General features: G+C 56.6%; 3 protein-coding genes across 4 annotated transcripts; 1 reads left to right on the top strand and 2 right to left on the bottom strand.

Moving 5' to 3' along the window:
* Positions 1–15,038: 15,038 nt before the first annotated feature.
* SH3YL1 (SH3 and SYLF domain containing 1) lies at positions 15,039–42,219 on the bottom strand. Its single transcript, XM_045844367.1, has 10 exons — positions 42,113–42,219; positions 31,735–31,845; positions 29,572–29,685; positions 27,797–27,861; positions 25,624–25,736; positions 24,641–24,769; positions 22,236–22,410; positions 21,580–21,655; positions 18,669–18,725; positions 15,039–15,930 (listed from the first exon to the last, which is right to left on the bottom strand). Coding segments are annotated over exons 1-10 (1,032 nt in total). The 5' UTR covers positions 42,114–42,219; the 3' UTR covers positions 15,039–15,739.
* A 619-nt stretch (positions 42,220–42,838) lies between these two features.
* Positions 42,839–54,066, top strand: ACP1 (acid phosphatase 1). Of its 2 annotated transcripts, none has more exons than XM_045844369.1 (6): positions 42,839–42,962; positions 46,546–46,619; positions 46,867–46,980; positions 51,567–51,628; positions 53,606–53,711; positions 53,826–54,066. In XM_045844369.1, exons 1-6 carry the CDS (start codon positions 42,920–42,922, stop codon positions 53,901–53,903), a joined length of 477 nt encoding a protein of 158 aa, XP_045700325.1. In that variant the 5' UTR covers positions 42,839–42,919; the 3' UTR covers positions 53,904–54,066. The 2 variants fall into 2 exon arrangements, with proteins under 2 accessions (XP_045700325.1, XP_045700324.1); XM_045844368.1 differs by lacking the exon at positions 46,867–46,980 and adding an exon at positions 46,706–46,819.
* A 1,784-nt stretch (positions 54,067–55,850) lies between these two features.
* On the bottom strand, positions 55,851–63,753 carry ALKAL2 (ALK and LTK ligand 2). The gene is made up of 6 exons (XM_045844600.1): positions 63,506–63,753; positions 62,541–62,862; positions 61,240–61,293; positions 61,073–61,153; positions 58,814–58,879; positions 55,851–56,459 (listed from the first exon to the last, which is right to left on the bottom strand). Exons 2-5 carry the CDS (start codon positions 62,797–62,799, stop codon positions 58,815–58,817), a joined length of 459 nt encoding a protein of 152 aa, XP_045700556.1. The 5' UTR covers positions 62,800–62,862; positions 63,506–63,753; the 3' UTR covers positions 55,851–56,459; position 58,814.
* Positions 63,754–68,672: the final 4,919 nt, after the last annotated feature.

Here is a 68,672-nt window from a genome sequence, read left to right as displayed (position 1 = left end):
ATTGTCCCCAAAGGTTGAGTTCCTGGATGCGTTTAACCTTGCTCTCAAGCTTAGCCGTTTGTTAGAAGGTAAAGCCTTTCGAGTGAAAGAGGGCAGAGCAAACACCCACCAAGTCCCCCGTCCGAGAACCCCTGTGATATCATGGGAAATGCACCATGGAGAGGGGAGTGATGGGGGGGCTGGTGAAAAGGGACCAGGTGACCAAGACCGCAGACAAGGGGAGTGGCAGTCCAGGCCCAGGTGGGGGTGAGGCGCCGGAGAAAGGGGGTGGCTGTCTGGAAGCAGAGGGGGCTAACTGTCCCCTGCACTGAGCAGCTGAGCCTCCTCCCCTGCCGCCCCCAAGCCTCTGCCCCAGAGAGGGGAGGGGAGAGTCCCCTCTGGAGGCGAGAGACCACGCGGAGCAGAGACATCACCTTCCAGAGTTGGAGAAACCTTCAGCACGGTGACCGACTCTCCGTCAAATTACACCTGAAACCCCCACACAAGCCTTTCAGATGACGACATGACCCCATTCGCCTCTGTCAGGTGACACTGTTCCATGTGACCAGAAAACGAAGGACCAGCCATTTAAGGGAAACCCCCTCTGGGGAGAAGGGAAAAAAGGGAAGCTCAGACACATCACCCTGAGAAGCTAACCCGTCACAAAACGGGACGCAGACTGCACTTCCATCGTTCACCTAGTGACACCGCTCAGGGTGTCCGCCGTGCACAGGGTCACTGCGGCGTAGTCTTACTTGGTGGGATAAACCGTGGGAAACAGCCATTCTCCTAGGTAAAAACAGTCAAATATCACCGATTTCATATACACAACATAATTACTTTTAAATCAGAAAGGACAGAATTATTCTAATATCTAGGCCAGCAACCAAGGAAGAAGTGGAGGATTTTATAATTGTATAATAATAGCAAGACTTGAGCTTTAAAGTTTACAAACAGCCCTGGCTGGTGTGGCTCAGTGGACTGAGTGCCGGCCTGCAAACCAAAGGTTCACCGGTTCGATTCCCAGTCAGGGCACATGCCTGGGTTAATGGCCAGATCCCCAGTAGGGGGTGAGTGAAAGACAACCACACATTGATGTTTCTCTCCCTCTTTCTCCCTCCCTTCCCCTCTCTCTAAAAATAAATAAATAAAATCTTTAAAAAATTAAAGTTTATCAAACAGGCTGACTGGTGACTGCTGTGACACCCAGGGCCACGCAGAAGAAGGTGCCTGGGACACAGCTTCCACTCACAAGAGAGGAGCAGAGAAGGTTCCAGAATCCAGGATGGCCGGCTCCACGCCCTGGCTGCTGTTACCCAAAGACGTGAGCCAAGATGGAACCTCGGGGCAGATGTGAGCCAGAGGTGGTGGGTGGAGAAGGAAGCCTTAGGCGCAAGACGTGTGGCCGTGAACCCGTGTAACTAGGGAACATGGAGCGCGCAGCGGGCTCTGCACTGACCCGGGGAAACATGCACGACACTGATTCCAAGAAGGACGGACTTGACGCGTTCCAGATGTGAGGCAGTCAAGCCCTCGCTGGGAAGGAACGACCCAGAGAGCCACACAAATGTCCATGCAGAGAAAGTAAAACGGGTTTACGCTCACATAAAAACGTAGACGACTCTTGTCAGGTTCTTGGAGACTAGGCAAATGAGCTACACGCACGTGCACACACGCACGCACACACGTAGAGACACACACGTGGATGCACACATGTCACGTGCACACACTCAAACGCACCCACACATGTTTGCACATGTGTGCATGCACAAACACACATGAGCCATGCAGGCAAAGGACACACAGGTCACCCAGCGGCTAGGCTGTGCCACTGGCAGGGCTGTTGTCTGGGCAACACCCTCCGTTCTGGTCGGGGGCTGGGTCCACGCCCAGGCTGGCGCCACGGGCTTCTGGCTGCAGCTCGGCCCCCGGCAGAACTGGAGGACACATGCGTGACCCCCAGCCCGCTTCCTTCTCGCCTTCTCGCCTTCTCACGCGGCCCCTCTGGCGGGAGGCCGGGAGCACGGCTCCTGGAGAGGGGTGCCGGGGCATCCTGGTCCCTGCCGGTGGGGCTGCGTGTTTGTGCGTGTTTGTGCGGCGAAGGAGGCCGTTGCTGCGGCCCAGAGACAGGGCCGCGTCGTCACAGCCTCACGGGGTGAGCGTTTGGCTGCGACCTCCCGGCAGCCGGCAGAGGCCACGTTGTCCTCAGGAAAGGCCGAGAGCCCGACGTTTTCCTCAGACGGGACGTCGCCACGAGCTGCCCGCCCACCCACTGTGGATGCCTCTACTCCAAGGACAGAAGCTCCGTGGTGGAGGGGCAGTGACTGAGCACCCCCCTGGCGTCCCCGAGTGGACAGCGGCACACCCATGCCGCCCCCATCAGGCCGCGGTGCAGCCGGCATGCCGACCGCGTGGCTGCGGCCGAGCCCGGCGCCTCCTGCGGTGCAGAGGGAAGTCCGCTGCAGCCCACGGGTTCCCTGGGTGAGGGGGCATCGTGTCTCCTGCACGTCACGCAGCGAAGCCACGCCACAGCCTCGGGACAGCCGCCCCCCACGTGTGGGCCCGCAGAGCGCCCGATCCACGGGAACACGGCCTCCTCAGCCCGGCAGAAAGCGTGTGACGTGGCACAGAGCCGTCCCCCGGGCGTGCTGGGTGGGCCGTGTCACCTCCAGACGTGGCACCGCTCCGCACCCGACTCCCGCAGCCGACTCCCGCAGCCGGGTGTCCCAGCGCAGAAAAGGGGGTGCTCTTGTGCAGGAGCCCGGACCGGGGGTGGTGGCACAGGGCACGGTGCACGGCTGACCCCGGGCAGCCCTGGGGACCAGCACTGCTGGTCGCCTGTGGACACCACAGCCCAGTCCTGACGGGCACCTCGTGGGAAACAGACGCCGCTCGCCCAGTGCCAGACGACCAGACCGGCGGCCCCCGGGAGTGGAGGCCTCGAGGGGTCAGACCGCAGGGGACACTCCAGGCCCCCCCCCCAGCGCAGCCCGGAGCGCCGAGACTGCTAATGCACGCGGCACCATCCTGGCTTTTAGAAACGTGTTTAGATTTTTCAGATTTTTGCTGGATGTTGTTATGTAAGCTTTATGTACTGAAAGGTCTTAATGAAAGATTTTTAAACGTTGAGTAAAATGTTCACCACTCCAGTTTGTAATACATATAATAAAACTGTCATATGATTTATTTCCTTTTAAAAACAAACCTGTTAAACAAACGAAACTTTTATTTAGAATCTAGGGTCATCTGGGGCTTAGCGCCATGTTAACAAAATTCTCCCAAACTCCCGGTCCTTTTCGGGGAGTGGCGGGCCGGCGGGCCGGGGTCAGCCGGGCTGGGAGCTGCTGCGAAAGCAGCCCCCCGGGCCTGGGCGCTCGGTGCCCGCTGTGCCCAGGGCGTCTCCGGTCCTGACCGTGGAGCGCGGCAGAAACACACACACATGCCTGACTTCAGCATTTCGATCCGACCGAGGCCTCCTCACATATTTCTGCTGCAGAATCGGGGCCCAGAAGGCTGACCCGCCAGAGGCTCCGGTCAGAGAGGAGCATCACTCGGCTTCCCCTCCAGTGTGCTCCCACGGGGGCCGAACCCACAGCCTGGCCAGGAACCAGACGGGACAACTCCCGCTCCTCGGGCGACGCCCGGCCCACTGAGCCACACTGGTCGGGGCAACTTGGTCGAATGGTTTTCATAATGTTACCTCAGTAACTGGCAAATAAGGACTACAGTTAAACGTGCCTTAGAAGGTTAAAATGATGACGTTAAAAAGCTCCACTTAGTCGTCATTTAGCAGCACAGCACACAGCAATTTCAGAACGTACCTCATTTTTAAAGACACATAGAATTTTAAACTGTGGCCGCACACTGGTCCAGTCCACAGAGTCGTTCACAAAAACACCAGAAGGCTGGAGTCATGCATTCCTCACTCTCAAAGCACATTGAAACCAGGTTAGAACTTAGCAAAAGGGGAAAAGAACAGAAAAATTACTGAAAATCTATATGTTTGGAAATTAAGAAATAACCCATAGAGAAAAGAATAAACCAAAATATATATTTAAAAGTATGTTGACGTTGTGACGAAAACATTACATATTAAATGTGGTGGCTACAGTTAAAATTGGAATTAAATGTGTACCCTAAATGTTTATGTCAAAATGCAAGAAAGTCTCAAAATCGATACCCTAAGCATCCAATAAAATAAATTAGGAGAATTCAAGAAATCTGAAACTGCAGAAAGAACATACATTTTTTTAGCAGAATTTAGTTTAAAGAAAAAAAAATCTAAAGAGGAAGAACAAACCCAAAAGTTGCTTTTTTTGAAAAGACTAACAACATTTACAAGTCTCTGCCAAAACTGATTTAAAAATTGGAAGAAGCCAACCCAAACACCCGGGTCAGGGATGAAGAGGGCGCCGCGGGGGGACGCACCCGCCCACCCCGCCGCCTGCTTCCGCTCGGCCCCCTCCCGACCGCGTCCCCGTGTTTGTACCGGCTCAGCGCTCAGCTCTGCTTCTGAGGCACGGGCCACGTTTTCCTGCGTTCTGGTCAACACGGTCCTTGAGAGGCCGACATTGCAGCGTTGGAAACAAAGTTCTTTTTTATAAAAGTACTTTTAAAAAATCCTCACCCGAGGGTATGTTCATTGATTTGAGAGGGTGTGTTTTGATTTGAGGGCGTGTTTACCGTTCGAGTCAAACACGATCGGTTCTCCCACTCGCGCCCCAGCGGGGGCTGGGACCCATGGCCTGGGTTACAGGGCGACCACGGAGGCTACGGCCCACCGAGCTGCCTGGCTGGGGTCAGACTTCTTCTGGACACTCCCACCCTCCCCTGGGTTTCCGGGGGCCATGCCTGCATCCCGTCCCACCTGTGTCCCACATCGGTCCTGCCCCCTCGGGTGGCCAGGGACGGGCGTCCGGCTTCCACTGCCCTGGAGCCTCACAGGGGAATCTGCCCCGGGCTCTCCCTCGCCCAGGAGGCTGCGACCTGCCGCTTCCTGCTCCGCCAGACTTACTGTCTGATTCCACATGCGCCCTTCTTTGTCAATCACTAACCACCTCCTTGCTGCAGCAACTTCACGAAGTCAAATTGGGGGCTTGCAGAATGAGCACAGTCTAAGGAATGTAATGCCAGAGGCTAAGGTGATGGAAAATTAGAACAATAATGGGCCTTCCTGGCCCTCTTTCTACTCAAAATTTCCATTGGCATTTTTAGCTTCATTATAAAGGTTTTGATGATCATATCCTTAGATTGAGCAAATCTGGCAGGGATTACAAATATGTACAAATGACGATTCAGCATCTAAATGTCTTCACAGACTGGAGCAAAGACCAGGTCTGACCGACACAATTCAACAAGGGTGAGTATGTCAGCGGTTCTCCCATCCCCACAACCTGCTGCCCACGTCGGGTGCATGCTGGGGGCAAAGGGCTCGTCCGAAAAAGCAAACATGGTGATTTAAGAATTTCCAGACTCTTAACTCACAGTCAGTCCTCAGTGAAACATCTATTTTAGGCCACGGAAAGAAAAAATATTGTGATGGCTGGAGATTAGCAAAAAGGCAAAGTCAGAAGCTCAGCAAATTCTCTTTCCAAAAAGCAGTGCAAAAGCTTGACAAAACTGTGAAAAATGATTTCTGAACTGTAAAAATTAACCCAAGGCACACAACAAGCTCCAAAGCACTTCTTTAGTAAACTTTGGTGAAAAAACAAAACAAAACACAATGAAACAGAGGGTCTGGGTGTGTTCCTGGGCTGCTGCACACACCCAGCCTCACCCGGACCCGGGCTGCGGGGGCCACAGGGGCCACGGGGGCCACTGGAGGCCTCAGGAAGCTGGGTGAGAGAGCAAGTCCCGAAATGAGAGGGGCCCAGCCAATCAGGGGAGGCGGCCTGGCAGCTGCTCCAGGGCTTGGTGGAGCGGCCAGGGCAACACAGGAGCCACCCCTGGGGGACACCTGGGGAGGGAGGCAGAGCCTTGACCCCCAGGGTCTTCACGAGGTGCGCTCTCGGCCGGCACCGGAGAGAGCTGGACAGCCGGGCACCACCTGCCCTGCCCCCCCGGGGATGTGAAGCTGCGTGGGACGAATGACTACCGGACATCCGGGCAGCACCAGGGACAAACCACACGGCCCAGAGTGGGCCCCGCAGGCACGCCCGGCGGGCCCCCAGGCAGACATCCGCCGGGGTCTGCGGCCAGGCCGACGGTGCGCCTGCCGCAAACGCAGTCCCTCCCCCAGCGTCCTGGGAAACACCTCCGCAGCAGAAATAAGCCCCCACGGCCGCGGTGTTGGCCCGCCTCCGGACAGCAGCTGCCCACTCGGTCACCAGCAGTCCCTGGAGAACCACCGAGCAGTAGAACCGTATTGTCGATGGAGAATAAGAACAAACAGGGTGCACAGCTCAGACAACGAAGACCCCGGCTCTCGTGTCGGAGAGAGAGGCTGCAGGGTGGCCGGTGTGGCCACAACACACCCCCCTTTGGGCTCAGTCAGAGGCGTCGTGGTTTTTAAGGCACGCGCACCGATGGCAGATGCGGAAAGCGTGTGCCCGGGTTAGCCGACGCACTCGGCTCTAGCTCCAGCCGTCGGCGCGGCCCAGAGGCAACGACACCCAGTGGTGTGAGCTCACCGGGCCGTAGATCTGGTTCTAAACACCATTGAAGTATCCGGAAAAAGGCACCAGGGGTCCTTGGAGAATCGGTTGGCGCCAGGCAGGGGCAGGGGAAAACACAAGGTGAGCTGGAGACCGTGCTGCCGGAGCCAGGAGGGGCTCCCCGGGGGCCGTCCGGAGGGGCTCCCGGTGACCACGGCCGGAACAGCGTGAGCGACAGATCAGTCATAAAGGTTCTGTTATGACCCATAAAATAAAATGAACGCCCACCCTGGCTGGCATAACTCAGTGGACGGAGCGCGGGCTGTGAACTAAAGCATCACAGGTTCGATTCCCAGTTAGGGCACATGCCTGGGTTGCAGGCCACGGCCCCCAGCAACCGCACATGGATGTTTCTCTCTCTCTCTCTCTCTTTCTCCCTCCCTTCCCTCTCTAAAAATAAATAAATAAAATCTTTAAAAAATCTTTAAAAAAAATAAAATGAACACCCATGAGCTCAAACTGATAGAAATAACTGAAAAAATAAATGAGCTGAGGGGAAGGGCAGCTCTTCCTCACAGAAGTAGAGTGAAGAAATGTAAAAAAATCAGGAAAATAGAAAATTGTGATCAGAACACCACAGTGATAGTTCTCGAGGCCAGATCCACTCATGGAAGCAAAATTAGTGGTTAAAGGATATATATATACATATATATGTGTGTATATATATATATAAAACACACACACAATCTTCAGAGCGTCTCCCCAAGATAATCACTGACCACACAGCACAGAACAGTTACCGTGACACGGGGGAACCCAGTGGTGGTCCTTCGGCCAAACGGTCGGCGTCCCTGTCATCGGCAGCGAGACGCCGAGGCGCCGTGGACGGAGGGCCTGCCCCCCAGGAAGCCCGCTGGGAGCCCGGGGCCTGCAAGGTGCTGGGGGGACCCCGACGACAGGACCACGAGGCTCATGTGGGGCTGCTCCCCGGACCCCGGGAGTGGGATCTGGAGTCGTTTCGGTGGAATGCTCGCCGAGGAAATGACGGAAAACCGCGGAAGCCAAACGAAGTCTGCGGTGCGGTCGGCACTTGTGATAACCGCGCGGCTCACACAGGAGTAATGTCAGATCGAGGGTGAACGGCGTGTGGCAAATCTAGGTATTATTTGTGTAAATTATCTGTGAGTCGAACATTATTTGGAAATGAAAAGGCACGACTGCAGTTGAACTTGGGCACAGGTTTGGAAAGGCTTGACTGTGTCTCCGAGGACCAGGCTCCTCCGGGAGGAGCATTTTAAACAGATGTTGGCAACACCTGAGCTCACAACACCACGAGGAGGGGCCTGGGAGATTATTACAGCTTTAATGCATGCTTGCTACAGTTAGTTTTAAGTGTGCATCTTTGTGTTTGTTTATGTTTTTTCACTGTGAGTGGCACCATGCGCATTCTGTGTTTAGGTACATTGTTTTAATAAAGTTTAGCATTTTTTTTAGCTTTTTGTTTTTTGAAAGATTTTATTTATTTATTTTAGAGAGGGGGAGAAAGGGAGGGGGAGAAACACTAGTGTGTGGTTGCCTCTCACACGCCCCTACTGGGGATCTGGCCCGAAACCCAGGCCTGTGCCCTGACTGGGAATCGAACCTTTCAGTTCAAAGGCCGCTGCTCAATCTACTCAGCCATGCCAGGGCTGAAGTTTAACTTTTTTTATAGGAGATGTGTGTACATCTTAGGGTAGTAAATAGTAAAACAGACAAGTATCTACATATATTTTATACATTTATGACATTAACATAACTTTTTCTCGATGTCTTTTGATATTTCTAGGCTATGCAATTTGAGAGTATTTTTTCAAATTGCCACAAAGCTCCATTTCTTAAATACATTTATTGAAAACAATCTCTATATGAGCAAACCCACACAGTTCAAGTCTGTGTTGTTCCAGAGTCAAGCGTGTCAGGAGACCCCGACCCTTGGCAGCGCCGTCTGTGAACAAAACCCAAACCTCATCCCGGCCCCAGGGGGGCTCAGCTCCCGGACGTCTGCCCGGCCACCTCCTCCCTGCCTGGGGCCCTGCGAGCCGGCGTTTTCCCAGCGGGAACACAGGCCTGCCGGCTGGAAGTCCTGTCTGAGTCCCACCCTGAGTCACCGCACTCCTCGGGCGCAGACGCCGCGCCCGGCTCGCCCTCCCGTCCCCGCCTCTAGCCCAGGCTCCTGTCAGGGCAGCAGCGCGCCCCACGGGCCTGAAGCGAGGGCCACGGCCACGTTCTGGCCCAGACACGTGCGTGCACATGGTGTACGTTCGAAGGACTCGAAACAGACAGGCGGGGAGTTTTACTGGGTGCTCTGGATTTCTGTCGCCCTGCTTATTCTAAATCAGTCCCATCGCTTCATTCCCACAGAGCGGGCTGGGGCGGGGGCGGGGGATGCCCCCTTCTGCTCACCGAGTCCCTCTGTGAGGCCCCGGTCCATCCAGGGCAGCCTGGATGCGAGTTTATTTTCACAATTGCATGCACATTATCTAAAAGAAACAACAGGACAAAAATAACGTTGAAAATAAACTTTAAACTGTGGGAATACGGGGGCCTGGCCGGAGAGCAGGGAAGGACAGGGAGAGGGAGCTCACGTCTGTCTGACTCTCACGAGCTCGGCAAGAGGACCGGCGCAGTGGAGAGTGTCTGTCGCTGACGAGAAACACAGGGCTCGGAAAGCAGATAAATGAGTTTGTTCTGGTGTGCTGAGTGAATTTCAGAGCATATGGAGCATAAAGAAAAACGCGTATTGTTGGTCATGCAGGTAGTAACATCTAACATTTTACACGCTTAGGGATTAGGATGGTGCCTGTCCCACAATGCTGCAGTGTTCTTTTATGTGTCAGCACGGATATACTCTGCACTGTTCCTCAGCCAGTGAAATTATGGTGACAACGACACAGCAGATGCTTGTGATCCATGTGCTGGTCAGAGACAGTGCAGGGCGCACAACTCCACGGGCAATGGACGGGAGCTGAGGGGAACTAGTGTGTGCGTGTGGAGACCGGCAGGGGCGCAGAGGTGAACGTGGCTTTGTGTGTTCGAGTGCTGAGATTGTGAAGTGCGAGTTCTTTGTCCAAAAGTTTAAATTGTGGCTCATTTTCTTAATAGTAATAGCAGCTAAGAAAAGAATTCAGGTGGAAATTAGTTTCCCCAAAGGCTAGAGAACAGCCCACAGCCAGGACGTGTGTTTGCTCTGGCCTCGTCTTGGCTCACCTCTGCCAAAGTAGCTGCCGCTTCCCGGTCGCTCCTCCGAGGGGACCGTAACTACAGCACGGAGACCCTGAGGAAGAGACCTTCCCGTGGGGTCTCGGCGGCGACCCTCAGGAGCAAGGCCGGGATCAGAATGTGGTGCACGGGTTCATGCGTCACTGCAGGACGGACGCCAGTTACCTGGGGAACGCCCCGCCTGCACCTGGAGGACCTGTCTGAAGCCGTGTCCCCAGCGGCTCTCGTCTGAAATCAGCAGAGCAAAGTGTGTTGTGCTCCGTAGAAGCGACAGGTCCCTCGGGTTGTGTGATGCCTGAGGAGTCTCCGGGGTCTGTCCCTTCCGGAGCCCTCGGCCCCCGGCTGCTCCGAGGCGCCTGCGGCACTTGGGTGAGGTCCGTGGGGTCCCGGTGTTTACGTTTCAACCACGTTTGAAGGGTTTGTTGGTATAAGGCTGTTTTCACGCAGTAAGATATCTCCCCACGCTAAACCAGTAAGACTGAACTCAGCGTACACGCACACAGGCGTGCACCGCACGGTTCTGGAAACGAAGTGATCAAAATCCTTAAGCTTCGGTTTCCCAGGAGGTTGTAGTGGATTCGCTAAGGCCTCCGCATTCTGCAGAACCAAGGGCCGTTTCCGTTTAGACCCCAGACAACCGGCCTTCTGCCCGAGGACGGGGGCCCTCCCTTCTGCGGGGAAGGACGCCTCGCCCCCCAGAGCTCGGACACCCACACCCGGGCTGAACGCCCTGCGGTTGGCAAAAGGGTCTGAAGTAAGAAGTCGGCAAAACGGTAGCACAGAGAGCTCCATACAGAGTCGAACGCAGGAGGAAACCCATCCTGGACAAAAATTATTCCTTCCACTGCTGCTGAACTTTGGCCCAGTCCGAGTTCGAGACCCTGGGAAACCAGGAAGGCCGGGCTTCCCCTTTGGGTTTCAAGAAAGAGCCGGCTGCAGAGCACACCTTCCGACAGACGGAGAGGAGCCCTGGGTGCCCCTGCTTACCAGCCGCACGGCCACACACAGACCCTCCAGATCCCATAAATGATTTTGGTCCCGTAAATGACTGGCTGAACTACTGGGTCCCCACCCATCTATGGGACAGCGTGCTTGCCAGCCAAAGCCTGGTTAAGGTTCCCTTCGCCCCAGGCCCCTGAACTTCCGCCCCCTCAGCCGCACTGGGGGCGGGGGACAGCCCCTACCTGCTTCTCCAGGGACCGCTGACCTGGGGCTGAGACTCCGTCTGACCCTGCTCTCAGGCTCCTCCACCGCCCGCACCTCCTCCCTGCCAGCCCCGCGGCCCCCCCCCTCAGGAGCGCCAGCTGGAGCCCCCGCTGCAGGCCCTTGAAGGGCTCCGGGTCGGAGACGCTCCCTCCGGCCACCAAGCCCCCTCCGCTGCCTGACACCGTTTGCTTCGGGTCAGGGTCTGACACCCCCGCGCGGGAGCCCTGCACGGGGGCCCGGCCCCTGCAGGACGCACTGGGGCGCCCGGAGCGGAATCCAGCATCTCGAGCATTCTCACGTTGGCGGGTGAGCGCGCGGAAGGACGAGCCGAGCCTCCTTGGAAGTCTGAGCCGCAGGAACAGGCGCGTCCTGACTGGCTGAAGGGGAACGCCCGTCCCCGGGGGTCTTCAAGTCCAAATTAGCCCGGACACTGTGAAGACCTCATTGGCTTCACGCGAAGCGCCCCAGGGGAGAACCGGAAGGGCGCTCCAAGGGGCTGTGAAACACGGGAGGATTTTATAACGGAACGGGCGGCGCGAGGGAGCTACCAGCGGAGAAAAACGGGGATTACTTGGGGGCGGGGTCCCCTGCTCCGTCGGGGGAAGAGATGGAGCCGGTTCGCCCTCAGACGAGGGGGCGGAGGGAACCGAGGGCCGAGGCTCCGGGTCCCAGACCCGCCTCTGATCCGGACCGAGCGCGTTGCAGCCGCGGGAACAGCATCCCGGTCACCAGCCCGAGCTTTCGGGTCCCTCCCAGGGCCCCTGGGTCCCCGGGACACGCGGGGGGACAGGGCCGCTGAGAGGCGGCCTCGGAAGGCGAGGTGGGGATCTGTCTCCGGGAGGGATGCGGGGGTCCCTCCCGCAGGAGCCGGGGGTCGGGTGCCGCTCGGACGGACGGCTGCGGCCCCGCCAGGTGAGCGGCGGAGGTCGGCGCGCAGCGGCCCGAGCTTTCCCATCGCTCCCCGTTCGCAGAAAGAACAGGGGAACAGCCGCGGGGCGAGACGTGGGAGCCGAGCGGAGCAGGTCACGAGCGGCCGAGGGTGGTTCGGGGCACGTGGGCGGCCCGGGGCGCCGCCCGACCGGGCGGGAGGCGCGCTCTGAGCGCAGTGGGGGCCGCCCGGGGCGCTCACCGGCGGGGGTTGGGGGCGCAGCGAGCGGCCGGCGACCGTGCGGTCTCGGGGCTCCGCCGTAGGGGCGGCCGTGGCGCCGACCCCGTCCGCTGCGGATTCCTTCTCACTCTCGTTCGCGGAGTCTCCCCGCGGGCTCGGCTCCGGGCCAGGAGGGGCCCTGAGGTCGGAGCAGCGAGGAAGGAGCGGGCGGGCGGGCGGAGGCGCGGGGAGGCGTTGGGAGGCCCCGTGGGGCCGAAGGGAGACTGAAGTGTCTGTTTTCCGGGCGTGTTTTCCGGAGCGCCGGGGAAGAGGGAGGGAGGCCGGAGGAGGAGACAGGACGGGGGATGCGTGTCCCGGATTTCTCCGCCTCAAGTCCGAGGAGGGTTCAGACCCTGTTATCTCCAGCCCTGCACCTACGTGGGTGGGTGAGACGTACTTCATCTCCGACGGCGCGTCTTCAAACCCAGGCGCAAACGGACATGCGTCCGAAGAAAACGATCCGGAGAGAGAGAGTGAAGCGGTAGCAAGGGTGCTCACTGCAACGTGGACTGTAATCGGTTCACGTGAGAAAACCAAGCACGCTCACCTTTTAAACTGCTGCGCGACATTCCAAACAAGATGCTAATTATGCAGCAACACGTCAAGATGCTCCAAACACAGCAAGAAGTGAAGTGAGGGCCCCGAGGAGCGTTTTTCTGGGCCGCGACGGAGCCGAGGTGAGAACCACGCGCGGGGGACGGAGTGCGGGACGGACACGCGGGGAAAGGACTTGCTGCGGGAGAGAGACTGTTGGCACAGAGAGAGGCGACCCTGGGGGCTGTTCCACGCGGTCGTTTCCGCGGACAGGCCTGTGACGGGACCTTGGCCGAGGCGCAGATCCGTGGCCCCGCGGCCGCCGGCCCCAACGCCGCAGACACAGCTCTCCGCAGTCACCGCAGACCCCGCCGCCCCTCGTCCGTGCGCTGCCCACGGAGCGTCGTAAGCGTGCGGATTGTCCTTTCGTTCCTGTATGGGTTGAACACACTCTCACTGGAAAACACTGTCTTCCTTTTCTGGAGGAGGCCAGGGTGGTGCCGGAGCTCCCGTGGGAAGGTCGGAAGAGTGGCCGGGGCAGGCTGCAGACAGAGCGGGGTCGGGAAAGGCACGGTCCCGCCGCGTTCAAAGCACCGGGAGACCCTGGGACCCGGTCAGCGTGGTCAGGACAGCGGCGGGTGGGCGGGTCTCCCCTGTGTCCCCAATGCTTCCAACTCCGTCGTTAGGCCGGACCCACGTGTCTGGTCCGCCTTCAGGGCGATGGCTTGCTCTTTGCCTGTTTCGTTGCTGTTCGATCCAGGCAGTGTTTTCTCAGTTCGTCAACCTCAAATTTTCCATTTAGTGTCAACCCCCTGCTGAAATTCTCCACCCGATCTTTTAATTCCTGGAATGTATACATCAGTTTGTTTATGATAAATTCTGTTACAAATGAATGAATTCACTGAAAAATGAAAATAATTTTTCTAAGTGTAACAGTTTATTGTGTAAGCTTTATGAGCATGCAAGACAATACCACATATTGCTTAGAAAAATACACATATACAATAAACACACACAGAGTGAGATAGAAGAAATACCACATTCAGGACACTGATCGCCTTTGAGTTGGAAGGAGAGAGAAACCGAGAAGAGTTTGGAAAGGACGAGAAGCTGTGCACTTTTTTTTTGCTGGGGGATGCTAATCTGGCTCTGTCGTCTCTCCTTTCTCCTTGTCTTAAGGACGGCTCCAGAAGAAGCTAACGCATGTGAGTGTGATGTAAATGAGGAGAGAGCACAGCAGGACAAGGCATTGCAGGTGAGGGCGCCGCTGTGAAGGTGACCGTTTGGCTGCCGTGTTGGAGTCGGGCATCCAAACTTGCGGCCATGACAACAGTCGGGTCCTTACCTGTCAGGTGCACACGAAACATTCTCCAGGACAGGGCACAGGTTAGGCCACAAAACCAGTCTCGATAGATTTAAGAAGATTGAAATTGTATCAAGCATCGTTTCTGACCACAGTAGTATGAAACTAGAAATCATTTATAAGAAAAAAACCTGGAAAATTCGCAAATATGTGGGGATTAAATAACACGCTTTTCCTCTAAGACCAGGAACGGACAAGGGGCCGCCCCGGCCTCTTCTGTGCACACAGCCCTGGGGGTCCTGGCCAGAGCAGTGGGCAGGAATAAGGGACAAGAAGCGTCCAAATCAGAAAGGAAGAAGTAAAGTTATCTCTGTTTACCATACAGAAAATCCTGAGAGCTCACCAGCAGATGAGTGGATAGAGAATTCCATTACACATGAACTGTTTTGAGCTTTAATAAAGGAAGTCCTGGCATTCGCAAGAGCATGGATGAATCTGAGGACATTGTGTGCAGCGAAGCAGTCGGCCAGGGAAAGGCAGACACTGTGTGACCTTGCTCACGTGGAAATAGGAAAGAAGATGACCCCATAGAAGCAGCAACCAGTGCTCACCAGGGCCGAGCAGGGGGTGGAAGTGCTGGTCAAAGGGTGAAACCTTTCAGCTGTCACAGGAACGTGTCCTGGTGAGCGACAGTGGGGCATGGCAACCCTGGCTGATAACACTGTATTGCACAACTGGCATGGCGCAGAGAGTAGTTCTCGCCAGGAAAAAAACGGCAGGTATGTGAGAGGACGGGTGTGTTGACTCGGTGCCAGCCCTTCCACAGCGCATGTGTGTGTCAAGTTATGTTGTACCCGTTAAATAGTTTACATTTTTATTTGTTGATTATACGTTAACGAAGCTTTACAAACAGCTGGGCAGCCCAATCGCAGAGGCGGGTTTTAACCTGCAGACAAACCACGGGACCCACACTTCCTTTACACAAAGAACACGAGAAAAACAGAATCGAGACATTAGCTTTACATTTAAAGACCGTTTATTTAGGGACAGATGAACCATGTCAACGTAAGTTGATTCTACTGCTAGAAATGAACAAACATACCCTTATAAAGAAAAAAATTAGTGGATACCATCTTTTTTAAGTGCATAGTGGCCGAACATCTCTGTAACAGTACATTTCTACTATATGTGTCTACAAATAATCTTTAAAGGTACAAGATAATTTTTAAGGATTCATATTCTCAGTAACACCTACAATTCTAAGTATTACTACTGCTACTCTATGTAAACTGATTTCTTTTTCTCTTTTTTTGCAAATTGAAACAAATGTATTGGTATTCATGCCTCTACCCTCAAGATTCTTAAATTAAAATAAACAGTTACCATATACATTGCCAAATCAAAAGTTTAGAGATGTTTGAAAATAAACACAAAAGGACTGTGGCCATATAAACTGAGGATCTTAACTATTAAATAGCATATGTGATAAAATTAGTACAAAGCATTTAAAGATGTGTAAGTTAATCATTTATTTACAGATGAGAAAACAAATTCCTTTACATAAAGATACAGGCCTGTCCTTTCCAATCTGGATGCCTTCTATTGCTTATTCTTGTCAAATTTCTAAACTTACACTGAACACTGCTTAACTGGACGGTCAATCCTGTTAGCATGGAAATAATTACTTTCTGTAACTCTCAGAGAAGAGAATAACAAACTTCAATTCATGGTCACGTAGTTGGCTGGGAAGATGCCGATCTGACCGCGAAGCTCCCCCTCCCACCAGTCAAAGTGCGAATCCGACTTCGACGTGACCGTGATTCTGTCTCCAGCTTGGAAGCTCAGATCCCCCGGCTGCTGTCCTTGGAAAGAGTACAGCGCGGTCACTTCCATGGGCCGATCCGACTCGCCTGAAACAGGAAGAGGTGTCTGAGTTATTCACACTTTCTCGGGAAACCGGGGAGCATGTGCGGGTGAAACGTGCCGGCGCCCCCCCGGTGCCCCCGGCCGGGGGCGTCCGATGCCCAGCAGACCTCGTCGTCGCTCACGCCTTCCTTCCCGGCAGAGAGCAAGTGTTCGGTGGTAACACCTCCTGGACGCACAGCAGCCACACTGCGTGCAAACTGCGTGCCAGTATACACTTGGCCATGCATTTAGCAAATATTTCTGGTTATTACTGTTTGACTCGTGAATGACCCATGGGATACTATTATTTGCATTTTTCTTAGTTTAACACGGAGTCACGGTGGCCCCGTAACTCACAGCTGCCACAGAAGAACGACAGGCACTGTGTTCGCTCTGCGCCCGCCGGCCCGGGGTTCTGGCTCAGACGAGTGTGTTGTGCTGTTTTACCGGCACCCCCCTCCCCGCCCTCAGCCCCCAGGCTGCACGGCCACTCCCACCTCTGTGCTAAGTCAGTCCTGTCTCTCAGCACCGAGATGATGTGGAAATGATGATGTCAAGAAGCATATCTACGTATGCCTAACAGAAACTTAAACACAATGTGTAGAATTTAATGTATTACATCAGGAAAAATACTTTGAGAATTGAGGGGCTGACATGAGTACAAGGCATTAAATGTAAACTGCGTGGCACCATGAAAATATAAAGATAATTCCGTGCACTCAGCTGCACGGAATTCGATTTCTGTGTTCCATGCAACTGCGAGGGAACCATGCAGTTCGAGGCTTGTTAGTTGCACCTAAGCACAGGTGCACTGAAAACAAGTCAGCTCTAAAATTGGTCCTTATTTGATCCTGTAGTGTTGTAATAGAAATAACTGAACTTGGCCTGTTAGTGAGAAATAACAAAGTGTTAGTCAGCACTTTGATGAAACCCCATTGACGGGAACACCGAATGGGCGGCCACACAGGATGGCGCTGCAGTCCTTTCTGTGCGTCCCCCTCACGACAACGGAAGAAGCGCAGGAGAGGCCTCCCTGGTGGTCGGCCTGGGGCCGGGGCTGGGGCTGCGGCCCTGCTCCCCACGGGCGGTCAGCCAGGCCAGGACGTGAGGAAGTCCTGGCAGAGTGTACCTGCTTTCAACACTGCTTTCCACAAATCACAGCACTGCAAAGTGACGTTTACTTTTAAAATGCACTCTAAGTTTTCCCTTTTTCCTTCAAAATCCCTTATCTTTGGAGAAAGGACTACAATAAATTCCCATCAACATTAGCCCAGTTCCTGCGGTTTGCACACCTGAACTCGCGCGGCCCTCAGATACAAACACAAAAGCCACCAGCCAGCCAACCGCGGGCAGAACACGTGTGCTCAGGTCCCTGGTCCACTCTCTGCCTTCAGAGCCCTGTTCCGGAGCCCTGTTCTGGTTCTGCTGCTTGTGATCAAACACTTCCCCTCAGGGCCTTTCAGGGACATTTCTAGTATTTACTTGGCGCCTGGGTGCGGACTTCAGAGAACCCTGAGCACAGGAGTCCGGTCCCCACGTCCCTCCACCAGGCTCCTCCCCTCGGTATCCCTGCCGGCACCTGCCCTCACCCCGGCGACTCCTCCCGTCGGCTGACCTCCCCAGGCTGACGGGCCCCTTTCACTCAGGACACCCAAGTCCAAGTCCGACCCCAACAGTCTTTAAAGTCGGAACCTCCAGATGTGCCACTTTGGTAGAAACATCTATGTGCTCACCTCTTTTGCTCCTAAAGGATAAGCTCAGTCACAAAGAGCTAAGTACGTTCTTTTCGATCTTGCAGAGCTTTCTCAGTGAGCCTGAGTCTGTAGCATCCCCATCGGGCATGGTGGGGTGGGGGGACCAACTCCACGCTGCACCCCGGGGCTCTCAGGGAGAGTCACCCGGGCAAAGGGCCCGGAGCTGGGGCCCAGCCAGAGCACCTGGGCCGTGAGCAAGAAGGGCCCGAACCCGTGACCCACCAGGAAGATGTGACTTCTGTTCAGGGGGCTTGGCTTAAGAGACATTTTTGGAATATTTTTATTAATTAAAAAGATGGGCATCTAGTTTCCTTGATATTCTATTCACATGAAACATGATTCTCCACCAGTTAATCCAGAGGGTGGGGTTCTGGGAGCCGTGACAACAGGCATGTGGGAAAATAAATCGGCTACTCAACAACTGTTTAACGTTTGCTCTGGATCTGGGTCCCACTCACCTCTCCAACTAATTGCTGAGGTCTTTCAGAGAACATGTTCTAAAGGATATTAAAGTAAGACTGATCAAAGGACTATTTTTATCATAAGAAATCCGAGTAAGTTTTATGAAGTTGTTCCCCATAACAGTAAAAATATTTGAACTTGAAAAATAAAAATGTCCTTAAAGATATTAAAGATATTCGTGGGGCTGAAACCTGGAGAAAATCAGTAAGGATGCGGCTGCACTTCTCATGCGACAGACGCCGCCGGTCCCAGCCCGGCCACGCCCCCGCAGCCCGGCCACGCCCCCGCAGGCCTGAGGCCCCGCCCAGCAGCGCCCAGGCCCCAGCTCTGGGCTTTTGTCTGTGGCGGCTTCCACGTCACTCCCACCGCCTCAAATTCAAGCAAGAATGAGAAGAAAAGTGTAGCATTTTTTAAAATATAAAGTATTTCTCAAAATAACATGGATAGCCTGAAAATCAAAGAGGTGTCGCACAACCTGCCGGAGTAGGGTCTGTGATGACAAGAAGGATACAGATGATTTTACTCACCGACCCTCTCGCGGTAGCCGGGAAGTTCAGGGTAGAGCTTGTGCTCCTTTCTGTTTCCTGAAACAAAGAAAGCAAGAGGGAACATTTAGAGCTTGCGTCAGTTTATAAAGTGCCTAAGAATGCCAAATCTCGTCCTCGCCAACCAAGTATCTCCAACCCTATAACTGATGGAAATATCATTATTTTATCTGGTTTTATCAGGAAGGAATGCCTGAATAAACCCAGAAAACACACCAGTGCAAGGCAGCTGCTGCACCCGTGATGCCACGTGCCCTGCGGCGAACGCAGACACCTTCTCAGGGAAGTGATCGGAAGTTCCCGAGGAGGGAGAGCCTGTAGCCCCCAAGCCAGCGACCTTTGAACTTCCGTGCTTGCTTAACTCCTAAAATAATTTTTAACCAGCACGTATCCACTCGTATATTTCTTAATCAACACCTAAAAATGTTTACACAAATTAGATTTTGTAAAGCGTGTACTTTTTAGCAAGGATCATTATCAATTTTTTAAAAAGATTTTATTTATTTATTTTTAGAGAGGGGAAGGGAGGGAGAAAGAGAGGGAGAGAAACATCCATGTGTGGTTGCCTCTCACACGCCCTCTACTGGGGACCTGGCCTGCAACCCAGGCATGTGCCCTGACTGGGAATTGAACCAGTGACCCTTTAGTTCCCAGGACAGTGCTCAACCCACTGAGCCACACCAGCCAGGGCCATTATCAATTATTTAAATGAAATAATCATATCTCATTTTTTGGATAAAAGACTTTAAATATCTTAGTGATCTGAAACCCACCATCAGTCATTAAAGAAAATCAACAAGGATTTTTTTAATAGTGAGAAAGTATGCAATATTCATTGGTAACCTTTAAACCATGTTTCATTCCATCTGTTCCAAAGATTTCGTATTAATATGTTAATGTTATATTTTCTGAGACTTTATTTGAGCCAAACTGACGACAGATGCTGGGAGCAAGATCTCAAATGCTACAAATATTATATTTTCCATGTAACAGTTTCTGCAACAAAAATGTGCATAGACACTTATTTTTTAAATTTTATTTTAAGTAAACACAAGGCTCTACTAAATTTCTTATAGATTAAGTTATTACTGTAATCATTTGTACACAATTGATCAAAATCTTAAATATGTCACAAATTTGTTAACTTACTAAACAAAAGTAAAACTGTATTTGAAATGCACATCATTACATGAATGAGACTTTCAAAATTAGTTGATGTTCATGGAATGACTATTTATTTCTACAATGAGAAATAAGTTCAACATCAGTTTCAACATCAAACTCTTTTTCCAAAGGTATAAGTGCTAAGAAAGCTGATTCTTATAAAAACTAGATAGAGCCCTGGCTGGTGTGGCTCAGTGGATTGAGTATCAGCTTGGGAACCAAAGGGTCATAGGTTCAATTCCCAGTCAGGGCACACGCCTGGGTTGCAGGCCAGGTCCCCAGTAGAGGGCGTGTGAGAGGCAGCCACACATGGATGTTTCTCTCCCTCTCTTTCTCCCTCCCTTCCCCTCTCTAAAAATAAATAAATAAAATGTTAAAAAAAAACTAAATAGAGGTAGAAGGTATTTTATAGCAATATAACAATTATTTTATGTCCCTTTGGAGATAGAGGTAAAAAAATCATGGTTATATACCATCAAAACAACAATAATCAAGTATTATTTATAAAATAATATTACTATTATAACTTGTTTTGGTGATAGCTATGTGATTTTTAAAATAATAAGCAGCGATTAGTATGTAATATACAATACTGTTTAATGATAACACTATACGACAGAAACCCCCTGATTAACAAAGCTATTCGCTGCTCATCAGAGCCGTGTGCTAACTACATCCGCATCCACGCTCCAGACTGGATCCCTGTTCTCACTTTCCGGGGGACAACGCAGCAGCACAGTGTGCCTCCGATGATCTGGGTTTGTTTTTCTTACTCGAGTGAAACGAAAGGCAACTGCTGGAAAAGGACGGAAGGCAGGGAGGACAGCCTGTCTGTTCCCAGCTGCACCAGCTCCAGGACAGGACGACGCTGGCAGCCGGGGGTCTGAAGGTTGCATCTCTCAAGTCACCCACCCCCACCCCCGGCGGCGGCACCCTGTGCCCTCCTGGGAGGGTGGACTTGGGCGGGCTAAGGGCACGGCCAGAAACCAGGGGCACGGGGACCTGCAGCCGGGCTGGAGCGGAGCAGGCGGGGACGCAGGACAAGCCTCCTGCCGAGGCGGGTTCACCCCGGGCTCTCCCCGGACAGCAGACCCCGGACAGCAGGCTTCTTTCCAGGGACCTCGGCCACTGCCGCACACACGTGCGCCTGTCCTCCTGGCCGCACACACGTGCCTCCGAGCACCGCTGCTCACCCAGGGGCGCCTCACCCGCTCCGATAAACCACCGCTCCCTGGTGACCTCGGCGCACAAAAAGCGGCCTCCCGAGAGTGACCGTGGTAAAAACGAGAGGCGGAAAGAGGGGTGAGGGCCCCAAGGGGAGCAGTGGGAATGTACTTGAAAGCCATCTCACGGAGTCCTGGGCTCCCAAGACGCGTGACGGAACCCGTATCCAGAACTACACACCCAGGAGTACACGAGGGAAGCAGGCTTACTCTGTTCCCGTGTCTCGTCAGTGGGGGAACAGCCTTCGGGAGAAATGGCAGAGGAGAAAAACTTTAAAGACAAACCTCTTTGCAAACCGGAGGAGCATCGAACGCGCTAGAAGTTCTAACAAGTAGCAGCGAGAATCTGCCTTATGCAGTTAGGAGAGGCTGAGCGTTTTTTTCTCTAATACCCATTAGCTCTTTCAGACGACCGTAAAGCCTAACAATGTAGCTCCTTCTCTTAACAATCACACTTAATAACTGTTTAATTATAACTGCATTAGGATTGCAACAAAAATACGTACCCTGAGAGCCGGAGGTCAGCTGGCCTTGTGCGGGTTGCGGAGGTCTGGACGACGGTTTTGGAGGCAATTCTGTGGCCTGGGAGGAACAAAGGAATGCACGTAATTTTAAAGCCCTGTTCGTGCTTAGGAGCAAACGGCATCTTTTCCTCGTGAGCACGTGTGGCAGCCTCCGCCCCAGCACCTGCTCGAGAAGCTGCCTCGCACGCACAGGTGGGGGTGGGGGTGCGCCCTCGTCACGGGAAGCACCCCTCGTCCAGGTACCCCTGGCAGCGTCTGCAGGTACAGGGACGTGGTGGCGGGACAGGCGGTGACAATTCAAACTCGGTGCGACGGGACGAGCGACCGAAAGTGTGTGGGGGACTAGGGGCCCTCCCCCCGCACTGCCAGGCCCCAGACCAGCAGCTAAGGTCCGAGTCAGTGACGGGCGGGGCAGGTTCTACCCCCGGGGCACGGCAGCTGTGGAGAGCAGCCTGGTTTCTCCTTGAAATCCGCACAGAGGGCGTGTGGGAGCCTGAGGGACCGTTTCACAACGCCTTTACGTCAACGACTTTACGGGGGGAGGGGGGGCCGGCGGCGGCGAGGGGCCTGTTCCCCAGGACAGACCCGGCCACACGGACAAGCCCCCCGGGGCTGCGAGAGGCAGAAGCCGACGGTACCGGAGCCGAAGCCCGCCTCTGTTCCCGGGCCGCCTTCCTGGCGTTGGTTCGCTGCCCTTCGCTCGCGTACTTCTCAGTGAAGGAGTCCAGGACCTCGTACAGGTCCTCCGCCTGGGCAGGCCGCGGCGTGTCTCCGAACAGGATGTCGTAGGCTCGGATGTCCTGACAATAAAACCTAAGGAGAAAAGTCAAACTAAGAGCATTTCTTTTGCAGACACAGATTGTTTCTGGAGTTAAATCCTGCGTGTGTATTTATTCATACGCTGCTTTCCAAACACGAACCACAAGCCACAGCCCAGGTTCAACCCCAGAATGCCCCCCCCCCCGCCCCGAGCTCATCGCTGGAGCAACCACCAGAAACAGACTGATGCACGTCACACAGACACACACAAGCTCGCACACACATGCACACACACACACACACGCAGTCAAACCTCGGCTCTGGAGCGTCTTGGTTCTCGAACACTTCGGTTCTCAGCCAAGCTGTTCACGGAAAAAGTGTGTCTGCTGCCTGACAAAACTCCGGGTCTCGACTCTCCACGACAACCCTTTCGTGCCGACGCGTAAGTGTCCCTCAGGCGACAGACAAGGAGATTCAGTTCTCGAACAAACTGCTTCCCGAGCAGTTTCCGGAACAAATCAGGTTCGAGAACCGAGGTCCCACTGCACGTGCACATCCACGCTTTTGCAAACCCACCTCCACGCACACGCACTTTCACAGGTTTAAGTTTTGAACTTTCTCAGTAACCCCAACCCGAGGCTTTGTGCCAACACATAGGCCTTTGTAGTTCCTTCAGATGCATGTGTGCTTCGAAATCCGGTGAGATTCGCCTTGCGTGTGTGGACGCCCTGCAGTTGGTTAGGCATGTTTGTTTTCGTTTCTCCAGAATTCAGGCGAACTTTGGAAAGTCTTCCAAGGGCTGAAATCGGAACTTCCTAAATGCATTCTTAGCGTGTACTTCTCAAATTTGTAAGAGCAGAAGTAGAAACATCTCCCTTGACTTTCTATGATGAAGAGTTAGCGTCATATACCTAGTCTTCCCCCATCCCTCCCACTTTCTAGTTTACATTCCAGGTTATCGCCCTGCTGCTGAGTCCTGCGTGGACTGCCACTCCTCTGTTACAGGGGGCGGGGGGCGCGGGGGTCTGCCTGCTGTGAGCCGGCCTGTCGGCTCCGGCAGGCTCGCGGCTGGAGGAACTCCTGCCAGGTTCCAGAAGAAGGTCCCTCAAGTTCCAGCTCTCCACCTTTTTCGGTGCCACGCACACGTTTTAGAGGAAACTGCAAGGGCCACTTTGGGGAAATCAACCAGATGCCCGTTTAAAGCGGAAGCTCCTCTTGGCCTGTTAGGGTACATCCAAGTCTGTGTTTTTTTAAAGTCAAAAGTGGCCTCTACTTTGGGGAAGAAAGAGCGTGATCGCAGGAAACCTCTCACGGTGGGAAACGTTCTGATGGACCCAGGAGCTGTGACTGGCACGCCCCTCGAGATGCTTGAGAAATGTGCCTGACATGACACGTCTGACCAGCAGAACACCACGTAGCCACTACCTTGCATTTATGGTGCTTGTAGTGTTAGTGGGAAAATAGGGTTTAGGATGGAATCTTATTGATAGGGGACTCAAGACTTGGAAAATTTTAGCTTAAGGTGAAAAGTTATGAGTCTAGCAAGTCATGTGTATGTTAAGCTTTTGTTTCAGAAACTGCAGATAAGGCCCATCCTGGCTCCCGGGAAAAGCAGGGGACCTCCTGGGGCCCTGGTAGAAGATTACCGCCTGGGGACATGCGAACCTTTGTTCCAGGGAGAGCAGACGACCACCCCTCCCCCTTGGGAACAGCCAACTGCCCCGGACAGGAATGCTGCAGCTTCTGAACCTCAAAGCCCTCCTCCCCCACCCCCTTATAAAAGATCTGGCCAGGAAAGAGAAGGGCAGATGGTTTGTTAGGGTATGAACCCGCCATCTTCTCGGATCGCCGGCCATCTGAATAAAGCGCCCATAAAAGATTCAATCGCTGTCATTGCTTATTGGGTTTGGTAGTGACAGGCAGCCCGAATGCCGGTGTCTTTTCCAGTTACATTATGATACAATCACATATGGCAAAACAAAAGAAAATTATGCTTAGAAAATGTTGGGAGGCAACAATGCAGAACGCGAATCATCTTTAAGGGGTAAAAAGTTTTCCACCCCATTTAATTTTTTGTGTTTTCTAAACTTTCTATAGGTACATAGAATTACTTCTCATTGAATTTTTAAATGAAATGTACACCCAGAGCCACATGCTGATTTGAGAAAAGAATATACAAAGGTACTACTCTGCAAATGCATGAGAACTCCCATGTAAACTTATAAAGTATTGTTTCCTCCTAACAGTTTCTTACATCAGTGAAAATTAGTTGGCTTGCACTCACTTTCGATTGGTTTCTTTCCTTTCAATCAAGTAGCTGCCTTCTAAACTTATGCCGGCAAAGAGCCCTCTGGACTTGCAATACGTGAAGACGGCAGCAGAGCTTCTTAAGGCCACGTTTCCTTCCAGATTCCTGCAAAACAGGCTTCGTGAGAGGCGCTGCACCTGGAGACCCCTCTCTGAAGAGCGCTGGACTTCTGACCCACAGACTGACTTCGGGGGGCCCAGCCTTTCACTCCCTGCTGGCCTGACCTCCTGGGTGGGAGGTGGGGCGGGGAAGCGCAGGTCTGGGGAGCACAAAGTCTGGGGAGTCTGGGGGGGCGGTGGGGGGCGGGGCCACGTCCAAGGGGGGGCGGGGCTTGTGTTTTTCCCTCTGTGGCCCTTTCCCTAAACAGGGAACCACATCTCCAGGGTACGAGACTGTGGATTCGCTGCACCCCGAGTATTTTCATGGAACTTAGATTTTACTGTGTAACTTCTGTGAACAGCCTGGGTTTAAAATATTTCTAAATTGCTCAACAAATGTGAGTAGTACTTCATTCACAGAGAAGAGAAACCCACTGTGTTTTAAACAACACTTCAGTAAAGCACTTCCATTTCAATTTTTCATAATTTAGTTTGAAAAAAAGCCTTTTCTCTCCTGATCAATGGGTCCCGCTACCAGGTACTTAAATTCAACTTGCTTTGGCTCCTTCAAAGCTTGATGTAAATTCTGTATTCACTTCCAGTAGACAGCGTGGCTTGCATTTCAGAATGTTAACTTTGTTGTGTGTGTGCAAAGCTTCTCATTTTAACACACTGGCTATGTTTTGTAAATTTCTTATTGGCAAGCAACCTCAAACCTCCCGTGAGTATAGAAATGATAACATTGTTTCACTTGGACTCAAGTTTCCTCTTAATGCATAACAATGTATAGATTTTTAAACAATATATAGTTTTTAAAACGCTTCTACCCCCCACTGGTCAAATGTACTCGACAGAACTCACCTCCCCAGGGGCCCAACTGCCACAGTGAAGTTCCCTCCAAGGGTCAGGTTACCGCCTTTCGCAAAAGCTTCTACTGCTCGGCTGTAGTTCAAGATTATAACCAGATCGGAGACCTAAAATGCAGAAACCCATCTATTTGAAAACAATTCTGTTTAAACATTGTTTAAAATACATGCAGATTAAAACTGGAATCTACTGTATATACTGCAGCAAGCCCTGCAGTGTCGACAGAGAAGGAACGTGAGAGTCACACTTTTACTTTGACGTGAGGACGTAAGTCACCAGTATCTCCCCTGATGAGGGCGAACCACAGCCCACCTGAGCTCCGCTGGGACTTGCTGGGGGCTTCCTGCATCCCCTGCGGTGGTCCCCTGCACCGCCACGCACCGCAGCTGGTGACAGAGGGTTAGTGGGGCTACGTGAACCGTCACAGAACCAGAGCAGGCCAAACGGGGGTGGGTGGGAGACACGGAAAGGACTTCCTGCCACTAAATACACCCGAAAACCAAGCCAAAGAAGGCAGGCAGGAGAGGGGCCCACCTGGCCTGGGCGTGCTGGTGCCCGCTGACCCTTCCCCACCGGCAGGGCCGCGGGCCGGCACCAGTGCACGGCACGGTGCACTTCGGTTCACGCCACGGAGGCTCAGAACACCAGGGGCACACAGGGCTGCCGTTACCGAGGGACCGCCCCCCCATTCCCTAAGGAAAAGCAACGAGTATGGGGGATGGGAACCCGCAAGGCACGTGGGGCGGAGAAAGCGCCTGCTCCGCAGACTCGCCCGCTGTGGCAGCGCCCCCCAGTGAGAACGGAGCAGTGGCTGATGGGACGTAGCTGCCGTCGAACGAGAGACAGGGTGGCTGCGCGACACGGACCCACGTCTGACGCCATCTGTCGTCTCGGTGGCTGCCGCCGCTACAGGTGATTCCTGCTCAGGGGCACTGTCGGCGAGGGCAGAGTCACGGGCAGGGGCCGGCTGGACAGGGCTGGACAGGGTGGGCCCGCCGTCGGCTCCTGCAGCTCAGACTGCGGGCCCCCTTGCTTTGGGGGGACAGCCAAGCACCTCACCCTACAGAACGTTCACCTTGAACCTTTCTGTCGTGTTTACTGGAGGACGGGTGTACGCTTTACATGCACTCGTCTTCCGAGGAGGCTGCTGACGGGCGCTGTGGCCCCAAATCCAGTTTCCAAAGACTCGTGGCGGAGACGCTCGCGTTCCTCTTTGCTGCGTTAGCTTTACTGACGCCGCTGTTACTTGGTGTCTCACCACTCAGAGGTGAATGTCCTTTGACACGGACCCCGAAGCCCACTCCAGCCTCTCGTGGAGTCTGAGGGGCGTGGACGGGGGCCCCCAGACCTCCCCCCCCATGGCCGGAGGGCGGGCGGGGAGGTGGGGAAGCACAGTCCTGTCTGCGGGCGGCACTGCTGCAGGTTTGGGCCTGGTGGACAACACAACGAAGCGGCGGTCCCAACCCACAACACTGAACCGCGTTCCTCTTGTTATAACAGACTCCTGCAGCAGCGGGAAAAGACGCCAGTCAAGAGGAAGGAGGAGTCAGCGAGACACCTCTCCCGGTGCGGCTGCCGGAATCCGCAGACGGCCGCCCGGGAAGAAAGGACTGGAATTGGGGAGAAAAGGGTCTGAGGGTGTCGGGACGTCAGGCGAGCGATGAGGTAGCAGAGGGAAGACCCTCGTGTGTGGGGGGTGGTCCCCGCGCCTCGGAGCCGGCAAAGCAGCGCCCGAGTGCAGCTCCTGGCCCACCCCAGAAGGAGCCTCAACGGTGAGGAGCTGAGTCGTCCATCTGGTGAACCTGAAGTAACCTGAGTGTTGGACGCCGATGCAGCGTCAGCCCGCGCACTAGCTGAGCCCACCGAGGAGAGAGGTAAGCCGTGAACCGCCAAGTGCAGGCCAGACTGGAGCCCGTCCGCCCTGCGGATGTGCCGAAGACGGGAACACAGTGAACGAAGCGCGTTCCGCTCCCAGAGAGAGGGGAGTGAGGAGAAGGCAACACTGGATGGAGGGAGGGAGGGTTTCGGGCAGACAGCAGGGAGGGCCAAGGGAGCCGCGTCCCCGGGGGGCGAAGGGGGAGCGGGAGGAACTCTCTCCCGGTCACGCGCTCGGTGTCGGTGCTCTGGGAGAAGAGGAGACGGTGTGTGTGCAACGCCTGCCACTCACCTCGATTCCCACCTCGAATCCCCCGCCGAGCCCCGCGATGCCGATGGCCGAGGGCGCCGACCACTCTGGAGGAGAGAAACAGTTACTCCCCCCGACACCAGCACGGCGGAGTCGAAGGGGAGGTGCTAAGAGGGAGTGAGTGTGCTTCTCTTCAAAATAACGAAAAATGGGCATTTTCCTCTACGTTTTAAAATGTTCTTTATATTGCTCTTTATACATAATTTTTAATTTAAAAAATTTGAAAGGCAGACGGTGAGTGTTGCTCGGGTGGGTCCAGAACCGACCTGCCCGGGTTAGAGGAGTTCTGATCACAGAAGTCAGTGTCTGTGACACCAAAGTGACTTCCCATTTCCTGTGTGAGGAACTGGCCCTGTCCCCACCCAGCAGGGACCCGGGGGTGTCCTGTGCCTCCTCTGGGCAGCTCTGAAATGACCCAGAGCCAGGGCTACTGGGCAGGGTAGGGGGGATGTGGGTCTCTACCCCAGGAGGAAGGCCCCCTGGGGCTCGGGGAGCAACCCCAGGGCGGAGGGCTCCTGCACCTGTGTGGGCTGCCCTGTCCAGGGCCGAGGGACCCACTGGGCCGAGGCCTTCCCACGGGTGCGGGCTTGCCTGGCGGGGACGCCCTCTGGACGTGCCCCCACTCTGGTTGTGCAGCTGGGAGGTCCGCCCATAAACACTCAGGCAGTGCTTGAGATGAAGACAGTTCTGTCATTTTTGCGTCACAGCTGGGGACGGAACCCTGAGAGCGGAGCCCCAGCTTTGGAGAGACTCTCCCTCCTCTGGGGACGCCTCCCGGGGAGCCGTGGGCCCAGCACTGCCGGTCCAAGGCCGCGCCCCACAGACACCTGGACACGGCTCTCGTCAGCGAATGTCCCACAGGGCGTCTAACGAAGAGTAGTCTTTGCACAAAGACGTGTTCACTTATGTGACTGAACAGCAAGTGTCAAACTGGTACAAAAGCATTTCAGCTGGTCAGAGCACACCTATATACATTTTAAATATTACTATAGCCCCGGCTGGTGTGGCTCAGTGGATTGAGCACAGGCCTGGGAACCAAAGGGTCGCTGGTTCGATTCCCAGTCAGGGCACACGCCTGGGTTGCGGGCCAGCTCCCCAGTAAGGGGCGCTTGAGTGGCAACCACACACTGATGTTTCTCTCCCTCTCTTTCTCCCTTCCTCCTGCTCTCTAAAATAAATAAATAAAATCTTTAGAAAAATAAACATAAATATTACTATAAATGCTGGTTCTTTGGATTCGAGGCAAATATACTTTGATTTCATCTCTGAAAAACCAAGTATTAGATTTCATGGCAGAACATGGAACAAAATCACATCAACCTCCACATGATTCTGCGCCAGGGACGTCTGTTAAAGCAACTCCCGTAGGAGCCTGGGGAAGTGTCCTGACGGCCCCCACTTCCTCCTGAAACTGCATGGAACAGAAGAAAACCCTGGCACCACGATGTTGAGGAGCAAGAACTCGTATTTAACAGCAGAATGCGAGTTCTGTCATGTTTGGTGTCTGCCCCGTGAAAGGTCCGCGGGTGTGTGCCGGACAGAGCCAGGCCCACCCGAGTCCCGTCTGGCGCCTCGGAGGAGCAGAGAGCTGCGGCCGCCGCCCTCGCTGGGCGGACACCCAGGCGCCGCCGGGGCCCCTGGGGGCGGTCGTCTGGGGCGTGGGAAGCCCGTCACTCTCCGTGTGGAGCAGGTGCGAACAGAGACCGGACGAGGGGGGTGAGGAGTCCCCGCCTCCCACCTGAAGGAGCGCCACTCACTTCCGTCGGGAAGACGCGCCAGCACGACGCCGCTGCCTCCTCGGGCGGTCACCAGGAACCCCGCCTTGATCACCGACAGGACCGCCAGGCCCTTGGCTTTAGCGATCACGTGGGCTGCCGGGGTCAAAGACAGGGACAGGTCAGCAGGTGCAAGCAGATTCCGTACACACGTGCACACACGCGCACACACACACGTGTGCTGGGCTGCCTCCTGGTTCTCACACGAAGCCCAGTGGTGTCTTGGAGCCTCGGATGAAACTAGTCCTGGGACCGGTGGGCGGGGTGGCTCCCACGGGCTTTCGTGTTGCTTTGCAGACGCACACAATTCGTAATTTAAATAACAAGTTAGTATTTTCAAAGAAATTGTGATTTCTTTGTGTTAAGGAGAAAGCTTGAAATGACCTGGCGCCGCAACTTTGACCTTGAGGCTACGCAGTTCACCTTCTACGAATGTGAAAATCCAGACTCAGAAACAGAAAATTAAGTGGTTTTGCCCCTTTAAGGCATTTTCAGCTTTATAAGACGGTCTGCTATATTATTCGAGTGCCCTGGAAATAGGATTCAGTGTATAAAATAGTGGTTTATTCACATGTCAGGGAAGTACATGCACAAAGAGCCTCACTGTTCTGTGGATTTATTTACACAATACTATGTGTTTCAAATAACACTGAAAACCTAAACGGTGGAATCATTTTAGAGCCTCAATTTTATTTTTAACATAATTTAACATAATCACTTCAGCTAAATGTTCTGTCAGGGACGTCAAACCAGAGGCTGTGTTCAAATGCACGAAAAAGGTTTTGTAGGTGTCCCCAGAAAAACACTGAACTTCTGACATAGTCACGCACATCACTTCCAGATTTGAATCAGCGCATTAATGCATCCTCTCTGAGACACTTCATCAGAGAGCACAAAGACCTTTCTGTGCAGGACAGCTGTGGGGCGGTTCGTCATTCATTAAAGCCGGCTTCCTAGGTGGCCGTCCACCGAAGCGCAGCTTAGTTTCGCACTTGAAAATGTCATAAATACATTGTAACAAGGTTGCGAGCGATGTTCTACGTTTACCGCCTCCGTCCGCAATCTCCCTCAGCATCCCACACGGCAGTCTCACTGCTATTTAGAAACACAGACACAGCAAAAGCATGTGTTTACGATGAACATGTGTCATGCTCTGGAGCAGTGTTACCAAAAATTCAGTCTTTCTGGTTGAGCCTTCAAGTCCTAAAGGAGTGCTCTCACCCCTGCCTGTGCACGCACGTCCCTGCAGAGCCTGTGAAAATGCGGACGCAGTCAGTCCGGAGCACCCCGGGGACCTGCATTTCCAGGGAGCCCCCACCGTGCGGGGAGTAGCAGGGGTTCCAAAGCCATGTTTTCTTAAGGTGGCTGGACCCAAACCACAATTAATATCATTAATATCACGAAAACAACAAATTTTAAAAGGTTTGGGCATTTAAAGTTCTGTTAAATAACGTCAGAAAATGTGGCTTGGGACTCTGAGCTGGCTTCTTCAACGCAGGAGCAGAGGCGGGCCCTGCGGTCATTGGGGGTCCCGAGGGGGACTCGTCGGCCACACCGCCCACCCGGCCTGGTCTGCATGTGCGTCTCCTGCCAGCGGCTCACCTGGGACCAGGTCTGAGGCACAGGCCTGACTGTGTAAGAATCGCACGAGGAAGGCGTTAAAAACCTGCACCCTGGCCACACTGGCTTGGGGGAGGGTCTGATTCAGCAGGTTTGAGGGAGTTATTTTTATGGCCCAGAAATACTGATGTGCAGATGTTTTGAGAATTATTGATTAATGACCTCCTAAATCACTCTGAACGGTAAATAGATAGAAAGAGGAAACACAAAAATTAAAATTTGTTTCTGAGATTAGCTAGTGTGTTTGTTTGCAAGGGGAGCTTGCAAAGTCCTCAGAAATGGAGGACAAAGACAGGTGAGTGCAGGTAAAGGCCCAGGTGGAGGGCACAGGGTGCTGGGGGGGGCAGCTGGGTGGTGAGACAGGGGAGGGGGAGGGAGCGGGGAGAGGAAGACCCACCAAGAGAAGGAGGTGGTCCGAGGACTGGCTGCCCTCAGGGGTCCGACAGCCTGAAGTCAAGGAAGGCAAAACCCAAGTTAGAACACAAAACAGTTGGGCAAGGAACAGTGCACATCTTGGTTACCTACCAGGAATGATCTTATCAGGTCCATTTCTGGAGGTTATTTCTGTGAATTCTCTCAGAATTTTAGCAGCCTTTTTTGCTTCTGATTTCAAATTGGAAGGTATAGGGTTATTCACTGAAACATTAAAAAAAGATTTTAATGGCAAAGATCTAAGTAGAATTTAGAAATTAACTGTAATTTCACTTTTAAGTACACAATTAAGTATTAACAAGTCATGTCCTACCCAACACAGAAAATGAACTAAATACTCAATTGTTCATTGTTTCACCTCTTCATTCCTAGCAAATTAAATCCGCTTGGAGATTACGGAACCCTTAAACATCTCAGAAACTGTACAATCATGGGATTCTAAAGGATCTTAAAATCTAGTCCAATCTCTCAATTATGTAGGTTCTCCCAGCAATTCTTAACTCACCTCAATGCTAATAAAAACATTAAAATATTAAGAATTTTAAAAAGATGTATTTTACAACTGACTGTAATAGATCACATAAAATTTAATACAGTTGGCTGCTTTTGTCAAAAATGCTTGAACTGTCTTTGCAGATTTTCCTTGTCAGTGGAACCCTGGGACACTCGGGAATGCAGGGACTTCTCCGAGTTGCGAGGCAAGCACTCGCTTGTGTGGCACTTCGCGCTCAGACGCTGCTTGTGCGGCAGCTGAAAAACACCAACACTCTCCCTTCCACGTCCTGACTTCTTCCGGCCGGGCTGGTGAGCAGACGGGCAGAGACAGAGTGACGGGAGGAAGTCCAAGGGCGATGCGTGCGCGGGGGGGGGGCGGGGGGGGGACGGACGACGACTCCCACGGGCACGAACTCTCCGCAAAAACCCCCAGACACCGCGGCAACGCTGGGAACACAATGGGGACACAACGGGGTTTGGGAGGAAGGAGAGTGGGTGGGGGAGGGGGACAGCGTCTCAGGAGGGAGAACGGGCGGTTCACAGGCGGCTGAGGGAGAACGCGGCAGGAAAACCCTGGCTGGGTGACCCAGGGACCACGGGACAACACAGGGCTGCCCCGCTGGCAGGCCCCTGCCGGAGGCCCACTCGCCGACCACACTGAGGTCAAGTTGGGCTAAGGCTGCATCTTCCCTGTGGAAGCGTTTCTCTAACCACTTGGACGAGAAAGGAGAGGGGGTCAAAGTTCTCTCCAGGTCTCTTGTTTCTTAATAAACAGCTTAAAATCAATATCCCAAAAGGGTAGCTTCAGGGTGGCAGAATGTGGTCCCTTCAGTGAGGACCCTTCCAGCGCAGGAGCACGAGGGGGCGGGCCCTTCCCCGCCACAGGGCAGGGTGTGCACGCAGGCAGCTAGTTATGAATGAGGGAGGGAAGCGGAGGGAGTTAGACGGATTGGACAGAACGATGTCTGCATGAGGTTACTAGGAGCACGAGCCTGCTTGCTTCCCCAGAGGCGACAGCTTCTCCAGGGAGCTGCAGGCGCACCCCCACGTGCCCGGGGAAGGGACAGGCAAGGGGAGGGACAAACCAGTGAAGGCGGAGGTGAGCCAGAAGGGTGGGCGACCACACAGGCCTGTCCAGGGGTCTGCTGGTCGGGGGTGGACCCATCAGAGGCCCCAGAAAGCTTGGGAAGTTGACTGGTTATTCTGACAAAGCTCCTGGTCCTTCCCAAGCCCGAGACAGTGTGGTCCCAGAGAACAAAGCCCCCCCCCGCCCCCCGGAACAGCCAGTGTGTCCCTCCATGGTAGCCGTGCAGGTCCGAGGACATCAGGGGACTTGGTGTAACCCTGCTGCTCAGCCCACCCAGCCGACGCCTCACTGTGCACAGACGGCGACTCTGGCTCCGGAAGTTCCCTCGGCCGGTTCTCGTTCCCCCGTTTTTGTGCAGATTACGTTTACGACGTTCTTTGAATCCTGGAGCAAATTGTACAACATGCTCCTGTGTCCTTGTCTGGTAACTGCTTTGTCTCTGTTCTTCCTGGGTTTGCTTCTCACCAATCGGTCTCCTAGCCACGGACTGCATTTTCCCGTCCCCGCCCCTCGCTGGTAAAAGTGGGGAACCCAGCAGGTTGTCCCGTCAGGTCTCCCTTCCGTCTCCTTGGCGCCCTCTGCTCTCCGCGTCTGCCTCGCCAACACCCGCCCGAACCCACGCCGTCCCTTCCACCCACCGAGGGCCCGTGTCCTGGGACCCACCCGCCTGCGCCCCTCGTGCTGTGCCCGGACTCCCGTTGTCTATGGGGACTGGCCCCTCCAGAGCTCGAGCCCTCGGTGGGCTTTCACCGTCTTCTCTGGCCGGTTACACCGACGGTCTTGCCAACTCGGTCACAGCTTCTGCGGCCTTCCTCTCCGTGTTCCGGGGCACTTCTCCATGTCTTACTGATCTACACGCTGAAGGAATTAACGCTTTCTCTACAATGTGAGTTACAAATGTTCGTTTCCTGTTTGCCACTTCTCTTTCGAATTTTCTTATGATCTTTCCACTTTTTGTCTTAATGAACTAAAATTCATCTTCCGAGTCTTACAAGAGTTTTAACTAAAGAAAGTAATTAACTCTGAAGTTCATACAGAAAAATAAGCAACCAAGAAAAAGGAGGAGAAAACATGTTAAGGCAGAACAGCGAGGGGACGAGCTGTGCCAGAAGGTCTGTCACGGAGCCCGGCTGACTGCAGGTGCAAACGTAAACAGAAGCACCGAGGTGACGACGTGGGGAATCCAGAAATCGACCAAACACACTCGACACAATGATTTAATAAAGATAAAGACAGCACCTCGAATCACTGTGATAAAGCTCTATTGTACAGTAAGTAGTGGTCTTTGGGGGAAAAGAAAAAACAATAAAGATTCATCCACAGACGCATGTTACACAAGGATAAACACTAAATTTATCGACATTTTAAAATGCCAAAAATCAAAGCATAGAAGACCCAGGAATTGTTGGAGAATTACTCATCAAATCAACAGCATGAGAGGCCCAGGCATGACAATCTTCCTATACTTTTAAGTGATCAGAAATTATGGCATAAGCACATTGTAGAAAAAGGAGAAAGTGTAAACAGACACATGTTGAAGGAGGAGAAGCATTCCGGCCACAAATAGCCAGTTCTGCCGCTGGCGTTTCGGTAGTTCGATCGATTCCTCTTGCTGAGCAAGCGGCTGCTGCCCTGTCCAGCTTCTACAGATTCCACTGCTGGATGGCAAGTATCTTGAGACAGGAACTTAAGAGTTGGACATAAGAGCTTTTTAAAGGTTCTTATTACATTACTGAATAGCCCTCTAAAAGCACTCCCCAAGAGCAGGACCACTGCGCACACAGCCAGGGGGGTTCCCGAGCCCGAGGCTGGGCAGCAGCTCGGACGCCGGAAGGACGGCCCCCGAGTCCGAGTCCGAGTCCACTGAGTGCTAGGGGCTTCTCCCCTTTTGTTCGCTTCTCCTGTTCCGCCTATTTTCTGTCTGTGTACACCCTTTTTGTGTATCGATTACATCATTACGATTCGGCAGCACCTCTCCTGGCTTTCTGTTTTAATCGTCTTTCTATCTGCTATGGTGACTCAAGGCCTTAATTAAAAAGTTATACAGCTGCTATTCCGTATTACCCTCCAGAGCTTTTCCTTTACATGAGATATGCAACCCATCTCGACCTTGTGTTGGTCTAGGGTGTGAACTAAGACCCCAACGCTTTTTGAGTGTATTTACAAGGCAATGTACTGACTGATCTACAGCATTTCATGAGAACCACCACCTTCGTGACAGAAGCCACGAAAGAGTCCCCACGCGCACACACACCCGGGGCGGCAGAAGCAGTGCACAGCCGTGAGCGTGTGACACAGACTCCATCCTTGTACTGTTTCCCGTGCAAACAACTGCAAACCCACCTCTTCCCGCCCCTGTGCATTAAAGCTCCTATGACGAGACACGGCAGATGCCGCCTGCCTGGACGGGCCCCTCCGGGAGGGAGGGACCCTGCTGCTCAGCCGGAGGGCGCCCTGGGTGCGGGGCGGCAGGTTGGGCGACCGGCAGCCCGGTCCAGCCCCTGCTGCATCTTGGGCTTCGGAGGGAAGAATCCTTTCTGTGTGTCTAGTGGTGCGAAAATCAAACAAATACTTTGTGGGAAGGCACGTTTTTAAAGATGAAATGGGTAAAATCACATCCTAGATCAGCAGTAGCGGCTGGACATTTGTGACCTATCTTGATGACAAGGAACACTTTGAACCAGGAGCTGCAAAATGTTCTCCCATAAAGATCAGTCTTCTCATCAGCAGACTTGTGTTACAAAAAAAAAAATCTCACCCTGGCTGGTGTGGCTCAGTGGACTGAGCACAGGCTGTGAACCAAAGGGTCGCTGGTTCAAGTCCCACTCAGGGCACAGGCCTGGGTTGTGGGCCAGGTCCCCAGCAGGGGGCACATGAGAGGCAGCCACACAGTGATGTTTCCCTCTCTTTCTCTTTCCCTCAGTCTAAGACTAAATAAAATCTTTTTAAAAATATTTAATAATTTCAGTTTTCATTTAAAAAATGCAGAGGTTTAAACCCAACACATGTCTTATCTACCCCTTTAAGGAAAAATATTGCCAACTTCTGACCTCTTGAAATATTCCTCAAGATGCATTTTAAATGCTGCTTCCACATGAAACCACGTGACAGGGCCCCCTCCACTGCAGGGCACCCGGGCAGCACGACAGGGTCCGAACGGTGCCCGGCCCCCTGCTGGCCCAGGAGCACCCGCCGGGGGCAGCCAGGCAGTGTCTGCACTTCAGCCCGCACACGACACCCAGTGCCCTGAGGAACAGGGACAGACCTGCCCCGCGTCTGGTGACATGGCGAGGGGGCACGCAGCAGCCATGTTATGTCTAAGACGCCGCCCCACCCGAGGTTGCTTGGGGGGGGGGGCGACCTGAGCTGCCTCCGCAGAGGGAAGTGCAGGGCCAGCCTCCCTTCAGGGTCGCGGGTCCTCCCCAGGGCTCTCTCCCTTCTCTGCAGCCTCAGGCCTGCGGCTTTGAGCGCCATTTATGCCTGATGATTCTCCAAGTTTCATCTACTCCTGATCCTTCCCCTACATTCCAGACCCGCAGCATCAGTGACCTGCTCAGCCCAAGAATCAGCTGAGCGTCTCCCAGGAAACATGGGTGCTGCCTCGCCTGCTGCAGCTTCCCCCGCAGGCAGGACCCGCCCCGTGGGAGGGCCCGCTGCACCCTGGGCCGACCGGGCGTCTGTTTCTCACGCGTTTCACTGGCACGTGGGCACACGGGCCGCCCTGTGGCTGACTGTGATGTCGCCAGCACAAGCCGTGATGGCCTGTGGTCACTGCCCAATAAGTATTTGTTTACGGGTAAAGTGTCTGTGTGGCTTTGGGAATTAGAGGTGGAGCCCCCGTGAGAACTAGGGAAGGACCGTTTGCCCGGGAAACCCAAGGGGTCCACCAGCGAGCACCCCGGCAGCGGGGCGCCCCTGCCCCTCCGTCTGCGGCACTTCCCAGACCGTGAGAGAACCGTGAGAGAAAGGAGGGTGGAGGGAAGCAAGCTGCAGGTGCTGGTGTCCTGCCCTGAGCGAGTCTCCTTCAGGTCCTCCCCGGAAAGGGGGCACAAGGCGAAACAAACATCCCTGCAGGGCGGGGCCAACCCCACGGCTCGGGGCCAGTCGAGACAAGATAAAGCCTGTAGCGCAAGACGGTGTCACTCAGTGCCAACCAAGGCGGCTGACCCCGGCCATCCACGGCACTGGGCACTTGGGTTCAAGGAAGCAGCTGCCTAAGTTACACCAGGCGCCCTGCCAAAGGCCTGCCAGGGCGGCACACCCAAGATACCGGCCCACAGACCTGCCTGCAGGGAGGGCGCGCCTGCTGATCCAGCGCTGGGGGCTCCTGGCCCCGAGCCACGGACTTTCCCAGCCCAGGCAGGCGCCCAGAGTTCGGGTGGAATGGAGGTGGACTTCAGGGCCACCACCGAGACTGCAGACCTCCAAGCGCCAAGGGGCTGCCCCACGCTGTGCCGATCCCCGGACGGCCGTGCTGCCGGAGGCCCGGGCCCGCCGGACCAAGGGCGTCACTCGTGCCGCCGCTGACCTGGCCCCGGAGACGCTGCCTCACGAGACGCCGAAGGCCCCCCTGCCCACCACGTGGTCTCCAGACCCGCAGACCGCGGCTCTGGGCCTCGGGTTCGTGCCCCCCGATTCTCTCCCGTGACGCTATCACTGACTGTCTCTGAGTGATCAGTGCTAGTGCCGCCATTAGGTTGGTGTGGACCTGGATTAAACCTGCATTGATAACACCCGAGGGAGCAGCGCAGTCACCTGCGCTGTCTCCCTGTTACTCCTTGGTGCCCGTGTCACCTGTAGGACGGTGGCTGTACAGGCGGCTCAGCGCTTTTGGCTCCTGAGGTCCAGACTGGATGACCCCAGCGAGGCCGAGTCTGGCTTATAGGAAGACTATGTGGAGAAACACACGCTCGTGACCCAAACACCCGACCACGGACACCAGCGAGCGGTGCTCCCAGCGCCCTCAGGCAGCCCAGCGGCTGGGGGCTGGGACGAGGGCGGCTCACCCGAGAGTCCCTCCGGCTGCAAGGCCCACAGCGGCGCCCACAGGGAACTCTGCTGCCCTGCATGGAGCTGCAAGGCCAGGCCTTGTGGACGCAGCAGGGACTGGCAGCGCCCCGGGGTCGAGGGTGCCTGCAGACCGAAAGCAGATCTGAGTGGGCAGCGAGCAGACCGGAGTCTTCCTCAGCCGCACCCCGATCGTGGCTGCTTCCAGGAAGGGAGCGAGACCCACGGCCCCATTTTTGTATTCCTGGCACTCGGGCTTTGTGGTTTGAGGCTCCTCCCTGTGCATCTGTCTTTCCTCCCCACTTCCCTTGTATAACCCCCTTCCCACCCTGGACTGCAGTCCCGACAGACAGACAGGCCGGGAGACTCCTCATCTCTGTGCCCCACATGCCTGTTCATGTGTGCTCCCAGACGCTCAGCACTTCCCGTCGGACTGAGTTAGCGACCAGTGAGACCTCCTCCTTCTGCTGAGCACCCGCCTTTTCTTTCAGAGTCGGCACCAGCCTGTCTCTCTCCACGGACGCTGCCCCCCAAGTGGAGCAGGTGACCCCAGCGCTCCTCCTGGGCCCCAGGACCTGGTAGCCACAGCTGGTCCACGGTCAGCAAACACTGGGCCAAGGGCTGGTGGGGGCGCTGCCAGGATGACCGTTTTCCAGGTGCTTGCTGCAAGACTTTGTCACCCCGGGGGGGGGGGGGGTGCTGAGGAAAACACCATGCAGAGGGGCAAGAGCCGGAGAGAGAAAACCTGGGCTCTGCTGGCCCAGCTGAAGCCACAGCAGCTCCGAACCGCCCCGTCCCATGGGCCAGGGGCAGCCTCTCCTGTAACAGCAATTTGGACCAGTTTCTGTCATGTGCAACTGAAGCCCAGTACACAGTCCGTGACTCTCACCATCCCCCCAAAGACGTCCTCTGTGATCTCCGCGCCCAAGCAGAGCTACACACCAAACAGGCGGCTTCCCAGCCGAGAGCTGCTGCTGCGAACGCCCTGCCGCAGGGAAGGCCCTGCCTCCGCTGTGCACCCCTGGGGATTCGGGTGCAGCCAGGGAGCCTGTGGGCCTCGGAGCTCGACCGGCAGCCAGAGCAGAGTCCTGTGCCAGCACCAGCCGTCCCCTGTCGCTGCAGGTGGGCGTTGGCAAGGTGAGTCACGGCAAGCACACCACTGTGTTCAGCTGAACCACGGGAGAACCTGGCTAACTTGTTGGAATAGTGCAGATTCTATTAAATTTCTGATAAAATCACACTGCCTGGTCCTAGGTACACACAGTGACTTTCTGTCAGAGCCCACAACTAACAATGCAGGTCTATGCTGCCACCCCTGCTCTCAGCAGCCAATCAGGGCATGCCCTCCGCCCCCTACCACCCACAAAGCACAGAGCATGCTTGATCGGACATGGCGGAGGTCAGGAAGACAGAGGTCACGACTGAAGAAGCTCCTTAAACTCTAAATCGTGCTAAGCATCAGAACAATCATAAAAGTCCTAAGTCTCCTGAATTCCAAAGCAAATTCTCTATAAACACCCAAGTTTCCTCCTGGCAGGAGGAGAGCTGCCAAACCTCAAGTTAAGAAACTTAGAGGTGAAGTCTTCTTTAAAAAGTAATTAAAATATTTGGAAAATTTCATACTAAGGTTATTTTTTTTAATTAAGAGAAGTTTATAAAATACTAGGGAGAAAAACTTTTACTTTGGAAACCTCCAAAGCTGGAAATGGGTTTCCAATGTGGAAACGATTCCCTCGTTGATCACGGACAGCAGCTCAGGCTGAGGCCCTGGGGGCAAACAGGGCCTTCAGAACCCCTCCCCAGTAAGCTGGGTGGGGGCCAGAAAACTGACCGGTCCCCTGTCTGCCTTCCACCAGGGTCTGGAGTGAAGGCAAGGGCGGGGGGGGGGGGTGCAGGGTTCCCAGACCTTCTCCCACCAACAGGCACCATTACTTTTCTTAGTGCACTCGGCCGTGAGAGGGGCACCTCTGGGTAAAGGCCAGAAGTTTAGGAATTTGGTTTCTGAATTGCTGTTAATTAGATGTTAATCAAATTATTAAACCTTATAATTTATATGAAATAGAGGTTACCTCACTAAAATTGATAAAATCCCAACTAAAATCAAAAGAGCTAAAATGGTACTAAGAAATATTTAGAATGAGTTAAATCTTGGCCAAAACAAAAGAAACTTCACCTATGTAATCTTTAAAATGACTTTTAAGGTTGTCTTTAGCTCAGAACTTTTACTAGAACATCAGCTGCGAATCCCACTGCTTGGTAACTATGGCCATTGTTTGTGAAACCAATTCTTATCTTTCAGCCTTGGATTAACTACTTCCTTTGATTGAAGAGACAAAGTTGTCAGTTCTAGAAATCAAAACCGGTCTCTCTGGTCAGATCATTAGCTTCCCTAATCCAAATTCCTAACTCAAACTTTAAACAAAACTGATCGTGTGAATGCAAACATTCGTGTGGCCAGGGCTGCTCTTCCCGCTCCCAGGTGCAGATGGGGGGGGGGCAGAGAGTGGGGAGTGATGAGAAACAGGGCTTCCAGCGGAAGGGGACCTCTCCCCGCCCCCAAACCGAAGCTCACAGGACCCTGGCTGGGGGCGTGGGTTCGTGTCTGTGCTGTCAGATCAGCTGGTGCAGAGTGGGCTCTTCCCAGGAAAACAGAAAGCTCAGTGTGCTCACGAGCTATCCTGCTGCAAGTAAGACAAGGTATGGTCGGGGGGGACTTCTGTGACCACCACCCACCAGCCTGGCTTCCTGTCCTTTGGGAACACCCCACCCCCGCTTACTTCTAAAGAGTGAGAGCCCTCCTGAGAACTGTGATTTCCTAAATTTTCCTAAACGGGATAAAAGCATCGAATCGACCTTGATGAGCAGAGATCTCTCCAATTACTTTTTTCAATGTCACAAAAGATCAGGGCAGCATTCACACACTCGACGGAGATTTTGTCTAAGTAGGGCACTAGTAAACCAAGTAACCCACCCTCCTGAAACACGAGGAGCCGCGCGAAGCTCTCACTTGTTCTGACCACTGCAACCTCCAACCCCCTGCAGCCACCGCGCAGGCCCGCACACAGGGGCCGGACCCCTCTAGGGAGTCCTGCGGGGCAGTTCCCGACTTTCCTCCCGATAAACGACAAACGGCTCGCGAGGACCACTCCTGGGCCCCTCGGACGGGGGCAGGGTCCCGCGTCGGTGTCGCCCGTGTCCGTCCTTCCAACGCTGGCAGCAGCAGTGGTGACCCTGGAACGCTGGTTGCAACCAGTGGGGCGGGGACGGCAAGTCCCGTCCAGCAGGGCGGACCTGTTTCCGCACCGTCGGGCGCCGGTGGGGCGGTTTCCACCCGTTCCAGCGAGGGGGCGCCACCGGCCCGCACCGTCGGGCGCCAGTGGGGCGGTTTCCACCCGTTCCAGCGAGGGGGCGCCACCGCCCCCCCGCGGGGGTCCGCGCCGGCCGGCTCTCCCGCTCAGTCCGGCTCCAGGCTGTGAGGCTCAGGGCGGGGCCTCGCTTCCCTCCGGGGACCCCCACCGCGCCCGTCACCCCGCCCTTCCTGCCCCCACGCCTCGAGCACACGCCAGCACCGAACCCCCACGCGGACGGGGACGAGAAAGACACTAACGCGAGGCCCGGCACAGAGGAGGCGCTCAGGAGTAACTGCAGCCGCTCGGACGGAAACTTCACGAGCAACTCGTCCGCGGGTCGGACACCCGGGAGGCGGCCCGCGTCCCGGCGCTGCGTGCGGGGCCCGAGGCGACGTCGCCCCGGACTCGCTGTGACGGTTCGCGGTGGGTCCAGCGCCCGTGGGTGCGCGTCGTCTCTCCCCCACGGACCCGCCCCAGCAAAGCTCTCCCGGGGGGAGGGGGAGGGGGCCGCGACCCCGGGGCGGGTACTCACTCGTGCCCCCGGCCCGGCCCACGCCGGCGCCCCTCGAGCCGCGGACGCCCGGCCAGGAAGAGGAAGGGCGCGCTCCTCCCGGCCCCGCCTCCCAGCGCGGGACCGCCCCCGGCGCGCACCTGGACAGGTGAGGCGGCGCCGGCGGAGCCCGAGCCCGACCCCGTCCCCGGTGGCCTCCAGCGCCTCCCGCGGTCCCAGACCTCAGGCCGCCCGGGCCGACAGTCCCGGTCGCCGAGCGGACGGTTGCGCGCGTCCGTTCCGCTCGGGGTCTCGGGCCCCGGAGGGGCCGTGGTCGTGTGCGGACCCCGCTCGACCCCGGCCCCCGGCCTCAGGTTCCGGCCGCGAGGCCCAGGTGTCAGGACCCCGCCCCTCCGGTGCCGCTCCGCGGCGCCCGCAGTCCCACCTCCGGCCCGGGACTCGGGCCGGCGCCCCCCGCCCCGGGCGGCCGCTCCGCGGAGCCCGGACCCAAGTCCGCCCCAACCTCCCTCGCCCTCCAGGTGCCTCGCGACCCCGCCTCCCCCGCCGCGTCCCCGCGTCCCCCGCCGCCTCCGGTCCCCCACGTGCCTCCCGCCCCGCCCTCACTCCTCCCCTCCCCCGGGCCCCGCCCTCTCCGCCCGCGCAACTCGGCCCCGCCTCCGGTGTGTCGCCTGCGCCTGACTGCGCAAGCGCGCGGCCCCTAGGCCGGCCCCGGGACGGCTCTAAAGTCGGACCGCGCAGGCGCGCGGGGCGGGGCGCCCAGAGTGCGCAGGCGCTGCGCCACGGACGCTCGGACGCGGTCAGCGGGCGCCTGCGTGTTTTCGCGGGAAGATGGCTGAGCAGGTGCCCAAGTCGGTGCTCTTCGTTTGTCTGGGTGAGACGCGCTGATCTAGCCCCGCTCTGACTTCCCCGGGGGTCGGGGTGGGCCTGTGCTCCCCGGGACATGCCTCTGGGCGCGGGCGCGGGCGCCGACCCAGAGGGTGAGCGGGGTTCCCGGGCTGCCCCTCTGCGCCGGGACCCGGTCCGGTCTGCGCGCGGACCCCTTCCCGGGCCCTCTCCCCTGCGCAGAGCTCCGGGCCAGGGCCCTTCCGGGGCAGCTGCGGGAATCCCTCCGGCCCGGGCGTGGGGAGACCCGGAGCTGCCCAGAGGCCTCCTGCGCGCTCCGCCCGCCGACAGCTTCGCCGGCGGGTTGCGGTGCCCCCGCGCTTACCCGAGTCTGAGCTGGAGGCAGATGGGCCGCGAGGTTTTGGGTTTTTTGGTTGCCAAAGCCAAGCCAGGAGATCTGATTCTCCAGATCTCCGCGTCAGGCGCCCTCGCCAGTACCGGCTTGCTGGAGGGCGGCTGGGGTGACTTTTCTCCCTGCTCGCGGGTGTGCCGCTCTCAGTGCGCACCGGGGGGTTACTTGTGCCCCTCGGGTGCCCTGGGCCGGGCGTCTGCAGACTTCCCGCGGAAGGCCAGAGAATAAGCATTTTTGTGTGTTTCGCAGGCCCTAACACATCAAGGGTGAAGCTTGGCTGTTCCAGCAGAACTTCATGGACAGCGGGATTTGAATTCCATATATTTTTCTCGTGTCGCAAAGTGTTACTCTACTTTTAAGGGTTTTTTTGACTACTTAAAAATGTGAAAATTATTCTTATCTCCATGGGCTGTACACAGAGATGGTGGCCTGCGGGCAGTGTTCTTGGACCCCTGTCTCAGGGCCCGAGAAGGACAGGTTTGCCGAGGCGGGAGACGCCTGGGGAGGATTCTGGCGGCTGCCCTGTCGAGATTAGACGACGGGGGAGGCGGGGGCCTGCAGATGACGCGGAGGAGGAGCGAGGGGCCACAGCAGGTCGGGGGTGAGGGTTGGGGGGGGCGAGGGGCCGGGAATGCCAGTGCCTGGTGCCTGCAGGACGGGGAGCTCCGGGATCCTTCAGAGCGTTTGTGTGGACCTTTTTCAGACTGAGGCATGATGTGCCCAGTGACACGTTACACCGACCTGTACTGCGTACTTTCTCGGCGTAATGAGTGTGTATGTTTTTGTGAGGTGGTCGTGCCACAGCCCGCACAGTGGGTGGGCAGACACAGCCCCTGCCCTTGGAGAATTTAGGTTTTTTTTCTGAGTCTCTGTCCTTGAAATGGAAGTGTGGAGTAAGCCCACAGTATGCTGTCTAATTTGGAAAAACAAAGTTGCAATTTGTTCAGATTTCACAGATTGAAATTTTTTCCTAAAGAAATCTGACCATGACGTTCTAAGTTTCACAGCTTCTCTGTACCGGCACCTGGAGCACTGTGTTTCCGTGACGGCACTTGAACCTGGGGATGTGCTTGCTGGCACTCAAGAGGGAAGGTTAGAGCAAGCATCCCTTATCTGTTGATCTTTTAGGCGGGAGGCCTTCTGATCTTTATGGCAGTCTTTCTTCTTGTTTCTGTCTGCACTTATACGCATATCTTCTTGCTCCAAATATAACCATCTGCAGAAAATGTGGATGAATTTCTCTTAACTTTAAGGCGGTACATCGTCCATACTTTTGTCCTGTTGTGGGAAAACTAAGCTGTTATTTTATGGTTAATCATACAAATTTGTAAAGGGGCCTCTTTATTATATCTTTAGGTGCTGAGGTATTAGGCATCTGTTGTTCCAAAATAGTAACTGTTGTCTTAATTTGGGAAAGTGGTTGCTGTCAAAAGGGTTCCCAGGGAATATGGCGGTATGCAAAATAATGACACTACCATAGGAAGTGGTGTCATTAAAATTCAATAATTAAAATAGTGTGGGTCATGATACCTGTTTTAAAAACTAATAAAAAATTAGGACGTGAGAAGGAAAAACTTCACAGCACAGACTAGCTTCCCGAGGGCATTCAAGGTTCATTCCTGCCTATTTTCATATCTTTATTGTAACTGACGCTGTGTCTCCTGTAAGTACATTGCTTGGCACGTAGTAGGGATAATCTGATAGAAGATTTTATGTCTTTTATCTTTTCTCCTGTGCAGTAAGGAGTTGGGCCCCAGCTGGCGAAAGGTCTGGCTGTGGTCCTGGCTGCTGGAGGAGAGTCTTGTTCTTCAGGGAGGGCCCTGCCCTGCGTGGGCTCAGGTGCCACCCAGCCGCGGGGGCGCTAGAGGCAGAGTCTAGCCCAGGCTCCTCAACCGGTCAGTCATGCCCACTTGGGAGACCCGGGCCCCCCAGCCTCAGGGCCCTTGGGAGCATCCAGGGCTCAGTGTCGTCACTCTGGGGTCCCGGGAGCGGGGCACGTCCCCAGCATCGAAACACGCTCTGTCGGGGGCTCCTCCGGGCTCTGCTGTCTGCTCTCCTGCTCTGGCTGGTGCTGCGCCCTGTCTTTTTGTTACAATAAAACTGCAGTTGCGAGCACAGCGTTCTCCTGATGCTGTGAGTCCTAGAGCACAGGTGGCAAACGCAAGGTCCGCGGGCCGGGTCCAGCCCTCCACCTTGTTTTATCCAGCCCGGCTCCTTGTTTCTACCCGGCTGCAGCACCGAGCTCCTTGCCCCTAGTTAAGGAGTGGTTACGTTTTTACAGTCCTAAAGTTACATTCAGCACTTCAAAGGCAACCACGAGGCTGATGTGGCCCCTGGTGAAAATGAGTTTGACACCTCTGTTCTAGAGGGTAATTGAACTGTGGGACTCCTGAACTGGTAGCCAGCTGGTCTGGGGTGAGGGTGGCCCTGGCGGTCCCTGTGTGGCAGCCTGGAGGCCGCATCTGTGACTCGGGTGACTCCTGAGCCCGCGGCACCTGAGCAGAGACTTCACACAGGTTGTGCAGGAGGTTTGTGTTGACTACTCTTGCGCCTGAGGACTTTGGTGTGCATTTGATGAAACAGTAGTAACCCTCATCACGTGCAAATACTTGGAAATACACTGCTCCGGGCTCTGTTGTACTTCACTTTAGAAGTGGCCGGTTACAGCTCTGGCCAGCGTGGCCTGGTTGGTTGCAGTGCTTTCCTGCAGTGGAAGGGTTGCGCGTTCAGTCCGTGGTCGGGCCGCGTGTGGGAGGCAACTGGCCGGTGCCTCTCTCCCCCATCGGTGCTTCTCTCTCCCTTCCTCTCTCTCTAAAAGCAACGAAAGAAAGGTCCTCAGGTGAGGATTAAAAAGAAATGGTTGGTTACAACCTACCTCATTGATTTCGTGGCCCGCGTTGGGGTCATCGACAGGAACCTGGAAACGGTGACTTGGTGGGAATTCTTTATCACTTGTGCTCTGAGTGCTGGGACAGTGGGCGTCAGATCATTGGCGTGGGTGTGGCCAGCTGTCCCTCACAGGTCCCTCCATGACGGGCAGGGCGGTGGCTTCCACACAGATGCTGTCCCCGTGCTGTCCTCGGGGACGTGCTGTGCCCCCCCGCACCCCCCCCCCCGTGTGAAGTGGCCCGGGGACCCCCTGTGCTGGCTCAGCACCTGCCCTGCCTCAAACCTGACGCACACCCCTGCCCTCCCCTCTTCCTTCCCCTCTTCCTTCAAGGTAACATCTGTCGGTCACCCATCGCAGAAGCCGTCTTCAGAAAACTGGTCACCGATCAAAATGTCTCCGATAAGGTAAGTGCCGTTTGCTATAGTAAAGGGGCCCATCTGAACACCTCTGGGCCAGGAAGTTGTGAGAACACGTTTCTTTTCCCCCGCAGTGGAGGATAGACAGTGCAGCGACCTCCACGTACGAAATAGGAAACCCCCCTGATTACCGAGGGCAGAACTGCATGAAGAAGCACGGTGTCCCCATGAGTCACATTGCCCGGCAGGTACCGTACTCGAGCTTGAAGGTGCACACGTGTGTTTTGTGTTACAGTGGGTGATTGACAGTGGTGCTGTTTCTGACTGGAACGTGGGCCGGTCGCCAGATCCCAGAGCTGTGAGCTGCCTAAGAAATCATGGCACTGAGACAGCCCACAGAGCCAGACAGGTAGAACACACCTTGTTCCATTTCTGAGACGCAGAGTCCGTGCTGGGAGAGGCTCCGCGAGGCCTCACTGAACGGACGTTGCTCTTCGTGCCTGCGTGCTCACGGTCGGCGTCCTGGCCGCAGCGTGCCCAGCCCGCTCCACTCCTGCTTCCCCAGACTGCCGGGCTCTTGGCATTGACTTGTGTGGTTTGTCACGGGGAGAGCCCGGGCTGGGGGCGGGGCGCCCTGGGCTGCAGGCGCCTCCTCGTGTCCGTCTGGCTTTCGGACGCCCGAGCTGCTGTGGCCACTCGGCGGGCATCGCGGCGTGCTGCTGGGGTGAGGCCCTGCGGCGCCTGCCAGGCCGTTCCATCCGCGGCCGCCTTGTCACCAGCACTCGGCCCGCATGCGGTGCCGGGACTTCGGGCCCCTCCGGGGGAGCACGTGGCTGCTGCTCGCCGGGCGTAATGCCAGGGCGACGCAGGGGCTGGGTTCCAAACTGTGCCTGGTTTCAGCCGGCACCCGGGGTTGGTGGGCACTGCACTGGGCTGCAGGGCCTGACGTGCCACAGGTCGGTCCCTGTGGACGGCACCGTGAGAGCCGCAGTTCAGTGTCCGGGCTCGGACCGGGACCCTCCTCTTCGCCCCGCTGCGTCTTCTGAAGCTCTCCAGGGAGCTCTGCCGGCGTTGTAGTTCTGATTTTCACCTTCTCCATCCCTCACTCATTAGGGAAGGGAGCACCGTATTTTTGGATTGTAAGACGCACCCCCGCACCCCATTTGGGAGGAATAATGGTTGTTAATGCTGCCGTTGAGTTCTGTTTACACTTACATTGGTGAAATACTATGTTACTTAAGTTATTAAATATTTATCACATTTTTTGCTTCAAAATATTTTTCCTATTTTCCTCCTCTGAAACCTAGGTGCATCTTATGGTCTGAGAAATACGGTAATTGGTAAACCCACTTTGCAGACCAAGAAACTGAGTTTTGGAGAGAAAATACACAACTTACTAAAACTCACCCAGCTTCAAGTGGTAGAGTTGGGGTTTGGTCATCGCTTTGTTTTAATGAAAACATCAGTGTGTAAGCCAGAAGATTCACACAACAAAGCTGTCTGGGGAACACTTCTGATACGTTAATGATGTCTCAGAAATCAGTGGGACGTTATTTTGGGCTTCGATAACTTCGCCCTGAGACCTGTGAGCCTCCCGTTTCTGGCTGTGGCATCGAGTGTCGTATCAACAGTGTGTCATTATTTAAGTGACGTCCCTCAAGGACCCAGGTCTTTCCTCGGGGGATTTTCCTTGGACACAAGATGGAACATTTCATCGTTTGTGCTTTCTCATCTCGTCAAGCTTTTGCACAGCCTGCCAGTTCCTCCTTTGTATCTTTTAAAAATGTAGATGTATCCGTATTTTGAGTTCTTCAGAAGTATAAGAACTCATACTTTCGTATTTTCTGTTTCTCACCAAGCTCTGATGGGTTCTCATACGCTGTTACGTACTAAAAATGGGTACAAAGAAAGTATTTTAAATAGTGCTGTAAAAACATCAAAGCTAGAAACTATTTTTACAGGAACATTGGTAACGACCAGTTTTAGAAGTAGTATTTACAGATCATCTTTTGTGCCTTTTTCCATTCCTGTTGCTTCTTTTAAGAACGATTTCTCAGTATTTTAAACTCCGAGTCCTAGTGAGACACGTTTCAGAGACCCGTGGCACCCCAGGTCTTTGATCTCAGAACCTTGCTCACGTGTGCGGGTTTCTCAGGTCTGTGCACAGCGTGTGCGACACGGCGGCTGCGGTGCTGTTTCTCTCAGTGCCCGTTCCCGGGACTCCGGCGCCCTGGGCGCAGTAGACAGAGCGCACGCGGGTGCCGCTTTCTCTGTGGCCCCCGTGGTCGGTGTTCTTGGGCGACTGAGGTCGCACCTCCGGGTGTTCTGGGGAGATGTTTGCTCCCCCGCGTTCTTTCCTCCCTGCGGTGAACCTCTCTGACGGGCGCACAGTCAGTCGGCGTGAGCTCGGGATGTTCCACGGTGTGGCCAGCACTCACGGCGGCCTCTCCTCCCGAGGCTGTGGGGAAGCTGTCCTGTCCCTCTGCCCCTCCTGCCCCTCCTGCCCCTCCTGCCCCTCCTTCTCGGCTGCAGGTCCCTCCTGTTGGGGCTGCGCCGGGTCCCTGCTCCCGCCTCCAGCGTGGGACTCTGCCCTGCGAAGGTCAGTGCGCATCTTCCGGAACCCTGTGTGCGGCCCTGCCCGGCACATGCTCGGCATCGCACGTGGTGTCGTCCGGGTTGGATGCACACCTGACAGGATTCGAGTCTTGAATCCGTTTCGAGTTTGTTCCCGTGTGGAACGAGAAGGCGGTCTGTCCTCGCCGGTTTGCGTGTCTGTCTGTCTCCTGGTCTCCCGACACCGTTCACTAACTGTCTTTCCCCTCGTGCGTGCCCGCCCACGCTCTCCGCACCAGCTGACCCTGGGGGCGAGGGTCTTTCCCTGGGCTCCCCGTTCTGCTCCGTTGATCTGGGCGTCTGTTCTCACGCCAGCGCCGTGCTGTTGGCGTTGCTGTGGCCTCGTAGTGCGGTCGACACCAGGCAGCGTGCGTCCTCCGGCTCTGTTCCTTCCCGAGATCGGTGTGGCTCTTCGGGACCCTGGGTGTTCCGTGTCAGTTTTAGGGTTACTTGTTCTAGTTCTGTGGAAGGTGCCCCAATGGTTGGAGAGGGGTTGAATGTCTAGGTTGATTTTCACAGTGTCGGTTCAGCCAGTCCACGGACACGGCGTGGGTGTCCCTGCGGCTGTGTCTTCAGCCCAGTGCAGGTCTTCAGCCCACGGTTACGTTTACTCACACGCGTAGGAATAAGTGTACCAATGTGCGCGCACACTCCTGTGTGCCGTCGGAAATGGGGCCGTTTTCTTAATCTGTCATTCTGGTAGTTCGTTATTGATGTGTAAAAGTACCACCAACGCTCGACTACTGATTTTGTGTCCTGCTGCTTCACGGAACTCATTCGTCAGCTCTGGTCGTGTTTTGGTGGAGTCTTTGGGGTTCTCAGTGCACAGTGTCGTGTCATCTGCAGACAGCGAGTTTTACTTCTTCCCTTCCAGTCTGGATGCCTTTTGTTTCTTCTCCTTGTCTGGTTGCTTGGCTGGGGCTCCGGTGCTGCGTTGAATACGAGTGGGGAAAGCGGGCATCCCTGTCTTGTTCCCCATCTCAGGGGGAACGCTGGTAGTTTGTGCCTGTTGAGTGTGGTGCTGGCTGTAGGTCTGTCACACATTCCCCTGTGCCCACTTTACTGAGAGTTCTTGTCACAGAGAGTGCTGCGTTTTGTCAGATGGTTTTTCTGCATCCATTGATCATGTGGTCAATGCGATCATGTGGTTTTTGTCCTTCATTTTGTTAGTGTGGTGAATCACCTGTGTTGATGTGCAGATATTGTGCCGACCTTGCGTCCCTGGGATGCATCCTGCTTGACGGTGGTGTGGGGTCTGTTCAGTGTGCTGCTGGACTTGGTTTGCTAATGTTTTGTTGAGGATTTTTGCATCTGTGTTCCTCAGGGACGTTGGCCTGCAATTCTCTTCTTTAGGTGATGCTTCTGTCTGGTTTTGGAATTAGGGTAATGCCGACCTGGCTAAGTGAGTTCACGGCCTTCCCTCCTCTTGAGTGTTCACGGTGGTTTCGGAGGCAGGGTCGTTAGTTCTTGGAATGTTTGGGGAGATTCACCCGGGAAGCCGTCCGTTCCAGGGCGTTTGTGTGCTGGGCGTTTTTGATTAATGCTCCGATTTTGTCGCTGGTAATCTGTCTGTTCAGATTTCTGCTTTTTCCTGCTTGAGTTTTGGAAGATCGTATGTTTCTAGGACTTTATCCATTTTGTCCAGATTGTCCAGTTCGTTTCCATATAGTTGTTGGAGTCTGCTGTTTTGTTACTTCTCCTCTTTCATTTGATTTTATTTATTTGGATCTTCGCTCTCTTATTCTTGACGGGTTTGTCTTAAGGCTTATCAATTTTGTATATCTTTTCAAAGAACCAGCTCTTAGTTTTATTGATCTTTTCTATTATTTTTTTAGTCTCATTTCATTTATTTCTGCCCTGGCCTTTATTATTTCCTTCCTTCTGCTCACACTGGGCCTTGTTCTTTCTAGTCCGTTAGGAGCAGGTAGCCCTGCTCCTTAGATTGATTGTTTGAGATTTTTGTTACTTCCTGAGGGAGGCCTGTGATGCTGTGAATTTTCCTCTCAGCATCGCTTTCTCTGTGTCCCATCGATTGTGTGAGCCATTGTGTTTTCATTCTCATTTGTGTGTGACGTTTTAACACGCTGACTGAATTTCACATTGTTACTGAGAAACTGGAGATGAAGTGTAACTTCGAGTCTACCCATTACGCTGTTCCATATTCACTCTAGGGACTTCACAACATACCATTTCTCTGCAATGCAGTTTTAGGAAAGAGGTTAACTCTCTTTTCATTTTAAAGGACCCTAATTTAATTTTTGAGTAACAGATTCTAATGTAGCCTTTTAAAAAATACTGCTTTTACTATTTTGGGGTGCTGTTTATCCTCTGGGCTTGATCGGCACAAACGCAAACGCTGCCCGACCTCTCGCCCGATTGCAGGTGACCAAAGAGGACTTCGCCACGTTCGACTACATGCTGTGCATGGACGAGAGCAATCTGAGGTGAGGGCGCCCCTCGGGGGGCGTTGCGGCTCAGCTCTCGTGGGCAGGCCGGGAGCTGGCTGTGCAGGCGACTTGCTGTTACCTTCCAGTTTCCACAGCGAGTGACGGCCACTGTGCACGGACCCCGTGTGTGCAGAGCAGTGGGAAGTGTGGGAGGCAGCTTAGAGCCGTCTGGCGTGCACGCTTACAAGGAGGCGCACCTGGGTGCGGGGCAGTTCAGTCGGCAGCGTCGGCTCGAGGAGCAGCCGGGCGGCGGTGCGGGTCTCTCCCGGGCAGGGCTGTGGCCGCAGGGCGGTGCTGTGTTGTGGCCGAAACGCTGCGTGGACCGTGTGGGGTTTTACGGTCCCTTATCTTTTCCTCCTCGACCACTGCCCGCCCCCCAGAAACTAAGAACGACAGAACACTTTTTACTCTGTTTTAGTTGTTGATCGCCTTAATCAAGTAAAACAAAACCAGCTGATGGCCCGGGGTGTCCGATGAGCATGGCTGGCTGCTCCGTAGCGCGTGTCAGCTCTGGGGGCCCAGCGCACCGTCCACCGGTTTGCGTTGTGACCCACCTTGGCCCGGGAACCTGAGGCGCCGGGGGTGGAGGTGCTTGCCCAGGGCCTCAGGTGCGCTGGTGGGTCTGCTGGACTCTGGCTTAGGCTCTGGGAAGCAGAGTCCAGCGGGGGCCTCACACTGCCCATACTCCCCACCGGGCCTTATCGCCTCCTGCGTCGTTGGCCGCAGGCGACGCATTGTCTTTGGGCAGCAGGGCGCGTGCCGGGCAGCTGCCGTGGTGCCGGTGGGCTGTGACGGGTGGTGGTGTTGCCGCCTGCCCTCGTGAGGCTGCCGGTGTGGGCTACACATGTGAAGATGCGGTTACACCCCATGAGGAAAGCATATGAGATCACGTGATTGAGCCAAAAATGCGTGAACGCAGCGTGTTTTACAGATTCGGAAGCAGACTCGGGGGAGGTGACCGGACAGGACGTAGGGAGGGATTCCGGTTGAGGGCCCGGCACTGTGCTGCTCATCCCGGGGCGGCTGCGCAGGGGCAGAGACCAGGGATGCGCGCCCGCAGCCGTGGGGCGTCCCTGGCCGTGTCAGAACTAACACACGCGTGTTCTGTGTGGTTGACACAGAGGAGCCGCTTCTGCTGCCAGTCACCCCGCCGGAGCGGACGGAAGGGCGCGCAGCAGCTCCCCGGCGTCTCTGTTAGCCGGGGACTCTGCAAAGGCTGCGTCGATCACTCTCGCTTTCCAGCGGGGAGCTGTGTCCGTCCCACCTCGCCCACTGGCACAGCCCCTCACGCGGTTCCAGCACCAGCACCAGCACCGTCCGGTCGGAAAGCCCTGCGCTGCTCCCCTGACCAGTGACGCCCCCGACACGGTCGGCGTCCATCCAGTGCTGCCCCTGCGGAGCAGGCTGTCTCCCCGCGCTGTCCCTTCCCGCTCGGGCAGCTCAGCTGCTGGCTGGCCTTCCTGTCTGAGCCCAGGTTGCTTTGGGGCAGTGTTCCGACAGACACCAGCGAGCCCCACGCCAGCACCAGCCAGCGAGTGTGTTACCGTGCAGCCGTGGGACACCTGGTGGTGACGGTGTCAGGGCGGGCTGTGCCCCCAGCCTGGGCTCAGGCTGAGGCCAGAGGGGACACAGGGACTGGACCCCTCGGGGGGCTGAGAGCCCTCAGGACCTGGCCCACGCGGCCTTTCGTGCTCCATTCTGTCATCTTTGTTTAAGCTCCTAAACGAGGTGTGTGATTGATTGTCTCAGCGTGTACTCCGCAGAGAACTCCTGACTCTCCTCTGACCTCCGGGCGCACAGCTGGTGTAGAGACATGTGGGGGGGGGGACAGGCTGCTGTTGGGCCTGAGGGACAGCTGCCGGAGGCGGGTGGGCATGCCGCGTCCCCATGGGGGTGTCTCAGGAAGCCCCACAGGGGCCCCGTGTCACCTCCAGCCAGGGGTCACAGACCTAAGTTCGTGTTTTGATTTTACAGAGATTTGACTAGAAAGAGTAACCAGGTTAAAAACAGCAAAGCTAAAATCGAGCTGCTCGGGAGCTACGACCCTCAGAAACAGCTCATCATCGAAGACCCCTACTACGTAAGTACCGCCTCTCGTCCACGCCCACCTTCCCGTGTGGGGGGCGGGCCCCCGCAGCCCGCGTGAGGACCCCCCGGACCACCTGGTTCTGTCACTCCCCTTTCCTCCTTGCAGGGGAGCGAGTCCGACTTCGAGACCGTGTACCAGCAGTGCCTGAGGTGCTGCCGGGCCTTCCTGGAGAGGGCCCACTAGCCGCCGGCCGGCTGCACCCCAGCAGGGCTGCCCGCGCCCGTAGCTTGAGGCCGGTGCTGGCACTTCCGTCCACCTGCTGCTCTTTACCCAAAACAAGCAATTGTAGATGGAAATCAGTGGTGTGTTTGGCAAAAGAATAAATAAATGTTTTTGACTCGGACAATTTGGGGGCACATGAAGTGTTTATAGTCCCCCGGAACTCCTGCTGTGGCCCACTCACAGGCAAAATCGCAGACCAGCCACTGAGAGCGTGATCCCGCTGGGGCCCCGGGAGTGAGTGACACAAGTCACTCACTCCGCCTCTTCCCTGAGTGTGTGGGCGCCGTGAGGACGAGCGCCCGCCCCTGCCTCCGCCCCCGGGGCGCACAGCGGGGCGGGTTGTGCGCACCCACGCACTGGCCGTGCACACACACACGCGTCCAGGAGAGGGAGAGATCCGTGGACCCCCGTGAGCTGCCTCGTCTCGTGGTCGGCGTGAGGACGCGCCTGCTTTCAGATGCGCATACACCCCAAATAATTAGATAGTTGGAGGAAGTTTTTATGTTGGAATGCTTAGATATTGATAAGTATTGTTTCATCATGGCTTAATTTATAGGCAAATACAGGTAATTTCTGTGTACTTTCAGATAACTAATCTAAAATTCATGTGGTTATATGTCAGAAAAAGATTTTTCAAAATAAACTGGGGAAATTATGCAAATACAGCTGAGAGGTCAGTCTGCTGTCTGCCTGCTGCTCTGCGGACACGTGCAGAAGAAGAGCCAGAACGGGGCCTCGGGGAGCCCTTCTGGAGCGGGGTGGGGGGGGGTTGGAGGGCGCGGTGCTAGGAGCGTGCCGGTCTCCGGTCTTCGGTGTTGGGACGTGCGGGGACGGAGGCCCCGGGTCTGCGTGAGGAAGAGGTCTGGGCCCCGCAGCAGCTGCCCTCCCCGCATCCCGGCCCCGCAGGCTAGGGTTTGCCTTGTCTTTGCCCTGTTCCACACCCCCGTCTCCGTCCCGGAGCGGCCTCCGTGCAGAGTCGGGGCACAGTGCCCGGCAGTGGGGTCTCGCAGTAAGGACTCCCTGTCGGGGCGCCTGCTCCTCCTCGGGGCCAGGGGCCTCCTCTCCACAGTGTCGGGGGGGTGGTCCTGAACCTGTGTGTGCCGGCACCGGGGGCACGGGGGCAGTGGGACAGGGTCCGGGCAGGAAGGACCGTGGGATTCCTTGGCAGGCTTACGGAAAGTCCCTTCCAGAACATACAGGGAACTGGGAGGGGTGAAGAGATTGAGGGTTTGGTGCTGTCCCTTCAAAGTGACGACTGGGGGAAAAAGTTCAGTGATTAACCAGTTGGAACACAGGATTAAGACAGAGTACTGCAAAAACTTTACTCCGCCCTAATTTTTCAGTGATTGCTTAATAAGCCCAAAGTAGATGATAGATTCATTACTCTTCGCTGTTCCTCTATGTTCATAAGTGAACCCATATACATACATGTTCACGCTTGCACATGCATGTTAAATACGGGTCCTCAAATCCCAGGACTCTGCTTTGTCCCCGTGGCTGTGCCCAGACCAGGGGTCGCGAACAGAAGAACTCAGCCGAGTTCCCTCGTCTTTTTAAACTGGACCCAGTCGGGTCTGCTCACAGTGCGCCCACCTTCAACAGTGTGGACTTGCTGGGCCGTCCTCAGGCTCAGCGTCCTCCCGGCCACGGCCACACAGGAGGGACAGGCAGGCGCAGACTTAGCGGAGATGCTGACTCTGAGTCTGGGTCTCGGGAGCCGCGTCACCACCGTGCAGCGGCCTCTGCTCTGAACAAGGACCACGATGTAACTGTTGATGAGGGCTCATCGCTTTCCACTGCGCCTGCCGATGCCCTTTTGTCCTCTGGCCCGCTGCCGGGCTGTCCTCACGGACCTGCGAACCGTGGGTTCCCAGTGCGGGGCTCTCAGAGAGTGCGGCCACTCGGAGGTTGTTGTAGCAAACACTTTATTACTCGTCTTATGTACAGTATGTACATATTGCACAGTCTACTGCTGCTATTTTACATTTATTACACAAACGACAGGTGGAATTAGCCTCGATATGTCCACAATTTACAAGACTTTCCTGTCTCCAAAACCCAGCTGAAGTTTATCTTTTTAAAAACTTTTCATGCAGTTCCAACTAATACTCTGGGAATTTAATTGTAAAAGTAATAAAAATATTAAATCATACCATATGTGATATGAAAATATAGTTTCAAATCTGCTTACATTTCTAAAGAAATAGCCTGTGATTTCACCCAGTCGGGAGACCGAGGGGCCTCTGCCGTGCCCACGTCACACGGCACGTCACACGTGCTGCACGGCGGGCCGGCGCCTCCTCGCTCCGCAGGGCGGAGCGCAGGTCCGCTGCCAGGCGCTCGGACGGACCGAGTGCGTGTCCGCAGACGCTGCCCACAACCCACGACACGCCAGGAACTGTGGAAGTCTGCAAAAATAAAGCTCTCTTCCTGGGACACGCTCGTGCCGGCGGCTGGTTCCGAGTCCCCGTCGGTCTCCAAGGCACTTGGCAGGGTTTGCTCCGCGGTCGCTCGCGGCTGGAAGGGAGGAAGCACACGGCCCGTCACCGCCCACCCCGCTGCCTGTTCCAGAGACTCCGCGCGGGGCTGCGCGGCGTGGTCTCCAGACGCACACGGGACCTGCGCCCGGTCTGCGTCCCTGAACGTGGACAGCACCTCAGCTGTGCCGTGACTCCATGCCTGAAGGAGTGGAGACCACCGAAATCCGCTCCCTGCGGCCGGACACGTGCTGCTGACCCCTGGGTCCTCAGTCCACGTGGGCTCAGTGCGTGGCCACTGGGGCCAGAGCCGCCAGGCCTCGTGCCCCGCTGTGAGCAGGGCCTGCAAGGCTGGGAACACTCCAGTTCCCCTCGGTCCGGCTCCTGACGGCTAGGGCTGCTTCTGGGGCTGCTCCCGGAGCCCCAGGCGGGCTCTGTGGTGTGCCGGCTGCGGGCTGCGGGCGGGCCCTCCGCCAGGAGAGCTCAGCTGCCGAACCTCTGGGAGGAGGCCGGGTGCTGACCCCGCGTCCTGGGGGAGTCCCTGCGCCCAGACCCCTGACTGCTGGACGTGCTCAGGAGAGGCCTTTAGGAGGACGGGGAGGAGCCTCAGCCCGCAGCTCTGCGCCGCCACCTCCCGTGTGCGGGCAGCAGGGAGGGTGTGGGGCCAGCTCAGCCTGGAGGGGAGCCCCTGCTCCCCCAACTCGTGGGCACCCTTACCCATTCTGCAGGGACCAGCCAGTTAGCGTTTGCTACTGCAGTTTAAAACTTCGGGAACTAGAAGAAATTAATCTTTTAAAAATGTGAAATTACAGTTAGCAGATGTAACTTTTAAACCTGACCCATTTCTTGGCCAGAATGAACCGTTAGGGCCGTGGCACAGGGGATGTGCGGACGCTCGTGGGCACCACCTCGACCCTTCCTCTGGACCCTGTTCCATCTGGTCTGACCGCCTGGTGGGCCGGGAGCGAAGGGCCGGCTCGGGGGCCACCAGCGCCGCCCCACAGCCGCGCCCCTACACAGGCGGGCTTCTGCCGAGTGTTCGAGCTGCGTGGGCTCGTCCTGACGCGGCGGCGGCAGCAGCAGCGCCTCACTCGCGCCGCCCCACGCACGGGTGGGCCCCGCAGCCGGGGAGGGCCGCCGCTCCCCTCGCTGCTCTCGGCCTGGCCTGGCGGAGGGGACAGAGCCCCCAGGTCAGGGGCTGCAGAGGGCGCGCCCCCTCTTGTAAGGAGAGTGGAAGCAGGTTCCCAAGGATCTGCAGACAGTGATGCTTCACAAATGCTTACAAAATAGTGCTCGTCTGCCCAGGCACGTCACTTGGGAGCTGCACGGGATCCACGCGGCGCCCGAAAGGGATCTCCCGTGCCGTGGGCGCAGGAGCGGGACAACGCGGCCGCTCGTTCCCGCTGTGGCATCGAAGACCGGGCTTCTGACCCGTCGCACCCCCACTCGACCTCTGAGGAGCCTCCGCGGCCCCAGTGTGGGCCCCAGTGCGGGTTCTCGTCTGCAGTCTCCGGGGCTTCTCACAGGCCGGCGGACCAGGGCTGCCAACCCCAGGGCTGGGCTGCGCACTGAGCTTCCGTTCCAGCCCTCCGCCAGCCATGCGCCCGCTCTGCGGCCTGACCCGGCCTTCCTCCTCGGTGCTGGGCCCCGTCCCCTCCCAGAGAGGAGCTGCTGGGCGGGCACGGCATGTTCCCCCCTCCCCAGTGCCCTGGACGGCCATCGAGGGCCAAAGCCCGTCTTCTTCCCACTGGGGACGGACCTGCCTCGGGCCGAAGTGTGACGTGAGGAAGTCGTGGCGTGTGCGTCAGGAAAATAAGAACTTCCGGCCTGCCCGCTGACTGACAGCTGCTGTTGTGTGTCAGCCCTCCAGAGGCCGAGTAAAAAGTTCAGATTGTAAATTCCTGTGTGCATTTACCATTTCACCCTTAGAGGCTATGAAGTAACAACTTCATGGGGCTGCTGAAAGAGGGCAGCCACTCTTCGCTACCCTGCGTCCGCTCGCTGGCAGAGTGGCAGAGTGGCAGAGTCCAGCTCCAGTGTCTGGCAGAGACGCCGCAACTCCTGCGCGGGCGTGCCGGGCCCACGCTCGCTCGCGGGGGCTGGCGGACGGGTGGCACCGTGCACAGGCCAGTTGTCGGCGTCACCCTCTTTTGTGCCCGTGTCCCACGCTCGGATGTGGTTCAAATAAACACACACTGCGTGCCGGCCCTGTCGCCACGTGGGCAAAGATGACCGGCCAGCACGGCCGCTGTTCAGCCATGGCCAGCACCCGGGGGTGCCGAGTGTCCCGTCAGCCTCGCTCAGAGGGAGGCGGCCTCGCCGAGGAGTGAGGGTTCCCAGAGCCCCAGAGTTTGTCCCCGTCCCCGAGGGGACCGCTGGCGCCGGTGGGCTTACCTCATCCGTCCATGCACACGGGACTCACAGCCAGCCGGGTCAGCAGCCGGGCACACCTCTTGTAGTCTGCGGGGGGAACACACCAGGGCCCGTCAGCCGCTGCGGCGGCTCCTCGGCCAGCACTGGTCTTAGACGCGCGCACCAGCCGCTAAAGCCATTTCGTGTCTCTGAGTTCCCTGGACACTGGATGCTGTCTGTCTCTGCGATCGTGGGCCCCAAGTTGTTGACTTAGTGATGTATGGGACTCGGGGCATCCTGTGGCCGAGGTGGGACAGGGAACCGGAGGGCTGGGGGGGCGGGGGCGGGGGCGGGGGCTCGAGGAAGCGACTTGGGTTTGCTCGCTCGCGGGCCGTGTGCAGCGAGTCCCGCACCTCCTCCTGGCGCAGAGCCCTCCGTAAACACCCTAGCGAAAGCGGAGCACCGAGACGGGCTGCACCCCGCGTGTCCCGTTCCACCCTCGTCAGCTGTGCCCGGAAACCAGGGCCTCAGGGACCCTGCCCGCAGGGTGCAGGGGGCGGTGCCCTGGGCTGTTTGCACGTCACTGCCGCTGACTGTTCAAGGCACAGAGTCCTACCGAGTGGTGGGGAGCCCCTGGCCCTACGCGAGCATCCGGAAGAACGCGTAAACCAGCAGTAAGTCAGACAGGCAGCCGACCCTGCGCCCACAGGTGCGCCCGGGCTTGGCCTGCGGGTCCCTGGGGACTTGGGTCCTGCAGCAGCTCCCCTGGAGCGGCCGCCGACCGGGCCGCCTGTGCAGGCGTTTCCACCGAGACCCTGGCTTCTCCGACCCGGTCGCCCCTGGGACCCCACTTCTGCGGGTTTTGTGTGCTGCTCTGGGAAGGCCCATACTTGCAGCCCACAGGCCCTCGGGCCCCCCACGAGCCCGGCCTCCCAGGGACGCGGAGCAGCTCCGAAGGCCTGTGGGCCGGGAGACACTGGTCTCCGGGCTCCCTCCACCCTGCCCTGCCATCCCGAGCGCTGCAGTTGGGCCCCATCTGAGGATGCCTCTCGCTGTGCGTGGGTGACTGGGAGCCTGGGCAGCAGGTGGCCGAGTCCCCAGGGGACAGGCGGCGGCTGCAGAGGGGTCTGCAGGGTGTGGGCCTGGGGCGAAGGTCCTCTGTGAGTGGGAGGGTTAGCGGTCATGACCCCAGCGGTCACTTCGGGTCTGCGGCCCCGCCTTGTAAGACCACGTTCAATGGGGACACGTGCACACAGACAATGGAACGAGCAGGTCCTCGGCCTCAGGAAGCGGGTTAATGATTCTCAGGCAGCAGGTGACTCTCGGGAGAAGGAAGTGCAGGAGCAGCGTGTGCCAGGTCCATCTGGCAGGGACACGAGGGTGGCAGCGAGCTGGGAGCTTGTAAAACCTGAGAGCAGTGCCCGTGGGGCCCTGCGCTGCCCACCCCGGGGTCCCTGCCCCGTGAGCCAGGAGAGCCCGGGGGCGCTCCGCCCTCCGCCAGTGCGCACACCTGCTGTTACTCGGGGCCACTGCGGTCTGCGCCGGGGAAACTGCCACTCACAGAAAGTGGCTTTTTTTTTTCAAAGACAGGATTGGCAGGTCTGGCCTGTGCCCCCTGGGTCAGCCCTGGGAGCAGCTGGTGAGATACCGCTTATTTGCAAACTTCCCTCCCTGGGCCACCAATGGAAGTTGCACTTCCTCAAAAAAAAAATTGGTTTGGGGCTCTAGCAGATGTCGCTTCACCTAACAAGTGACTTGTCACCATCGTATGTTTTGTGAAAAGCACGAGGAGCCACTTTTGAGGAAATAAAATGCACGTTGTCGTGGAGAAGCCACCGAGAGGTCAGACCGGCCCCACACCGAGAAGGGCCGGTCTGCGTTTCCGAGTCGGTGGTGAAGCCGGACACGAGGGCAGACCTTTGAAACAGCAGCGTAGCCCCGCGGCGACAAGGGTGCGGGTCACCCACGGGTGGGGGGGGAGTCTCGGGGGCCCAGGTCCATTGGCTCCTCACCCCAGGGCACCCGGTCCCTGCACCCCTCACTCTCAACACCCGTCCAATCGTCACCAGTGGAATCAGGAGGTGCCCGCCCACCCCGAGCATGGTTAATCACGGCGAATCACTGATTTTAAGTTGGGCCCCGGCTGCCGCCAAATGTCGTGGCCTTCTTCCCTGGCCGGCCACCTGGCCCTGGCTCCGAGGCCACGAGGGGGGGACGTGTGAGGAAGGCAGGCCAGTGAGTGGGAGGGCGTGGGAACCGCCCCTCCCGCCCCCCGTGCGGCCACGGCGCCCCGTCACTCACATGCCGGGACGGTGCAGTCTCTGGTGTTGTGGTAGAGCCTGTGGAAGTGCTTGCTGCACTTGGGGCTGAAGTAGAGCGGACCTGGAAGGCGGAGGGGACACAGGTCGCGAGGGCTCTCGGGGTGCGGGGACGGGGCAGGGCCGGTGAGGCGGTGAGGGGAAGCCTACCTGTCAGGTGCTTCAGAAACTTGTCCTTCATCCTCAGGTCCCGGGGGACGATTTCTGTTTGAGGGGAGCGAGAGTGGTTACTGTGCTGCCCGAAAGGAGCATCCCCCCGCCCCGTGACCCTGAGCGGATGCCGCAGGGACCCCCGGGGAGAGGGCGCCCGCGTGGCCGCCGCAGGACGGACCGGGTGAGACCGGCCCGGCCCTCGCTCCTCGCACCTGGAGCCGTGTGGACAGCGTCCCCAGAGGCGCGGCATCTCCGAACCGAGTCAGCGGCTCCCGGAGCCCCCGGCCCCGGCCCCGGCCCCGGCCCCGGCCCCCACCGCTGGGAAGCGAGGGGGACCCTGAAGCAGAAGGTGAAGGAAACCGTGTGTGTGGTGGTCTTTTGACACTGAGCTTCCAGCGAATAAATCAGTTAGAAGCTTCCATTTCAAAGAGCTTGGGAATCAAATTCCACAACCTCTCAAAGCTCCAGAAAGAAAACCTCACCCATGCAACACACAAATGGCCACAGAAGTTTCCTTTTTCTGGGTACATATTTGGAAAACAGATGAAATGTCTTCAGACCACCTGCTGTGAAAGCTGTGCAGGTGCAGTTGGTGTTACCGACCAGCAGGAGAACCTGGTCTGGGGGAGAGAAGCAGAATTCCTGGGGACCCCCCTTCCGAGCAGACACAGTCTGGGTGGGCGGGCACTCGGGAAGGGACACTGCTCCTGACCTCCGCCTGCTCCTGCCCTCGCGGTCCCCAGGGCATGTCCCGCTCACCTGCCCCGGCCCCTGACCTGCCTTTGTGCGGGTGGGCTCCCCGTCTGTTCCCGCAGGAATGCCCCCCACCCGAGGGTCAGACACCGACCGCGTGTCAGTGGTCACTCACCCCCAACTCTGGTCCGTCTCCCGAAAACCGAGCTTATCACACTTGACCCGATTGTGTCAGGGCAGCGCTCGCAGCTGGCAGGCTCTCCTGGGAAACGCCCCTGGGGTGCTGGGGGGGGGGCTCCGCGAGGGGGGGGCCGGAGCGGCTCTGGCCGTGCAAGCCGCCGCGCCGCCGCCGCCGCCGGGAGCACGTCCGTTTCCCGAACAACAGAGGGCAGATCTGAGCGGACACCACCGACCCGACCCGGGGGCACCCCGCGCCTCGGAAGTAGGCTGGGGATGGTTACCCGCGAGGTAGCCTTCATGGACTTACTGTTTTCTTCTTTTTTAACCAATCGAAATGGATTTGCCTTTTAAAAATGCGTTTTCTCAAAGACCCTTCTATGTGCAAGCGACCACGAGCTCTGGGTCCGGGAGCGGCTCGCACTCACCCGCCCGCTGCTCCTCGGGGTCCGGCCCGTAGTCCGACGCCTCCCTGCGGCCCGGAGCGGCGTCCTGCGGGCCCGGGGGCTGCAGTCGCTTGGACTCCCCCGAGTGGTACTTCTTGAGCTCCTGGATGATCTCCACGATGAGCCGCAGCAGCGTCTGTCTGTCCGCGGCCTCTCGGGGCTCGGTGACTCCCCGGCCGGGCCCCGCTGCGCCCAGCACGAGCAGCAGCCCCAGGAGGAGGGGGCGCCCGGGCCCGCGCATCGTGCGCTCGGCAGGCAGGCTGGGAGGTCCGTGCGCCCGGAACTCGCTGGCTGGAGGGATGAGCTGGGGGTTGGGGGGGGGGTGGAGAGCGGGAGGAAAGTCGGCTGGCTGGTGGGGCAGGGGGCCCTGGAGAGACCACAGCCATGGACCCCCGCTGACCCCCTCCGGTCCCCGCGGACCCCGAGCGGGGGCGCCCCGCCGAGTCCCGGGCGGAGCCGACAGAGGAGGGGGCGGCGGCGGGGTGCCCCAACGGAGCGGGGTGCCCCTCGCGGGGGCCCCAGCCGAGGTTTCACATGCGGTTGCGGAGACTGGCTCCTGCTCTGAGCTCCGGAGCCCAGCGGCTCGGCCCTCCCCCGCCGCGTCCCACCCGGGCCCCGAAACTTTCACCCAACGGCACATCCCGCCCGGGGAGCGCGGGGCGTCCGTCCGCACAACTTTCTGTAACCTTCACAAGCCTTGTGTGGAGGTTCGTCCCTCCGAGGAGGCCCCCCAGCGCGCCCGGCCCAGCTGCTGCGCTCAAGTTTCCAGCCTTTGTGTGGTGCTCGTGCGCCCACACAGACCCCCGAGTCCCACGGAGGAGCCCCCGCGCCAGGACCCTCGCTGCGGCCTCCCACAGTGCCAGGTCCCGGGGACCCTCAGCGCCTGCGAGGGGGGCCGGGCCCCCACGTGCCCGCGGGCCACCGGCGCGCGGGAGGCGGTCGCTCACCTGCTCCGGAGCTTCGGGCGTACTCCGGTGTCCGTCCCCGGGTGCCGCTAGTCCATGCCTCGCGGCGCCCGGGCCGGCGGAGCGCGCACTGCGGGGCTCACAGGACGCGCAGGACTCTCACGCGCCGCTCTGCCGTTGCGCGCGCTGCACAGCGGCCGCCTCGGACCCCGGCGCCTCTTATGCCCGCGCCGCCGACGTCAGGCGGGTCCCGAGGGCTCCACGCCGGCTTTAATTAGAAGCCGCTGAAGTGTTCGTACCCCCGTGCGGATCTTCGTCAGACCCACCCCCCCGCCGCGTCCGTCACCCCCTCCGCCCCCTCCTTTCCTCTCCTCCCCTCCCACCCACTTCTCCCCCTTGCTCTCCCCACCCCTCCGCCTCCCTTCCCCTCCGCCTCCCTTCCCCTCCCCCATCTATTTACCTCCGTTCCTGTCACTTGTGACAGGATGAGAAGAAACGCCTTTACCAGGAACTCGGATCTGTTTTTGTCTAAATGGAGAGCTTGGGCTATTAAAAAAGGAGCTGCCTCGACATTTAATAAATCAATTAGAGTGTATCGGTTTGGAGGGACCCGGGGGCGTGGCCAGGCGGTCGGGGAGGGGCAGCCGGGGGCAGGGGCCTGCCGGGCAGGGCAGGGAACTCGGGGTGGCGCAGGGCCCGGCGCCCCTCCGGCCCGCAGCCCCCGGAGCCCGGCGGAGCCGGGCCAGGCCCCCTCGGTGCGAGACCCTCCTCTGGGCTGGTCGCCGCGCCCCTTCCAGGGACCCGCCTGCAGGAGACCACCGGGGGCGGTTCCCTCCTGGCCCACGTCTTCCACAAAGTTTTGGTTCTTTAGACATAGGCAGGCGCGTGGTGAGAGTTCAACAATTTGTCTCCTGTAATTTTTTTTTTCTTGTAAAATGTATTATCAGTCAGTTGCGCACTTTCCCATTCCGTTGGCGCTTTCTGGGCAAGCGCTGGACGTCCTCCAAGCTCGCGATCTGACGGGGAAAGGTGCAGTGAGCGCCACGCCGGGAAGGGGCGCGGGGCTGGGATTAAAAGCCTGGCTATTAGCGGAGCGGCCGCGCGGCGGGCCGGAGCGCAGGGCGCTGGGAGGCGCTGGGAGCGGGGGGCGCGGCCCGAGGACCCCTCTCCGCCTGCATCTCTGCCCCCGTCTCTGCGTCTCTGCGCCCCTCTCCCTTCCCCTCGCCAGGTCCGTTTCTTTGGGTAAATCACGTAGAGATGGACGATCGCAAATTATGACCACCAACGCCCCCTCCCCGCGCTCGCACACGCGCGCGCTGGGTTAGGCGCTAATACTCTGCTCTTTGGAAGCAAACGGTTCGGGTTCTCAGGGAGCGCTTACGCAAGCAGCGTTACCAGGGTGGGGACGTTTTTGTTAAGCAATACTCGAGAAAAAAATAAAAATTCGTATCAAACAGATCTAAGAGACAAACAGATAAAATGAGATATTTTCCTTTTCCCTTTGCCTTTACGTGCGTAAAAAAAAAAATGTGAGCGCCTCTTTTAAGAGCGCCGCCTAGTGACAAGCCCCCCCCATTCTGGTTCCGGGGAGCCCCCGTTGGAGGGGCTCGTGGCTCCCACATGCCAAGCGTCTGCTGTAAAATACTGTCGTGTAAGCCTGTTTGGGGGGAAAACACAAGGAATGAGCTCAAACTCGTATTTTGCATTTGCATACAATCTTTCTTTTCCAATAAATATTCCACAAAATCAGAAGCTACATTTTTTTTCTAAAAAATACCAGTAAGTACTATATCCCCTCCCCAAATTCTACCAACCAAGGAAGGCTTGCTAGTCATTAATATTATCCTTTCTTTTTCAGTTTTTAAAAGATTTTATTTATTTATTTTAGAGAGGGAAGGGAGGGAGAACGAGAGAGAAACATCAATGTGCATTTGCTGGGGGCCGTGGCCTGCGACTCAGGCATGTACCCTGACTGGGAATCAAACCTGGGACACTTTGGTTTGCAGCCCGCGCTCAATCCACTGAGCTACACCAGCCAGGGCTCTTTTTCAGTTTTAATGAGACGGACAAACGGCCTTGTGGAGTGGCTGCTCCCTGCCTGCCCAGCTGACCCGAATCTCTCCTGCATCAGCACCAGCCCTGGAACTGGTGGTCGGCTGGTGCTTCCGTTCCTGGGGTCTGGCTCGTAGGACAGACGACTCAGCTGTTCATTCATTCCCTCTTGCAAATCTCTGTGCTGCAGAGGCTGTAGGGGTCCCTCGTTTTGTATGAACCATTTTACAGGCGTGTGCAGCCTCATGCAAGAGCACACTGGTGCATAATCTCTGCTGAGCCCCTCCACGTGCCGTGCTGTCAGGGTGAGCTCCGCGGAGTTCTCGCTCGGGGCAGCGGGAACACGCGTGTGGTCCGCACCCGGTGTCACCACCACCGGCTTGGCTGGACGAGTGGTCTGTGCTGGTGAGGGCAAAACAAGGTATACGTACCTGGTTTTCATGGAAATGGGATGCAATCGCCAAACCCCAGAGTCTCTCCGCTTCTCTCTGTGCTCGGACTGGGTGCCTGTGGAGTCCACGGCTGTGTAATTCCGTGATTGTTACCAGACAGCTAAACGCAGCTCTGGGGAACAGGGCTGGAGTGAATTACTCGCAGTAAGCACTATGAATTGCACTGTCTATTTTCAGGCAACCAGAAGTGATATATTTATATTGAATAATGTGATTTCCTCCTTTAGTAAGAACAACTTTCTACTATGAAGGGCCCAAAAAAGAAAAGACAGAAAATTAAGCAACAAATTATATTTTAACATTACTGGCAAAAAAATAATGAATAACATGTTTTGCTAGATTTGACAAAGGTTTCTTTCCTTCTGAGGAAACATACGGGGCCAAGGAAATGAAACGAACCAGGGTGGGGGGGAGGTTTCGCTTCACCTGCTTCTTCCGGGGGGCTAGAGTGTGAGATGGGCGAGCTCCTTCTTGAATTTAAACAGTGCAGATCGCTAAGGTTTTAACTACAGACACTCTTCTGCTTCCCACAGTTACATATTTTATTTGAGATGAATATTAGCTACCTTCAAAGACTTCTAAAATAGATACATGTTCATTACATGTTGGATGTGTTGTATTTGCTCAACCATCCTGGTATTTAACAATGTAACTAACCTCCTACTAGAGAGAAAAAGTTACCTTCCCTAAAGGGAAACACTGTGTACTATAAAGAAACAGTGTTTAATGCCTAACTTTCACCAGTCATGTTATTTTTCCTGTGAGTGCGTGATTAGTGTGCTAGGAATGTAACAGAAACTGTGGAAGCATTTGGGGAGACGCGCTTTCTGTCAGGACCAGCCTTGAGTACAAGTGGAGCCCCTGGGACGTGCCGACAAACGCTCTCCCCCCAGAGCCTGTCCCGGACCACGGAAACGCCCAGAGAGTGTTGGCTCGTCACCGCATTCACTCCCAAGACACTCGCGTCTGCGAAGCCACGTGTGAAGGCCTGGGACCCCCGGAAGTCGGAGATTTGCCTCAGCCAAACCACCGGGGCGGAGCTCGAAGGGAGCGTGGGCTGCACTGTTCCCCTCGGACAGGTTTAGTGACGACGTCCAGCTGGGGAAGGGGTGCGGCCACCCTCCCTGCCCTCCCGGCTCCTGGGGACGGCAGCAAGGACTATGAATTTAATGTCCACGCCCCACACCCACGAGTTACAAAAGGCACTCCTGTTTGTTAAAAAGCCCGTCTCAAACTTACGGGCAGTCTAATCACCCATGGGAGTATCTGAACAAAACACAGTCAAGGGTGCTGGGGAACAGCACCAGCATGTCTGCGTTCCTCGTACCTTCCGGAGTTTTCCTGCAGGCCAGACATTCGGATGGAAGTGACTCGGGTAATGGCCCGCTGGGCCCTTCTGCGGGGCCGCAAGGGCGCCACGTTCCAGGTGTTCTCCACGGAGTCGCGTGTGTTTTAGGGTCAGGTGACCGCTCTAACCAACAAGTCCTCCGTTTTAGAGGCTCAATGCAGAACAACTCTATTTCTCTCGGGTCGTGTCTCCCACTTGTCACCGGTGGTCTAGTCTGCCGTCACTCGGCTCCACTCTGTCTCAGGCCCTGGCTGTCCCCACGGGGTCCTCCGCGCGGAGCCAGCCAGGATGGAGGGACGCCGAGGAGGTTGTCGACACGGGGCCCGGCGGGCGCACCGGGCACCCTGCCCACGGTCCGCGGGTCAGCGTTCAGCAGGAACACGGCAGCTCGTCCTTCCGTGTTGGGGCCTTCCGGCCCACGTGGGTGAGGAGTGTGTCGTGCTTTGCAGAGCACTTGCACTCGTGACCACGTTTTGTTTCTCTGAAGCCCAGGCAGAGGGGCCGGGGCACGGGCCACCCCAGGGACAGGCGGGCGGGACAGGACTGTGCTTTCCCGGGCCACCCGCCTGCTGGCTGCGCGCTGGGCAGCCACACAAGCCGTTTGCAGCCGGTCTCTGGACCCTTCGCCCTGGATGCTCTTTCTCCTCCCTCCTGCCCCTCCCTCTCGCCGGGAGCGTGCGGTCACACAGCAGCGACGTGGCCCAGGTGCCCAGGTTGCTGATAAAAGATGACGTCGCTCGGAGCTCCCTCGGAGACGTGGGCGCAGTGACGTTGGAACACACTCAAAGGTCGGGGATTAGAGCAGAGCATCCTGGACCGAGGGCCACGCGTCTGTGAGCCCCTGGGGGGCCCTCGCACCTCCGTGAATCTGGGCAGAAAGGACGGGCCGCGTGGCCCGTTGAGGAGGCAGCCTCCGTGGCCAGCCTCCGTGGCCAGCCTCCACGGGGCAGAACCGAGGACGTGGGCTGAGAGGCAGGCGGAAGGGCTCGGCCGGTTCCTGCCCAGTGGCGGCCTGGCCCTGGGCAGGTCGGCCCGGGAGCCCAGTCCCCTCACGTCCACAAGGGAAACGACAGGAGCGTTTATTGTCTCAGGAGCCCGCGAACATTAGTGCAGACAACGTGTGCTCGCCTTTACTGCTGCCTGAAGAATTTAGGAAACTGATGAAACACTTCTGACTATTACTACGCCTTTCACCATGTTCGCTGTCCTGGGAGCTCCCTCTGTGTCGTGTTCTCCCTGCGCCCAGCCACGAAGGAGCGGATCGCCGCATCGTACACGGTGTCGGGCAGGGGAGCTCTGGGATCTGGTCACAGCTGCGTAGGAAATCCACACCCAGAAAATGTGCTGAACTCCCCTG

The sequence above is a fragment of the Phyllostomus hastatus genome, unplaced genomic scaffold, assembly GCF_019186645.2.
Source record: "Phyllostomus hastatus isolate PE091 unplaced genomic scaffold, TTU_PhHast_1.1 phas_contig_402, whole genome shotgun sequence".
NCBI lineage: Eukaryota > Metazoa > Chordata > Mammalia > Chiroptera > Phyllostomidae > Phyllostomus > Phyllostomus hastatus.
The sequence above is the reverse complement of the archived record's forward strand: the minus strand, read 5'-3'. Positions and strand labels throughout refer to the sequence as shown.

Excerpts from the sequence above, each read along its gene's own strand:
- ALKAL2 (XM_045844600.1), bottom strand. The coding sequence starts at position 62,799 with ATGCGCGGGCCCGGGCGCCCCCTCCTCCTGGGGCTGCTGCTCGTGCTG. Across the intron at positions 61,294-62,540 it reads CCCCGAGGAGCAGCGGGCGG|AAATCGTCCCCCGGGACCTG; the intron begins GTGAGTGCGAGC and ends CCCCTCAAACAG. Across the intron at positions 61,154-61,239 it reads GTTTCTGAAGCACCTGACAG|GTCCGCTCTACTTCAGCCCC; the intron begins GTAGGCTTCCCC and ends TCCGCCTTCCAG.
- SH3YL1 (XM_045844367.1), bottom strand. Across the intron at positions 24,770-25,623 it reads GCAGTTGGGCCCCTGGGGAG|GAATCTGGAAGGAAACGTGG; the intron begins GTGAGTTCTGTC and ends CCTGTTTTGCAG. Across the intron at positions 22,411-24,640 it reads AGGAAAGAAACCAATCGAAA|GTTTTATTGTCAGGACATCC; the intron begins GTGAGTGCAAGC and ends TTTTCTCCTTAG.
- ACP1 (XM_045844369.1), top strand. The coding sequence starts at position 42,920 with ATGGCTGAGCAGGTGCCCAAGTCGGTGCTCTTCGTTTGTCTGG. Across the intron at positions 42,963-46,545 it reads GGTGCTCTTCGTTTGTCTGG|GTAACATCTGTCGGTCACCC; the intron begins GTGAGACGCGCT and ends TCTTCCTTCAAG. Across the intron at positions 46,981-51,566 it reads CAGCCCACAGAGCCAGACAG|GTGACCAAAGAGGACTTCGC; the intron begins GTAGAACACACC and ends GCCCGATTGCAG.